Source organism: Musa acuminata, chromosome BXJ2-5 (genome assembly GCF_036884655.1).
Source record: "Musa acuminata AAA Group cultivar baxijiao chromosome BXJ2-5, Cavendish_Baxijiao_AAA, whole genome shotgun sequence".
NCBI lineage: Eukaryota > Viridiplantae > Streptophyta > Magnoliopsida > Zingiberales > Musaceae > Musa > Musa acuminata.
In genome coordinates, this window is record NC_088342.1 from 37,851,771 (window position 1) to 37,923,043 (window position 71,273).

At 38.7% G+C, this 71,273-nt stretch overlaps 7 protein-coding genes across 8 annotated transcripts; 3 read left to right on the top strand and 4 right to left on the bottom strand.

Annotated features, from left to right (window-relative positions):
* Positions 1–17,578: 17,578 nt before the first annotated feature.
* Positions 17,579–18,461, bottom strand: LOC135612686 (uncharacterized). The gene has a single exon (XM_065109266.1). The coding sequence runs from the start codon at positions 18,410–18,412 to the stop codon at positions 17,840–17,842; it is 573 nt and encodes a 190-aa protein (XP_064965338.1). The 5' UTR covers positions 18,413–18,461; the 3' UTR covers positions 17,579–17,839.
* A 3,280-nt stretch (positions 18,462–21,741) lies between these two features.
* Positions 21,742–27,933, bottom strand: LOC103985297 (dicarboxylate transporter 2.1, chloroplastic). Of its 2 annotated transcripts, XR_671713.3 has the most exons (5): positions 27,105–27,932; positions 24,678–24,991; positions 22,692–23,140; positions 22,022–22,303; positions 21,742–21,939 (listed from the first exon to the last, which is right to left on the bottom strand). XR_671713.3 is itself a non-coding variant. In XM_009402951.3 (4 exons), exons 1-4 carry the CDS (start codon positions 27,912–27,914, stop codon positions 22,188–22,190), a joined length of 1,689 nt encoding a protein of 562 aa, XP_009401226.2. In that variant the 5' UTR covers positions 27,915–27,933; the 3' UTR covers positions 21,742–22,187. The 2 variants fall into 2 exon arrangements, 1 of the variants encoding a protein (XP_009401226.2); XM_009402951.3 differs by having other exon boundaries at positions 21,742–22,303; positions 27,105–27,933.
* A 2,803-nt stretch (positions 27,934–30,736) lies between these two features.
* Positions 30,737–32,285, bottom strand: LOC135611782 (transcription factor bHLH94-like). Its single transcript, XM_065107412.1, has 3 exons — positions 31,860–32,285; positions 31,239–31,604; positions 30,737–31,133 (listed from the first exon to the last, which is right to left on the bottom strand). Exons 1-3 carry the CDS (start codon positions 32,208–32,210, stop codon positions 31,002–31,004), a joined length of 849 nt encoding a protein of 282 aa, XP_064963484.1. The 5' UTR covers positions 32,211–32,285; the 3' UTR covers positions 30,737–31,001.
* A 2,022-nt stretch (positions 32,286–34,307) lies between these two features.
* On the top strand, positions 34,308–35,824 carry LOC135612687 (E3 ubiquitin-protein ligase ATL6-like). Its single transcript, XM_065109267.1, has one exon. It carries the CDS (start codon positions 34,329–34,331, stop codon positions 35,682–35,684), a length of 1,356 nt encoding a protein of 451 aa, XP_064965339.1. The 5' UTR covers positions 34,308–34,328; the 3' UTR covers positions 35,685–35,824.
* A 7,140-nt stretch (positions 35,825–42,964) lies between these two features.
* LOC135611783 (cyclin-D4-1-like) lies at positions 42,965–45,228 on the bottom strand. Its single transcript, XM_065107413.1, has 6 exons — positions 44,741–45,228; positions 44,127–44,213; positions 43,900–43,998; positions 43,614–43,815; positions 43,391–43,512; positions 42,965–43,309 (listed from the first exon to the last, which is right to left on the bottom strand). Exons 1-6 carry the CDS (start codon positions 45,053–45,055, stop codon positions 43,094–43,096), a joined length of 1,041 nt encoding a protein of 346 aa, XP_064963485.1. The 5' UTR covers positions 45,056–45,228; the 3' UTR covers positions 42,965–43,093.
* A 9,920-nt stretch (positions 45,229–55,148) lies between these two features.
* Positions 55,149–59,591, top strand: LOC103985301 (uncharacterized). Its single transcript, XM_009402955.3, has 4 exons — positions 55,149–55,622; positions 58,931–59,035; positions 59,126–59,197; positions 59,280–59,591. The coding sequence occupies exons 1-4, from the start codon at positions 55,236–55,238 to the stop codon at positions 59,349–59,351; spliced, it is 636 nt and encodes a 211-aa protein (XP_009401230.1). The 5' UTR covers positions 55,149–55,235; the 3' UTR covers positions 59,352–59,591.
* A 6,652-nt stretch (positions 59,592–66,243) lies between these two features.
* LOC135612688 (mitochondrial uncoupling protein 5-like) lies at positions 66,244–67,812 on the top strand. Its single transcript, XM_065109268.1, has one exon. The coding sequence runs from the start codon at positions 66,630–66,632 to the stop codon at positions 67,602–67,604; it is 975 nt and encodes a 324-aa protein (XP_064965340.1). The 5' UTR covers positions 66,244–66,629; the 3' UTR covers positions 67,605–67,812.
* The last annotated feature ends 3,461 nt before the right edge of the window (positions 67,813–71,273 follow it).

The following is a 71,273-nucleotide window of genomic DNA, read 5'->3' on the forward strand; positions in this document are numbered from 1 at the left end:
ATCATAATGATAATAAATAAAAAGATTATGCAGCATATTACATGTGTCATCACATGATTGGTTTGTAGGGCACTTGTAACGAGCATTACACACCTCATATTTCGTTGGTGAACTGAGTGACAAAGTTGGAGAGTGTCTCTTCCACCCTTTTCCTAAGTTTGAGCAACATTATCACCGATGGCCTTGGGCATACATTCTCAAGGAAGTAGAGTTTAAACTCCTTTGCGAGCTGAGCGAGAAGTCGATCGAGAGTGGCTTCAAATGAGTGTACCACTCCTAGGCCAGGCCTCTCAACATCATTGGGAACATGTGGCATATTAAAGCGTTTGAGGTGCTGTAGAGAGACATCTGGGTACTGTCATGGACGTAGCTGGTTTTGCCTAAGTCGTGCGACACCCTTGCGTGTCCGTCCGCAAAGGTTAGCCTCCCCGAAGCCTCCCATATCCCTTAGGACCCACAAAAGTGAGAACGGGTTAGAGAAAATGCCTCATTCGGGATCCACAAGCAAACATTTTCGAAAACACTTCATAGACAATGCAAATTACAAACATACTTTACAAGCTCTAAACAATTGCATAACAAAGGGTAAAATGATCCACTACAGACCGAAAATCTCTCACAAGTGTCCACATGATACAACCTTTATTTACAAGTCTAAAGCAGCCACCAAATCCAACTAAAATGGGACTATTAAACCTTCGACCATCCCTTTACATGCTGTGTAAAGCATGAACATACCAAAAGACATGGACATACATAAGCATTACATCAGACATCCTGTTTCGAAGTTTGTCAATGACATTCTCCCCCACTTATTTGTTCGACGTCCTCGTCGAAGCCTTTGTGAACACTGCAACTCCTCACCTTTGCTGAGTCTTCAATCTTTTGCTCTAGCTGCAATGCACCTCCGGGCTCCCAGCTGCTCTCCATTGCTATTTTTGAGTAGTCGAACCTTTGATCCGCCATGGTGCTTCAACTCACCAATGACTCTGACTTTGGTGTGGGGTTGGCTGAGTTGTGTTGATCCTTGTTGATTCCTACGGATCCTCCAAATGAAGGAAAAGACCATCCTTACTGCGCTATTCTCTCAAATGCCTCATGCTGCTTGAACTGGGTGGATGCTTGTTGGAGCTTTTAACGAGCATCGTCTCGCAAACTTCTGAAGTTTTGGGTCCTTCCTCTATAAAATTTGTCCATTGACTCTTCTTTCACTTAGTTGTCACTTCCAAGTAGGTTCGCATCACTTCCGCTTTCGATTGACATTTCGTTGGGAAATGAAGCGAACAATCTACTCTTAGTAGCATTGATCACCGTTGGTAAGGATTTGACAACTATTATCTTCCATTATCTTCGAAGAGTCTTTGAACCTGTGCAGAGCTCCTCTGCTGGATAGATAAGAGAATTGGGGTACTCGGTTTCGCCCATTCTCTTAAGGGTTGAGAAGGCAAAGGTTATTTGACTTCGCCCGCCTCCTCGAGGTTGTACTCCATCCATCGAGCTGGTTACTGGCCTTCGCCTACTCTTTGCTCATACTTCTGAAGCATTTGAAGTGTTTGCATTCCTTTCGTTGAGTTAGTTACTGTGATTCACCTTCTCAATGCCATCGAACTTCTGGAATGCAGGAAGTTTTCACCCCAACTTGGAGTAATTCTCTAATAGATCTGGTTGCCTCTGGGATTATACCATCTTCTCCATCAACCCTACCACGTACTGCCTGCTTTGTTCCTTGGTCGTGTACTCTTGTATGACCCGAAGTCCTTCACTTTTGTCTATCTTGATGAGAAGCTCGTTGACACTGGTCTTACGAAGTTCCTTGGCCTCTGCCCTTCAGCCATGTCTTGGTACTTGGAGTTTGCCTCTGCATACTCCACCTCCTCGACCCCTTTCATGACTAAGTGCTCTCCCTCCATGAAAGAAAGGGATCAATGATTTTCACGGAAGTCCCGCCTCTGCGGTACCATGGCGCTACCATGCCCATGGCCCTACTATCCATCGCCTCGCATCTGCATCCCTTTTCTTCACGATCAGTAGATATGTCTCTAATGTACCCCTCTGAGTCCACCTCCATTCTAACTGATGCTTGATTTTGGGTAGCAAAGTCCCTCTGGACTCGTCGTCGCTTCCTCGCCCCTTTCGACCCCTTGCTTCAACACCTCTGTGTTCTCCAAGCAGCCCCCTTTGGTCGATGGAAAGATAGACTGCAACTCCCATACATGGCCGCTGCTATCACATTGTAGGATTTGCCCCGATTCTATTCTCCTTAGCTTCCTTGATAGTAACGTTCGCTTACTCGACCTTGTCCTCTGACTTGACGGGCTCCCTTAAGCAAATATAGGCTCTGGAGCAGTCCAACTCTCTAGCTGCTTTGATCATACCTTTGCATGATCAAGTTGTTGAATCTCGTATTTTGATTATGAAACTACTTGATATATGTTTATGATTTAATCTGCGTTTTGAGTGACGCAGGATGCTTCGATCAAGATGAGACAATTAAAGCAGGAAAATCATGTTGTGCCGGAGGAACATGTTAGAAGATTGGACGTCGGGCCGGTGGATCGGTCGACGTATCGACAGAAGGCTTCGAGCCGTGGACTCGGGCATCGGGCCAAGAAGAGCAGGTATTGTGCCAAGGATATCAGAGTTGCGGAGTCAACTGGCCGATTGGGCAATAGGCTACAGGAGAGGATGATGCGCCGAAGAATCAGACGAAGCGTCGAGAGACCAATGACATGCCGGACAACTTGGTTAATTGCTTAGGATTAATTGTCTCGATCGAATTTTTATTTTAAGTGTGCAGGATTAACTACGATGGAAGAAAGATATGCAACAGGAGTTGCGCCGGAGTCAAGACAATGATCACGTTGGGAGTTCGAGAGTTCGACGGAAGTTCGGACAGTCGTCGGAGGTTCTGCAGGAACAAATCCGAGAAGTCCATGAGCTTGCCAAAGAAGCTCGTCGGAACTTGCTAAGTGGATCGTCGCAAGTCCAGGAGTTTTCCGGAAGTCCGCAGGAGCATCACCGAGGGTTCATCGGATGATCGACGGAAGTTCGCCGGAAGAAGCGATTGACGTATCGGAGCAAGTTGCAGTAAATATCTTAGGAAAAATCGTAGTTAGCACAATGATTAAGTTGGAAATAGGAGGTGATCCCATTAACTTAATCTTGGGGCAATTGGGCCCCTGAAAAACCCAAATTGGGCCGAATGGATCAACCCATTCGGACCCTAATTTCTGCCAGGCGGTTGAACCGCCCAAGCCAAGAGGTGGCACCACCTGGGCTAAGTCTCCGAGCGAGACTAGGCGGTGCAACCGCCCCAGCCAGGAGGTGGCACCGCTTGGGCTCAGTCTCCGAGCGAGACTGGGCGATGCAACCTCCCCTGACAGAGGTGGCACCACCTGAGCTCGGTCTCCGAGCCCTGGCTGAGCTGTGCAACCGCCTCAGTCAGGAGGTGGCACCGCCTGAGCTCGGTCTTTGAGCTCTGGCAGGAGGTGCAACCGCCCCTGACAGGAGGTGGCACCGCCCAGAGGCTCAATCTTCGAGCTCTGCTAGGCGGTGCAACCGCTCCAGTCAGGAGGTGCAACCGCCAGATCCCAGAATTCCGGGAATTGACAATTTTGAGCTCCAAATTCGAACTGGGTTGGGGCCTATAAATACCCCACCCTTTCAGCACTGAAAGGGCACCCAAAAACCACCGAAATTCTGATTTTACTTTGTGATTTTTAGAGCTCAAAAGTGTTGTATGAGTTGAAAGTTCTTCTTCCTCTTTTCTTCCAAGTTCTAATCTGTTAAGAGAGGAAAGGAAATTCTGTAAGGGTTGTCTCCTAAGCCCGTCAAAAGGAGTGAAACTGTAAAAGGGTGGTTGGCCTTCGCCTATTGAAGGAAGGCCTCTAGGTGACATCGGTGACCTCGTCGGTGGAGGAAGCCAAAAGTGGAGTAGGTCAAGATTGACCGAACCACTCTAAATCTCGGTTTGCATTTACTTTGAGCATATTATCTTTACTGCAAACCTCCTCAAAAGCTTACTACTTTCTACGCATATACGATTGGGTTTCAAGCTTTGCACTTTCCGAATCGGCGTTTAGACGTAAATCAGTTTTATCGTACGATCATCATATTTCAGTTTGCGCTTACGTTTTGATTTCTATCATAACTGCAAACTGCCTTTATATCCTTGCTTTAACTGCATCTCACTTAATCAAAAGTTAAAGTGATTTATGAATCGGCTTTCTTACCGAAATCACTTTTATTAAATGAACGTAGTTTTTATTTTAATCGTAGAAGGTTTTCCGCTGGACTAATTCACCCCCCCTCCCCTTTTAGTACTCTTGATCCTAACACAAGTCCCTTCCCTGGGACTCACTGGTACTTGCATTCGAACTTTTCCCTTGGTGGAACATAGCCCCCATATGCTGATGACCAAGACTTTCATCCGATGCAAAATTCGATGCACGCACGAAAGACCCGCCTCTACGGTATCATGGCCTTCACTCCTTGAATCCATAGCCCTTCTTACCGTCGTGTTGTTCACCAAAGTGGAGCTTCCAGTAGCTCTCGATCATACCTCTGTATGATCTAGTCACTCACGGGACTCATTTATGTGTATCGCATTGCCATGAACTGTTCCACCACGATCCGCTACACCATGTCGCCTCCTAGTGACATCTCCATTGCATTCTGATCCTTGTGAGATGAACTTGAATTGTGATCCCTCCATATGTGGCCTCTGCCAATACATCGCAGGGTCTCTTCCACCTTCGATTTTGTTTGCTTCTTTGGCAATAGACCTTCATCCACCCACTCTTGGGTCACACCTAGATGAAGCACCGCTCTAGGACAGTCTGTCGCCTAGTAGCTCCCAAAGTCCCCCCAACTTCGCTGCAATTAGTGCACCATTATCTAGATCTTGGGCCTCTGCCCCTACCAGCACAATTTTCACTGCGCACCGCTTCCTTAATGCCAACTTGAATGGCAACACTGTGGCATATTCTTCAAGAGTACCTGCCTCCGCATCCTCTTGCCCCGTGCTAAGGCCTTCTAAACCTAACTTCGCCTCTGCAAGTTGAGTCGCCTTAGTTCCTTCATCAAATGCTTATCCGAGATAAGGTGCATGTGCCCAGAAGCTCCCTTCGTCTTTGGCACCATGCAAGATGAATCCGCTCCATTAGAATGAAGGACCCATGGAACAACATGATCCTGCTCTTGCCTCTGCAAGAGTTCATGTCCTTGACCTCTGTCCAAGGAAAGCATTGTGCCTCCGCTCCATGTTCCATCTTCTATGCTGGCTCCCTTCATGCGACTTGGGTACTTTGCCAAGTTACACCCAAGTTGCTCCGCTCCTCATTTTTGCATTGAGTTGATGGTGGCCCTCGCGCCCACCATTCCATGGGTCAGCCCTCCCTTGAGTCTGATCTCCATATCGACTCTAAGTGTGCCTTCATTTGTATTGCTTTAGGTCGCTCCCCCACTTGATCTCGCAATGCATCTACTAATGCATTCTCTCAAGCGAGATCATGCAACGACTCCTCGCCGCTTACTCGGTCCATTGTGCTTCGTGGAGTTGTTGTTTGTTGAGGTACTCCTCCTCAACATGTGAGGTCCATCTCACATGATTCTCCCTCTAGAGAGCCAGGACTTATCCCTCCTGGATAACTGTCCCGTTGGAGCAATATCTCTCTTCGTTTCGGAGACTACCATCCCCTTGGACTACTCCAATTTGCTGAACAAACTGTACATTGTTCTGCCTCCTGCAAACTTACTTACTAGATTGCGACTCCACGTCAATACAGCCCCCGCTACACCACTCAAGGCCTAGCAACATGCTGAACTCGTTACACACTTCAGCCTCCTATGGACGTATCCTTCACATGCCGAAGAGAAAGTTTCAATGCTCCATAGCGCCGAGTTTCGGTCACCTTGGGATGGCCGCGAACATTCCATCATCCGCATACAAGCCCATGTATGAGTACCGAATTCTTTGAGTTAGCAATTCCCTTCATCTTTGTGAGCTTTGCATAACTCTTACGGTCGTTGAGCAACTCATTCCACCTTATATGGTCTCATCCTTTACCAAGTGCCTCGCTTGCCTTAAGCACCATCAAGTATAGTTGTCAAAGTTGAGCCGTAGCTCAAACTCAACCATCCCAAACTTTGTGCGCTCCGCATTCTTCCAAGCTTGCCTATTCTCGTGGTGCCTCTTGCACGAAGGGTTGGCCATTCCTTTGAATGCCAATCTCAGATGCCCGCTCCTCCGAGCGACTCCTTTTCCCTACATCTCTATGCCCGTTTTCCCCCAAACGGTCGTGTGTGTGCTGACTGCCCTCAACGTAGCCCCGCTAGGTCCCCCACATTTGTATGCTAAGTGTTTCTATGAGTGCTTGTCCTGCTCTGATACCATCTATCATAGACTTAGCTAGTTTTGCCTAAGTCGTACGGCACCGTTGCGTGTCCGTCTGCAAAGGTCAGCCTCCCCGAAGCCTCCTATGTCCCTTAGGACCCACAAAAGAGAGAACGGATTAGAGAAAACGCCTCATTCGGGATCTATAAGTAAACATTTCTGAAAACACTTCATAGATAATGTAAATTACAAACAGACTTTACAAGCTCTGAACAGTTACACAACAAAGGGTAAAATGGTCCATTATAGATAAAAAATCACTCACAAGTGTCCACATGACACAACCTTTATTTACAAGTCTAAAGCGGCCACCAAACCCAACTAAAATGGGATTATTAAACCTTCCGCCATCCCTCTACATGCTGTACAAAGCATGAACATACTAAAAGACAGACATACATAAATATTATATCAAACATCCTGTTTCGAAGTTTGTTTGTGACAGTACAAAAGGTGGTAGTATGTTTAACTGGATCGATACTACCATCAAAGGCTTCTAGTGATGGGAGGCAAAAGTTGATCGGGATTGGTTCCTCATGGATGTTATGGGTGAATGGAGACCAACCTAAAATGGGATCGATCAGATTCTCCCTTGCCGACTGCTAGAACTCCCATTGTATCTCATCCAAGTGTTAGTCCATTTACTAAAGTTGGACCCTTGTAAATTTAGCCATCGAATCTATTGATTGGGTCTTGGATTCAGGTGGAGCAGAGCGGTGGTGCAACGGTGCATTGAACTCCACCTTTGAGAAGTAGAGCTTTCTTTTGACTAGCTACTCCATGGACCTTGGGTGATCCTAAGATGTTGGTACCATGTCGATCGAGGATATTCTAGTGGTTATCGGTGCTAGTGGCAATTGAGGTTTTGACCATGGTTGAGGTGGTGGCACCGCTTATTGGGCTAGCTAAGGTACGAGCAGGGTGACGACATGCAATATGCCCATGTGCATTAACACATGATGAGTGAGGTTTATGAACACCTCAACGAGAATGAGTAAGTGGCTCAAGTTTATCCTTGGGGGTGAGGGGCTTGGGTCATTGAATGCTAGTGTATCGAGATGAATGTATCTACATATGGAAAGGATGGCAGTTACCCCTCCTAAGTAAAAGTATTGTGGGTTAGAGGCAGGGCCTTCTAGCACCAAATTATTAGGGAAATGGTTGGTAGACAGACATTCTTATGACATCGAACCCTCCTTCTAGCACCAAATTATTAGGAAAAAATATCATTAACATCTTGGTCAGCCTGACGTGATCCAAACACATACATAGGAATGTCCAAGGTGCCTTCGAAGTGGAAATGTTGTGCATCCGAGGTGGCTCCGAGATGGATCCGAGATGGCTTTGAGGTGGATCCGAGATAGTTTTGAGGTGGTTCCAAGGTGGATCCGAAATGACTTCAAGCTGGCTCCAAGGTGGATCCGAGATGGCTCTGAGGTGGATCCGAGATGGCTTTGAGGTGGATCTAAAATGGGTCTAAGGTGGCTTCAAGGTAGATCCGAGATGTCAAGCTCCTTAGGCACCACCTACACTAAAACCAAGGCCAAGAGAGGTTTCTTGATCCAGTCTCTCCCCAATGCTCAAATTAGTAATATGAGGTCCCGAAATATGGGTTCGAGTAATTCAAAAAGAGTGAGTCTTTATCCTATTTTCTTATTTATGATATATTTTTATGCCATGAAAGAGAGGAAGGAATTTTGTAATGTCCTTTCTTGTCATAAAGAGAAGGGAGTTTAGGATTGTCTTCCTTATCAGAAAGGGAGATATGAAAATTTATAATTATCTATCTTTCTTATCATAATGAATAAAAATAAAATTTATATTTTTCTACTTTAAATCTTTATACACGTAGACAAATGGAGGATGACTTGGATAACATACGACAATCACGTGTTAGTTGGCTGTAGATTCCCTATCAATAAGTTAGGGATTTATCTTCGTTCAGAGGTTGACATGTAATTGTTATATCACTTTAAAAAGATATTTTTATTATAAGAGATTATTTTATTAACTGTAATTAGTTGAGCAAGAATTGACTATAAAAAATAAATATTAGCATGGCTATCTTACTTTCTTCCAACTCACTTTGGGAGGTTTGACTTGATCGTCAAAAGGGATCATATCGGAACCCTTCTCAACATTATATAAGAAAGATATCTTGGAATTGATGTCATGTTTATATCTTCTAGTATCTTGAAAAACCCAAGATTTCCTCAGGTAGATCAAGTTTGAAGCATGTTGTGCTAGTTTACCTACTCAAAGGCAGCCATCGACATCATATAGTATAAGAATTTTTATATATTGTAAATGAACTTACCCAGTAATAATTTTTTGTATAAATGTATTTGATAAATTATTATTTATCTTTATAAGTGTGAGCATGTGGGCTCACAAGAAATTATCCATTCTACAATCGATCAATAAATAATTTTTTTCTTTTATGATGAATCTTAAGAGACCTATGAGGATATATATAACTCTTAGCTCTTACAAGAGTTTGATTCTCTTACCCTCAATCCATATGAGACTTGTTATAGTGGACACACCTTAGTTGACACATCAGTGTCCTAGGTGGCTACATTTATGATACCTTGTTGGGACATAATTTTCTTGCCATATTTATAAACTATTAAATGACACATGTCTGGTAAAAAAAGCATGTAAGTAACCCAACCCCCATCAACGATAGTTTCAATTGATCTAACAGACAAGCGCAACTGCCTAAAGTTGGTAAAGATAGTTACAATTGATTTATGCTAACAAACTATGCAACGTCCCTCCCAAGCATCCACCATAAAAGAGAATCATATAGGTATACTCAATACATAACAAATAGCCAAATTCAACTTTTTCGACTAGTCCGACTCACTCGACTTTGAGTACTAACTTGAGCGTCAGAGGAGCATTATCGAGACCACCCCCGACTTACTTCTACAGGGTTTGGAATGTCCAGATTGGTAAATTTCTTAAAATTCAACTCAAAACAAAATCAAGTTGGATTCGAGTTGGCTTCTAGCTCAAGCAACCTAAAATCAACGCTAATAATTTTGCACTAGAAGGAGGGTCGATCATTATTGCTCAAGAGAATCCCATATGATCATCCTAGGTGAATCATGAGGATTTGAACCCCCTTGAACTTTCTTGCACTGACCTTGATCACCCTAAATGCTCCTAGTATGAACCCTCTGATTTTGATACTCCCAAATCAAGGGCTGATAGGAGTCCCAACTAGGCAAAATCTACTTTCTATTCAAGACCCCAACCTCTTTGCTAACATTTTTAAGAGCCAACTTTCACCCAATGAAAAGATGAGCCACTATTCGTTAATCCGTTGATAGTGATGGACTCGAATAGGGCATGGACAATCTTTTACACAACCCAATTTTCATCCTATACAACCTTAGGGTGGCATTGAAAAACTTCTGATTGGATCAACCCAAGTTGATGGGTCAATAATATCTTAAAAAAATAAAAAATTTCTCATCGTCCAACACTTATAAGAAGTAAGAGTCTCCTTTAGCTAGCAACTAGGTTGGGCAAAGAGAAAATATGTTGACCTCCTGAAGCATAGGCTGTAGTTGGTGAACAAGAGAATCAGCGATGGGGAGATTTAGTTTCTTATGCACTCCCTAACGAATATTGTAAGAAAGCACTAAGAATTTGGTGCTATCTAGATGGGTGAGAATTTTCAATAGTTGAAAGCCTCCACGAAAAAGGATGGAGAGAAAAACAAAGTCCCATCTCCAGTGCATCTGTACTAATGTAGAACATATGATGTGATGCATAGGTTCGGTCACCCCACCGAATAGCCACTAGCTTGAACTCGATTGGTATATGATAGACCTCCTAAAGCATCTCTAGGTTGGAGGCTAACAACATAAAGTTTGAGTCGAAGGACTCCAACTTTAGTGGTGGGGGCAGGGCATAACTTCCATTAGGGTGGTCGACTCGACTCCTTCCGAGATCCAAGCTTTTGTAGTTAACACCAAGAGTGGTGATGAGGATGACAACCTATCCAAGTCCAGGTTATTGGAGGAGAAGGTTGAAAACAACATTGCAAATCTTTGAGAAGTGAGGTTGTTGGGGGTACCTTGAGTGCTTGTTAATAAGGGTCCTATGTGGCTACATCTATGATACCTTATTGGGACACGATTTTCTCGCCATATTTATAAACTATTGAATGACACATGTCTAGTAAAGAAAGCATGTAAGTAGCCTAACCCCCATCAATGATAGTTTTAATTGATCTAACAGACAAGCGCAACCACCTAGAGTTGGTAAAGACGGTTACAATCGATTTATGCTAACAAACTATGTAACATCCCTCCCAAGCATCCACCATAAAAGAGGATCGCATAGGTATACTCAGCACATAACAAATAGCCAAATTCAACTTGTTCGACTAGTCCGACTCACCCGACTTTGAGTACTACTTGAATGTCAGAAGAGCATTATCGAGACCACCCCCGACTTACTTCTACAGGGTTTGGAACGTCCACATTGGTAAATTTCTTAAAGATCAACTCAAATTAAAACCAAGTTGGATTTGAGTTAGCTTCTAGCTCAAGCAACCTAAAATCAACTCTAATAGTTTTGCACTAGAAGAAGGGTAGATCATTATTGCTCAAGAGAATCCCGTAGGATCGTCCTAGGTGAATCCTAAGGATCTGAACCCCCTTGAACTTTCTTTCATTGACCTTGATCACCCTAAATGCTCCTAGTCTGTGTAACATCCCATTAGTCCCACATCGGAAGTGGGCAATAAGTATGATTAGCTTATATGAGCCTGATGAGTGTACTACGTTAACTCCCGCTTAAGCATTTTGGTCCACGATTGAAGGACCAAAATGGAGTTATTGGCCAGTTGGTTCATCAAACTCGAGTTGTGACATTTGGTATCAGAGCCGACCTAGCATTTGGGCAGGGTGAGAGGGCTCAAGTAGGAAAGAGCTACCCGTGGATGGAGTCAGAGAACTCAGCATAGAGCTCGAGTAGGAAAGAGCTACCCGTGGATGGAGTCAGAGAACTCGACATAGAGCCACCACTGAGTTAACTCCCGCTTAAGCATTTTGGACCACGATTGATGGGAGTCCCAACTAGGCAAAATTTACTTTCTGTTCTAGACCCCAACCTCTTTCGCTAACATTTTTAAGAGCCAACTGTCACCCAATAAAAAGATGAGCCACTACTCGTTAATCCATTGATAGTGATGGACTCGAACAGGGCATGGACAATCTTTTAAACAACCCAATTTTCATCCTATACAACCTTAGGGTGGTATTGAAAAACTTTGATTGGATCAACCCAAGTTGATCGGTCAATAATTTCTCAAAAGAATAAAAATTTTCTCATCGTCCAACACTTATAGGAAGTAGGAGCCCTCTTTAGCTAGTAACTAGGTTGGGCAGAGAGAAAATATGTTGACCTCCTAAAGCATAGGCTATAGTTGGCGAACAGGAGAGTCAACGATGGGGAGATTTAGTTTCTTATGCACTCCCTAATGAATGTTGTAAGAAAGAACCAAGAATTTGGCGCTATCTAGAGGGGCGAGAACTTCCAATAGTTGAAAGCCTCCACAAAAAAGGATGGAGGGAAAAACAAAGTCCCATCTCCAGTGCATCTGTGCTAATGCAGAACATATGATGTGACGCATAGGTTTGGTCACCCCACCGAATAGCCACTAACTTGAACTCGATCGATATATGATAGACCTCCTAGAGCATCTCTAGGTTGGAGGCTGACATCATAAAGTTTGAGCCGAAGGACTTCACCTTTAGTGGTGGGGGTGGGGCATAACTTCCATTAGGGTGGTCGACTCGACTCCTTCCGAGATCGAAGCTTTCGCAGTTAACACCACATTGCAAATCTTTGAGAAGTGAGGTTGTTGGGATACCTTGAGTGCTTGTTAACAAGGGTTTTGATCGTAAGCTAAGATGATGAACACTTGAGGCTACTAATGGATATTTATAGAATCCTATCACGACCCAAGTTTGATGGGCTAATTGGCCAATAGCTCTGTTTGATGCAAACCACTTATCAAAATAAACATAGTATACTCATCAGACCCTTATAAGCCAAACTTAGTCTTTGCTCACTTCCGATATGGAATTAATTGAGGTGTCACAATCACCCCCACTCAATTAGCTTGATGTCCTCGTCAAGGCCCAACATAACCCAGATCAAACCCTAGCATAGTGTCGTGATAAGTTCTCTGACTCCATCCACGGGTAACCCTTTCCTACTCAAATCCTCTCACCCTCCCCAAATACTAGGTCGGCTCTGATACCAAATGTCACGACCCGAGTGTGATGGGCTGACTGGCCAATAACTCCATTTGGTCCAAACCATAACCAAAATGCTTAAGCTTGAGTTAATGTAATATACTCATCAGACCCTTATAAGCCAAACTTAGTATTTGCCCACTTCCGATGTGAGATTAATTAGGGTGTCACAAATCCAATGAAGGTATTTCATATGCTTGTCCATCTATTCAATTCCTGAATAGTATTGGATGAGGTGGGACGTGTGACACCATCCACATAACCTGGGTCATGTGGTACCATCCCCATGTTGCAACAATTAGACGGATCATCGTAGAAATCATGATCGAATCCACCATGATCCCTATAATGGCCATGCATCAATAAATGATTCTAGCATGGCCCCCCTTTTATTGTAGGTAGGTATGCGTCATGCAACTATCAAGCCATTGTCGGATCCACCTAGATTCTCTTGCTTGTTAAAAAGGGAATTTGCCTAGCACGTGCCTTGGCCAAGCTCCTACACCATTATATTATGCTGGTGCAGACCCTTATCACGCCATAGCACCTAGTATCCTGGCTCTTTGTTTACCACTACACTTGGCCTTCTAGCTTGGCTTGTCATTACGTCTGGTCTTTTAGCCCATAGCGTGCCACCCAACATAGCTTTCGATCCTCTGCATGCTGTCATCCCCAACTTTCATGAACCATTACATTGTCATCCATCGAAACTCTGACTTTTTGATCTTCATATAAGACTTCAACCATCATTGGAATTATATTATTACCATAAAGAGCCTACTTGCTATGTCATTGTATTGTCTTGACTAGTCGGAGCATGTCATGTTGGGAGGATCGAGTCAGACCAATTAAGTCAAAAAAAACCAAGTAGGACCAACCAAGTCTAATAGGTCGAGTCAATCATATTGATTCATGCCAACTTGATAAGAAACTCAAGGCTAAATATTTTAATATTTCATAATTTTTTTGCATCGACAAAGGACCTTAAAAAAGTGGTACTTGCTAACCTGACTTCATAATGCTCCTTGACCCGAGATGTGAGCGACGTGTTATAGTGGATAAAACTTGGCTAACATATCAGTGTCCTATGTGGCTGAATTTGTAACACCACATGTGTGAACCATTGATTGACACATATCCAACGGAGAAAACATGTAAGTAGCCCAATAAATATTATGGACCAGTTCCAGCTAGTCTAACAGGCAAGTGCAACTATTTAGAGTCAGTAAAGATGGTTACAATTCATAATAACAAACTGTGTAACGTCGCTCTCAACCTGTCCGACCTATTCAACTAGTTCAACCTGTCTCACTCACCCGACTTTAAGTACTGACTTAAACATAAGAGAGATATTGTTAAGAATATCTTCGATTTAGTTTCACAGGATTTGTGATGTTCAGCTTAGCAAATTTCCTAAAGTTCGATTTGAAACCAAGTAATATATATGTTTAAGTTTCTAGCTTAAGCAACTCAAAATCAACTCTATAAGGATTAATATATATATGAGAATTTTTTTTTCCCTGAAGATATGAGATATGTGATATAAAGTAAATTTTTTACACTTTAGGTGAAATTCTTTCCAACCAATTTTTTTTTTTTTTTTTTTTGCTCTTTCCAATATTACAACAGTAGGAAAATAGATTAGATTGTCAAGTCACATATCAAAACTGATCATATCATAGCTCTTGTGGTATCCCAAGTCGTGCAAGTACAGAACAGTCAGCCATGAGTCGTGAGTTAAGTCGGGAGGCAGAAGCTCGATTGAAAGAAAAAAGAAAACAAAAAACTGAGACGAAGATGCAGGTGGTGGTGTTGCCATCTGATGGGGATCTTACGGCAGTACCGCTCGAAAGAACGGAACAAGTTGCCGGCTTTGCCACGCCTACTGCTGCTGCTGCTGCTGCTGCTGCTGCTTAAGTTCATCTGCCGGTCGATGATCTAGACATAAAGAACAGATGACAGCTTCTGCGACCATTCTACTCCAGTCGATTAGTCTCTTTATGAATAGTCCCATGAGCTGGAAGCCAAGCAATAGTGTCTCTATAGCCTAATAAATGATCTTGTCTGCACTCTGTACCTTCCTCGCATGCAATAACATAACTAAGATGAGAGTGCAATCAACTAGGTGTTGTAGTACTTGTATAAGGAATGAAACATGAGTTTACTTTGGAAGGTCGATGAATGGGGATGACATTTGAGTCGAGTGGACACACCACAAACATCTGGAGACAGAGAATGTCTCTGGCAAAGGGAATAAAGGCAGACATGGCCACCAGAGGAAGCTGAGATGGAGTGGCGGTCTTCTACTTTCTATATCTGCAAGTCAAAAGGCGACCATGCGTGGCTATTGCTGCAGTTGATATCTGAGTGACCAAAAGATAGATGCATGTCATATCACGGAGATGGAAGCTAACTCAGATTGTTATAGCTGCACGAAAGTTGAAATGAGTAGAACTCGAACAAGGTACGGGTCTGACCATGTCAAATTGCCCAACTATGATATGGCATAACTTTTGTAAGTTTAGATTATAAGTCTACCTTCTCAACCATGTCAAATAATTACCTGCTTAGTCTTCTTTCTCTTAAATGAATTCAAAGAATTACCAAAACAATACTCATCTGTAGAATTTGTCATGAAGATGGACTGCTTTCTTATTCATCTACTTGGTCTTTTTTCTCTGAAAATGAACTCAGAGAATTACCTAAATAATAATACTCATCTGTAGAATGAAAGAGGGATCTTAATTAGATTTGGGATATTGCTTGCCTTTTGTGACTACAGTTCTCCACTAGTTCCATCAAGTATGCACTAGTAAAGAAGATGAGCAATCCTATAAGTTCTATACAACATAGCATTGTATCCATTAGAATGACATTATATTGACATATAAATTATATATATTGATGCACATGAATCTCTATCTCAAAGAGGAGAAAGGATCTAAACACTAACGACAGAATTGATGTAAGTCTCTACCATCCCTCCACCTTTGTAATTATTTTAGTTGACAAGTGTTTTTATATTCCCGAAACTAATAAAGAATACAAGTAGGAAATAAATATCATATGCAAGTTTAAATCTTGATAGGAAAAAGAAGAGAAAACACTTGTAATCATATATTTCTTTATGGTAGATTGAGAGAAGGTGGGAGAAAAGCTGAAAGACTGTATTGCTGGTTTGAAATCTAGCTTTTCTCTCCAACAGTATTGGTATTGTATCTCAAGCTAAGAGCATTTTTCCGGAGAGAGAGACTGATGGCCAAGTGACCATGAGAGAGATGGGTAAATTCATTTCACCGTCACTTGATGGGCTTTAATGTATTTGGAGGCATTATATGTGTGTGTGCGCGAGAGAGCCGAGATGGTCAACATCTCTTGTGCAAGCTTTGTGTTTGGTTGGCCAGTTTGGATGAACAAGTTTGTCGACAAGTGAGACATGGGTTCTTCTGAGAAGGTCACTTGGTGAGGGCTAGAATTCAGATGAAATGAAAGGTGGCTTCTTGGAAGCTCTCCATTGCCAACTTGTCTGATTACATGAACTTGTTCCCTGTGGGACCAGCCAGTACAATGTATAGTTGTGAAGTCCTTGTCTATTGTATCATAATGTCTCATACCATTTTGTAGGGATTTTACTTTGTATTACATCTATTTCTTCTTGTTTCACCAGCCTAAAACCTATGTATACTTATACAACCTACTAAGAGATATATATATATATATATATATATATATATATATATATATATATATATATATATATATATATATATATATATATATATATATATATATATATCTCAGTTTTGTTTTATGGCCAATCTCCTCCAAATCACTAAACACTTTTGTTATTGCTAGTTTTAGTTGTGAATGATCAATCTGTAAGTGAATAAAATTCTTCCATTGCAAAGCTAACTTTTCAATTTTCTAGAAAAGAAAATAATATATATATTTTTGATCTATTCATCTGTGTTTCATTCTGATTGAAGTTACCCACAAGAAGGTAGCTTTAGGATATGATTTAAGTATATGATGTTAGTTGAGTTAATTATCATTAGCTTTGATTCAAGCATCTTAAATCACATCTAACATAAGCAAACATGTTAAGAAGTGGAAGGGTGGTTATGAAAGTGTATAAGTTAGATGGGCTCACTATCATTAATCGATTTGATGGAATCTTTTCGGAGTGTTTATGTCGGAGCAAAAGAGAGGATCAATTTGTCACGTATTATAACAACCTTATATGATAGATACCACATAAGATCTATCTTATCTATGAGTTAATTTACCTTTGGAATAAGTATGATTTTAGTATTATCAATCATTAAATACCTAAATCAATTTATATGCTTGTATAGTACAAAATTCACATAGGAAAATATTCTTGGGGTAACTATGTTTCTTTAAGAGAGATAAAGTACCACAAGAATATTTTAATATTTTAAAGTATCACAAAAAATGAAGTTTTTTTTTTACTGTTTTCTTTAAAAAAAGACTAAAGTAAAAAAAAACACTTTTTTTTATTCCTTCTCTCAATCATTTTATCATTTAACTTCTACAAAAGAAATTTGATTTCCTAACTATTTCTACAATCAAAGAAAAGGGAGAGGCAAAAGCTATCTTTCTGGGGGACAAAATCTGAATCTTTATTACCACAAGCTCTATTCAACTTTTAATGGCTGGTCATAAAGCCATCCATTTATTCATTTTTCCTCACTAGTTAGGGATAATGTTTGGATAAAACTACATATTAGGCTTAATTAGTGAGGTAAATAATGAGTCAAAAATATCAAATCACAAGAGAGAGAAAGAGAGAACAAATTAGGAAATCAATTACTGCTTTACTTGCATTTTAAATCAAATCATAGATTTAGCACAAGCGATGAAATGAACACATGGAGAACAATAAAGGAAAAACAAAAAAAATACTTAGCTATCTGTATCCAAATCTATCATTCTGATTTGGTACTCAAAGAAGCCAATCTTATTGTCTATTGGCAAGTCAGCAAACAAAATTGGATTGCTGTCTTCCTACCAAGAATTGAATATAAAATAAGCTCTACAGAAACAATTCTTCTTTTAATTCCCTTCATCTGTACATATTACTTGCGGAACACAAAACTTATACCAGTAGAGTCCAACTATAATGGAGGCAGAAAGGTTCTTCTCATGAGAAGAAGACCCACTTTGCAGAAGGCTTCTCCTTGAAGGTCTGCGAGTGCATCAAGGCAGCACCACCACCCTCCTTCTTCTGCCTCGTCTTCGACCCACTCAACAACTTGGACCAAAACTTCTCCTTCTTCTTCTTCTTCTTCTTCAGCTTCTCCTTCTCTTGATCGAGACCTGTCTCCTCTTTCTCTTTGCCTTCCTCCTTGCGACCTCTGGCGACGAGGACCATGGACCGGCTCTTGGCCAGCCCGCCGCAGCCGCCGCCAAGACCTCTTCCTGCTGGTGCTGCTGCTTCGCGTCTGAGAAGAAGGGAGACCCGCGCTCTCTTAACGTAGTGGTGGCGCGGAGGCGAGGAAGCGGTGGAGGAGAGGTCGGAGTCGGAGGAGTAGGGCGAGGAGGAGGCGGAGGAGGAAGAGAGACCAGGTGCAGCGGAGGAGGAAGAGGCGGAGGAGTGGTGGGTGAGGTGGAACAGCCGCTCCCGGAGGCAAAAAGGGCAGACGCCGATGGCCTGCCGGTGCTTCGGGTGACGCTTGCACCGGCCGCCGCCGCCGCTCGTCGCAGGCTTCCCCATCACCCCTCTTCCCTTCTCTGGAGCTCAACGACACCATTGCATTGCATGGGGTCGGGGGGAGATATATAGGTGGGAAGGGGGAGAGCTTCTCGGATACTTCATATTGATGACTTCCCATGCGGTGTGTTTGGTTTGGCTGTGGCTGTGGCTGTGGCTGCGACAGCACACCGCAGGAATTCCAAGTCGGTGAGCAGCGCGTATTGATCGCCAAAAACTCGTCAGGTGGATTGGCAAGACAAGTCTGTATCTACTCAGCACTAATTGAATCGGTGAAGTCCTCTTTTCCCCAAAACTCCCCAAACATAAACTTTTAATCGGTCAGATTTCTCTTTGCTGAAAGCTTCAAAACAGTACTTAGCGCGATGAATCAGTAAACCTTTTCTTACTTGGAATATTCGAAATAATTTTTCTGTGGCAGTGACTCAGTCAAATCTCTTCTGAAGGATTCAAATGGCAGTGAATCAGCAAGTCAGTCTCTTTCCTATAACTCACTCACAAGATATTATTATTCGGCAGTGTATCCACAAAAGACACTACTGTTCAGAGGTAAAAATTCTGAGTTTAAATCATTTATTTTCTTGATAAAAATGAAATGAAATGAAATGAAATAAAATAAAATATTAAAATATGATTAATTATCTTATCAATTCAGATTGATTGTTTGTACACTCGACCAACTTTGTAGTGCCAGTAGTCAATCCACGTGAGTTGTCTTGATTCACACCGTCGTTCACGCAATCCAAAATGAGATTTGTTGTGATTTCGTACACGTCCTTCATTGTCCTTTAAATTTCGTAAATATGATGACCCTTTTTTTTTAATAAATGGCCAAGCTATCATTATCTGTTTGTAGGCTTTCACTAAACCAAGTTTAGTACAGATTAAGATGCAGAATGACTAAAAGGTAATCCATCCCTCTTCAAAAGAAAAGAATAAAATTAAAAAAAAAAAAAAAAGAGGGGGAATTTTGTGAATTTATAGATGAGCGAGGAACAATCAATTTCGAGGAAAAAAGAATATATATATATATATATATATATATAATCGATGTTCAGAGTTGGAGATTCTCAATTGCTTTTGTGGTCGCCGTCCTGTAATTGGAAAAGTCACTTGCTTTTCCCCCACACATTCTTCGTTACTCCACGTGAATCGCGACAGCACGATTGCTGAAACCTACCGATACGTCAAACCTAGTTACCCGTTGAACTAACTATCCGATCGTTATTGAGGGCCTACAACGGGGCCCACTTGTTTCCAAGGTGTTTCTTGGGTACATTCAAATGGCCGAAAAGGGGTGCGTATCTTAAATGGGCAGACGTGGACGGAGACGGACGGGGCTTCACCTTCACCTCGACCTCGCGATCTTTTGCCGAGGAATCGGCAGGTTGCGTGGGCGCCAAGGCCGGCGAAAGGCCCTCGCACGAGCGCGGAAGCTGCGCTCGCCTCAAAAGTCGTGCACGTGCGCCCACGCCCACTCATACGCTCTCTCATCTTCGTTGGAAATGGATCCCCACAGCGACCTTTTCGCTCGTGTGCTGCCCCCCTCACGTGTTACGTGTCCCTGCTGGTCTCGTGACCCATCATTCTCAAGCATAACCCCTTGATACGATAGATGTACCAAATCTCAGCATGTTCTCCAAAGCCAAATAATTCTGTTCTTTTATCAATCAACTAACTACGTTTGGCTGTTAAAGCAATTTCAACATCCTGTTGAGCAAATGCGGCTGATGGGAGGGAGATGCAATTTGGTCCCCCAAGATGGCCAACATTGTCCTCGTGTTTGGGATTAATTCAGAAGCAAAACATCATCAGATCACGAGGTAATTAGTTGAATCAGCGGATCGAATAGTAAATTCAATAGTATGTATATATATAATTTACAAATTAATTAATAATAATTAGTGTAATATAATAGAAAAGTTGATTAAGGAGTTAATACCCGGAAGAAGGCATATCCTAAAAATTCAAATGTGAATGACCCGAGGTCGTCCAGAACATCTTGTTTGGAATACCGAGGATCGAGTCTGCAGCAACGACAAATATAACTATATTTTTATTTTTAAAATATAAAATTTCAAATATTATAACTAAAAATAAGATTTTTTTTTTTTTTTTAACTCATACGATCTTATTTGCGAACCAAATCAAATCCATCCGATTCGAGTTTTACAAGCACGGTTTGAAAGCAAGCCTTCCTGATCCTTACAGGTATCATCATACTTCAGTCCTGACTCAGTCGGCTGACACTGTGTATCGCTGCTTCGAAAATTTTACTTTACGGACAAGACGTTGAGAAAAGTAAACACATTATGCAATGAGAGATAAACAAGATTCAGCATAACGGATCGTAACGAGCGATTAATCCTGTTTTGTTTTAATGAACTATAGACCGAATCCAACTATAACATGGCATTAAAAAGCACCAGCGTCTAAGTAGCTGATTTTTTTTTGAGAGGATTTTCCCATTCAATCAGCCAAATAAAATATGAACGTAACGTCTAAAACACATAAAAAAAAGAACAAAACACAACAAGAACAAAATTAAATTAAAAAAATTTGGTTTAACTTTTGATTTTTATTGAATTTAAAAATTGCTGTTCTTGGCACTATTTACGGTATAGTGTTCTATTCAACTCAATCCGTATACTTCGCAAGTGAAATAAATGACATTTCATTCAAAAAAAAATTTTTTCATACCAAACCAATTACATAAAAAATAATCTGAAACAAATTGCATCAGTTTCATTTTATTGGATTAACTAGCACGATTGCACACCCACAAGTTCATCATCCCAGAAAAGGTTATCCTAATCCAAGTGAACTGAAAAGTTAGTATTTCAATTGAAAATTGAACTGATACACATGGGGTTGCAACGTGAATGAACACTTTACTGAGTTGGAATCACTCTGATATGTTCAACAGTTATTCTACTCGATGATTTAAACTAATTTCGATATTGCCTTTTCGTTGAGTTTTTATGCCATGACAATGTATCAATAATAGTTAAAAACTTGCACACCAAATGCGGGTTGCACCTATTGGATGATCAAACTCCACAGAGATCCCTATCCATTACCCATAATCTAGCCCTGTGATGTAGACTTTATCTTGATTCCCATGAATTTGATAACAAAACCATTAGTTAACTGACCACAATTTGGTTCTTCAAAGCCCATGATTTAGTTTATGAATAGAGAACAAGTACTAGTACATTATATCTTTTGGTAACATGTAGACATTACAAAAGTTTCTATTATAAAGTCCAACTACTACCTGAACAAGCTATAGTGTTGTGTAAAAGAGGGCTTGAAATGTTAGAATCATGGCATGACATCTAAGGTAATAAATTTTCACCATAAAAGGTTCTGTAAGGCCAATCGAGGCAAGAGAAAGGCAAAGTTTATGATATATCCAAGTATATAGAACAGTATGAAATTAAATGAGAAGGGCCAATTTCATATTACCAACATTTGAAGCAAAAAAGAAATGCTCTCCTCATCTGATCTTTCAGAAATCAATTGAGTTTCTGCAAATGCATGTTCCATCATAAACACTGACATTAACAAGAAAAATCATTCATATAGAGATTGGAAAGAACATTAGGTTACCTGATAGTGAATTGAATGACTGGATCCTTCTAACAATCAAAGCTTTGGACCACAAAGACCGAAAGGAAAGAGCAGATAGAGTTTCTCCAGAATTATTTATGTAGTGGAGGATGAGCATCATTGGTGAAGCAGGAATCCTTTTCTTTGTGATGGACCACTACCATATTCAGTAAAGTCCCAACAATTTCCACCAGAAAGTACCAACGACTCCCCAGATCAAGGCATTGACCGCAGCCACTATGAAACCCAGCCTGAATACATCAGGAAGCTCGACGTATCCCGCTGCAGAAAAAAGAAAAGAGCACTCATTTAAACAACACATGGAGATTATCTTTCATACGTACATGACCACATAACGAGACAGCATAGAACAGCAATATAAGGAGACTCAAATTAAGTCCAAGGGAAAGAACTATAATAGTCCATCTGAGCCACCAAGTCAGAGCTTACAATTCTTCAATCTTCATCGAGACAAGATCTAGCAATTGAATCTTTCACATGTTAATTCACTTTTGTGGTATTTCAATACAGAATGTTACTCTGATGTCTTTTTTCTAAATAGTTCTTTCTTAAGCAATTTTATTTCAGCTATAGATTTTAACATTTATTTGGACATACAAAAAACAATATGATTAAAAAACTAGATACGACAGACCGAAGAAGAAAATACCTCCATAGTATACAGCAGCCTGACCACTACTATAATGTGTCAATGAACCAAAAAGATTTGTATTGTATGCCAAAGCAAGAGCTGCTAATGCACCGGGAACACCAGCTGCCAAATGCATGGCAAGGAATGCCGAGTACAGGGCTCCTACATGAGCAGTCTGACTTGCAAATAAGTAATGGATGAGGAAATAGGATGCTTGAAGAACACTGAGAGCTGCAGGCCAGCTAAAGGAAAAAGACTGAAGAAACTTGGCCACACAATTTGACATCCATGTCACAATCCCCAAATTTGTCAATTGACTTGCCATTCCAACTAGAACAGCAAACCAAGCCAAGGTATCCCATGCAGACTTTTCACTTAGGCAATCATCCCAATTCAAAACACCCAAAAGTAGAAGGATGGATAGTCCAAGCATTGCTGCAACAACACTGGGTATTCCAAGGGCATCTCTGCACAAAACAATTTGCTCATACAAAATGAATTTCATGATAGAATAATGCAACAAAGTGATAAAAAATCAATGACTAATTGCTGAAAATAAATACAAAAGCTACAGTATTTTACTAGACTCACCAACATAAAGATCCGCTAAGGCATCTTTAAAGTAACGTGAACTAAAGGCAATGATCTTGAATGAAAAATTATCAGAGTTTTCTGTTCTTCTATTTCCTTTAACAACCCTCAACATTTTCTACTATTCATTTATCTTACATCAATACATTTTATAATCTCACGATATAAATATGTATACAGGTAATCCATGTGAGGTTATATGTGTCATTTATGCATATATCTACACGTTTTTATTTTTAAAAAAACTGATCACAGCATAATAAGAACTATTCAAGACTTGAAATATAGAAAAACATTATAACTTTAGATGTTTTGCTCGTGGAAGATCTCATAGGATATATTTTGAGAAAAACAAGTTTGCTATTTTACCATTTAGTCAGGATGTGTTACAAAAATGTTCCATAAACAGCTAGCCAGCCCTCTTGGTAACACAGAAAGCCTGTATTGTGTTAGACATGATGTTATATTAAATTTGAGTTATTTAGGTTTACACATAAAGGTCAATCAGGTCATTCTTGGATTAGCTTATTAAGTCAATTTGAAAACACTATGCTGTAGTTAGTGGTAGGAAGTCAGTTAGCACTGTAAAAAGTTATTCTTTTCAGTTGAATGGTGATTTAGGCAATCAAAATAACTGAACCATGCTCTTCTGATAGATTGCCAACAGAAATTCAAGCCTTGTGGAATGTGGTAGTTAGCCAAGGAGAAAAGGGCTTTCTAGTAGAGAAATAATAACATCCTACTATAGTGCTTCTATCTGCCCTTCTCCCTCTTCTCTTTGAAATATCAGTTATGTCTCCTTGATCTTCCTTTCCAGTGTCTGTCATTCTAGCAGCATTATTAGCTTATTTTTCCTTTGTATATACTGTTTCATCATTGCAGAATCTGAGCGTTCATAGAAACTGTTTGCCTGCATGTTCCAGTAGCACCAGCATAATGAAATCATTAAGATGCAAGGAAGACTTGGATCTCTAATTTAACAAGCTCTGATATGAAGTTTTTGTTTAGTAGCCTACATGTTTCACAAGTCAACTACATACCTAGGGAACCTAAATGCTTGGCTCATGAACTAAGCCAATTTTGGGAGAATGAATGGGTTTCTCTCTTTTTGGAGGCCAAACATCAATAGTCCTCTTTACATAGAATGTAGTTGATTTTTAGTAGTGAATGAAAAGGATTTTTTTCCTCAAAAAGAAAAGGAAAAAAAACTCATCCTAGCTATAAGGGATGATTTATGTTACCATTTTAAAGTGTCACATGAAGAAATCCTAGTTGTAATCGGATAACAACTATGCACAAAAATTCAAACTTTATGTATTATGCCTAAAAATGCCAAAAACACCTCGTACCAGCGGAGAGTACTTGCAGTGAGATATGAAAATTTCATAATTAGCACAGATATAAATTACTTACCCAAAGACCCACAATGAAACTGCAAGAACCATGGTACCAACCATCACCCATTCATTTGTTGTGATAGGTCCCATTTGTTCCAGTTTTTTTGTAGCCAAAGCTGGTGCATCTGGTGTGTCCTTCACTTCAGGAGGAAACAGTTTATATAGGATATATGGAGTAGCCAGAAGTGAAACAATAGCTGGTAAACTTGCAGCCTTAAACCATGATACCCATGGACTTGAGATCTTAACACCAAGTTCCTCAGCCAGTTTTAGGCATAATAGATTTTGTGCCGCAGCAGTTAGAAAGAGCGCACTAGAGTTACAAGCTGCCTGTCATGCACCAAAAAAAAACTCTGATGGATCATAGGAGTCAAACAAGTGAGTTGATTATTTGCAGCTTGTTTATGGTATTGGGAAGTAGAACAAGATAAGAGTGAGAAAATATATTGAAGCTAAGATAAGCACAATTAACAGGTTACATGACAATATGCAACTAAAAAGAAAGTGACTCATACAAAAAAAAGAAAACATCCTGAAGTTGACAAAAGAGAACCCTAATCAAGCATAGTAAGTTAAGTATGAATTTCGTAAGTTGTGTAAATATATGCAGAAATTTTAGCCTATCAACTGTATAGTAGAAAATCCAATCAACTGAAAGTAACAGATGCCTGAAAAGTTTTATTGGACAATATCTTCGATATTAAAGATTATCTAAGGAATCTCATTATTTTCTGGTACAGATAATTTAGACAGACTTGCATGATATAAACTAGCTGGCAATAAATGCCTGTGGACTTACTATGACAGCTATCTGATGACCATCAAAAGTTAAATAAGCATTTCATGTTAAGAATACCATTGAGGTCAAGGGATATATGAAAATCAACAACCTCAAGAGCAATAAAGCATATGATGATAAATAATGAACTCAATAAAGAAAAGATAGAAAGCAACTGCTATTTTACCAGTTCTTGAATTTTAAAAAATATGATGTAGAACATTGTCACCACATTGTTACCTTTAAGTTTCTTCTCATGCTATAAAGGTCACTATTCGTGACCCTTGAAACTATTTGACATGTCCATCTATTGATTTCTGACAAGGAACATAAGAACACTTAATATCATCACCATGAATTTCCAGTTAACTAACATGAATATGTCATGGTTGGGGCATCCAATGAACATCCCTGTCATATAAAGATCACACGTAAAACCCAAAAGAAAAACCAAAAACTTGTTTCAAACCCAAAAGAAGATCCCACAGAGGATATGGTTTCCAAACCCCTTACCAACTTCATCATCTCAGGTAGAGTGGGAGGAAACCAGCATTAGAGACCATTTGTTGTACAGAAACTCTCCCATGTGGCATGCACCCACAACGGCCATCATTGTCCACAATTGTGCTCGCAATATGCGAGCCAAGCCACCTTTTCCTTCCCAGTTTCTGCCCAGAGCAACAGCCCAACCAATCAAACTGAGTTAGCATGAGACTGAACCATCCAATATGATAAGCAGATGCAAGCTTAAGATTCTTGTTTCATGACTTCACAATCAGTTGACAGTTATCAAATATTTCCTAAGCCGGACAGCAGCATATCTGTCCAATTTGGACTTTGTCCAAGGGCCAGGCCAACAAACCACATGTAATCCTCTTCTACTAAAGAACATTGTCTGCTTTTCTTATCATTCCAATAATTAGGTTATCTCTTTAGTTCAATTGATCTCTTGGAAGCCTAGTTTTCTTTCTGAAACCAGAGAAGCATGGATTAGGGAGTTTAATTCTTAATAATTTGGTATCTAACAAAGTTTAAGACGATCAACACCAACCTGAAAGAATATCATATTGTTCATCTATCAATACATGTGCCACGGGCAATGAGCTTACACTTAGATATCTATTCAACATGATGGTGAAGATAAAAAAGTGAGATGGCATCAGTAGACACTTTCTTGGGGAAATTGGAGACACTTGTGTTGCCATCCTGCAATTGAAGTCATATGCCACTGACAAAAGCATCATTCCTTCATGCCAATCAAGTGAGCTCTAGGAACACCATGTCAAGGCAGCAGTGATATCTAAGTCGGAGCTTACAACAGATAGAAGGCAGTAGACATGATGTCATCATAAAATAAATTTTGGTGTGCATGACATTGGTCCTTACGGTGTGACTAGGATTTTCAGAAAAAAAAATATTTAATAGCCATTTTATGCATAAGAATGATAAACTCCGTAGGTTGATAAATTCCTCTTATGAAAGGAAGCAAGAACAAGAAAAATAAAAAAAAGGTTGCTTCAGTATCTAACAGGGTGTCATTTACAGTTAATTGACAACAGGTATAGTTTTCTTGAAAAACAACTGTTTCATGCATATATTCCAACAAAGAGCAAAGAGGAGAAGTGCGAACGAGGTAACACCCAGCAAACAAGAAGAGGCCCTGACCTGGAACTGAGACATGACTAGATAAGAACCCAGCTTCCCGGCCGAACGATCCCCGGGCTTACTCCCGGACGAGAGGGACAAGGACTTGATGATAGGCAAGAACACTCCACCGGCTCTTGCTGTGGTGCTCGGCATTGCAGGGGCGATAAAAGCCTCGCTGACCGTAAGCCCATACGACAGCCCCAATGTGCTCTTACCAAGCCATTTCACGAAGTACGTGGCGATCCGATCCCCAAGCCCGGTCTTGACGAACCCCCTAGCGAAGAAGAACGAGATCACGATCAACCAGATAACCTCATTCGTGAATGCCCCGAAGGCCGCCGAAAAGGTCAGAGTCTTGGTGATAACCGAGGCAGTGAGGCCAATGAAGGCCCAGGCGCCCACCGGCAGAGGGCTCAGCACCAGGCCAGCGATGGTGGAGAGGAAGATGGCGAGGAGCTGCCACGCCTGCGGCGTTACCTCGACGGGTCGCGGGACGACGAACCGAACGGCGAGGCCGACGGCGAGGGAGATCGCGAGGGGCACCGGCTTCGCCCCCTGGGCCGGCTGCGGCGACGGCGCCGGAGTGGATTCCGGGTTTGAAGCGGCGATCGAAGGCGAGGAGGAGGCGCGGACGAGTTGAAGGGAGGGTTTGACGCGGCACGGGGCCAGGGGGAGGGGGAGATGGGAGAGTGCGCGGCGGGGGTAAGAGATAGGGGAGGAGTGAAATGGAAGGAGGCGGGAGGCAGAGAGTTGGCGGTGGCGGAGGAGGGCGGTGGGGCGGGCAGGTAAGGGGAAGGTGACGGGGCGAGGGAGGGCGGAGCTCTCCATGCGCAAGAGAGGGAGCGAGGTGTCCGATACGGAAAAGGGACGAGAAAGGTAAGCAAGGAAATGGCCGTATAAACCACACACGGTGGTATCCGGTCACCGCATCCTTGCGTCCCATGGCGACGTGTTGTTACATTCGGATCACACGTTGGTGGTTCATCCTATGATTAAACTCTTCACCGTTGATCTGTTGCACGTGGATAGTATTAGTGGACTTTTAAGCTTCTATTTTCGGATAGATGTAACACCTGATCCACACCCTGTCACGTAAGAAGTACATGGGGGATGAATGATCACCTGCTACACCAAACAGATACAGTGTAACCGATGAATGGTTGACAACTCAACACAATGGTGACTGCAGACGGTAAGCGCCATAGAGAAGTCCCCCAATGGCAATGTTCAGAATCACAAACCCTACAGGAGAATGGTTGCAAAAAAGGAAAGCGAAGAAGATACAAAGTTTCAACATTTCTTTCCAAGCTTCGATGCTTAGACAATGGAATTCTAGAACCAGGACTTGCAGCTGCACCAACATCAACGCTTGTGTCCCTACATGATCATATAGATCGAAGAAGCCCCAAATTTCTAGATTCTCATCTGAAGAAGATGAAGCTGAGCCGACAAGCAAATAGTTTTCCTCTTAGATGATGAAAGCTACATACTTGGCATCGACTATCGCCGATTGCTAGCTCGATTAGTAATAGACTTTTGGTTTGATACATTCTTCTAATTGCCTGCTTCGGTTTAGGTGCCAAATAATTCTCTGTTCCATCTTCTGTCATGCTTTACTTTATATCTTGTTGTATGGTTATATTCAGAATTGATGGGACAAGTTGATATATTTGGTTAAACATATTTCTAATTCTCCTTCTCTTGGCTTCATTAGTTGATGGTTGTCTTTCTCTGTTACCTCTGTGTGAATCACTCTGACTACTTGCAGGGAATGTTAGAGAAGGTCAAGTTCTACATTCCTTTAGATCTTTCGATTGAAGCATCAGATATATTTGTGTTTCATGTTCCAGCATTTTCTTTATCTACAAAGGTTCTTTGTTTTACTTTTTCTTTTCTCCCACTAGTTATATTGGAGTAAAAGCTGAAGTAGAAAAAAATTCTCTTGGTTCAGCACTAGAGTCGCATATCTCCTAATTTAAAGGATAATTAGTTTCAGATAATGCTCTGCATTGACAGATATTAGTCGCTAAACTTGAGACCATCCACATGAAAACTTCTCATTGATATTTTGCTAAACATGGTGACAATTTAACACTTACTTTCTATTTTTATCAGTACCATAAATATTGTTTGTTGAAAATTTATCAAACTCTGTTCTGTATGTAGGTTTTCCATCAACTGTTCAAGAAAATATTAGTGAGAGGTTTATTGTTTCAAGTACACAAACCTACATGTTTTGGTCCAACATGGGGGCAATTATCTCTCAGCAATTAGGTCAGCAAAATGTTCTTCTCAACTCCAACCTTGAAAATGCAACAACAAATGACTAGAAGAAGATGTAGTCTTTTCAGTATTGATAGTTGGAAGTCTAATTTCATAAATTAGCTCTTTTTACTTACTTTTTCTGTTCCTTTGTAATCTATGATCATCTTCTTAACAACTGTTATGCCACTCTCTTTGTTGCTTTTGCAAAAGAGGAATCAGTCTCTTAGCATAAATTCTTATGCAATACATATCAGGAAAATTAATCAAGTTTGTGATACCAAAAAACTCAATTTTGGTAAATTATGAAAGTTCTTGCTGATCTAATTCCACTTGAAAATTTTAGCATCCCTGCCAAATGTTAACAAGAAATAATTAGCTTATGAACATCCCTACATCTTAACATTGGGTTGGTCTGATCCTACGGATCTATCTGAAGTAGAAGTTTGGCCCTTTTCTGTGGAGTCTGATCCACCTTCTGAAGGATTCCTTTTTGAGCTGCCACCCTAAAGCCAGGACAATTGACAGAAGATTAGGATTCTCGGGAAGCAAGATGTCAAAGTCTCAATCAATATAAAACTGAGGGAACCTGGACATCAATATTAGGTATAAGGTAATCATGGATTATTGTAGTCCCCATCAGAAGTTTCAAGGTTTCTTTTCTGTTCTTATCCACCTGCACTATTTTTCGGGTTCTAGGGTATTACCTAAACATGTTGCCCCACAACCTAATATTTCTTTGCAAGTCTGATGATAAATTTTAGGTTTACTTCCACCATGGATAAATTCTAGACAAAAGTTCATTTAAATCTCTGCATCAGTTAAGAATAATTGGTTTCTGTGTTTTTGTTTTGTTGTTACAATCTTATTCTCGAGTTCTAACTTTGTCATGATTTAAACTTGGTCAATTCTCAGTCTTAGACCCTTCATCTAGATGAGTAGAGTACTCAAATTATCTTATCCATAATCCATGCCATGAAACTTGCCAATATAGAACATGCTCAGTTTATTTGGCACTCTGCTCTCTAGTGATTCCTTCTTTGCTCCATAAGAAAGAATAATATGGAGAAATAGTAGAACCTGTTGATTACTGCATCAATCAATTAGCTGGTTTGCAACACAATCATCTAAACATATGTGACACTCTTGAGTCTGGACCAGTACATGAATCTGCAAAGTACAGCCTCATAGTTCCTGCTTTCACCAAACCACATGGCAGGAGAAATCACAAGGCCTTTCAACTTTTAGTCCTCAAGATCTAAAGTTGTACTACACCCAGAGCTCAGAAAGTTATGGCTTTCTTTCCTTTCCAGTTCTTCAGTTCTTTCTAGCCTGTATACATCAAGGCTCATGAGATCCCAAAATTACAACATAATAACTCCCCACAAAGTTCAAGGTAGCTTTCATATAAAAGTGATAAGATTGCTTCCTCCTTGGGCTATACACACTTTCATTTCCTGTTCATTTTGCTCTTACTTTTAGTGAACTCTTACATCAGCTACAGGGCCATTTGGAAAAGGGTCCTTACCATGGATTTTGAGTACAGATAAAGCTCACATTTTGCAGCCTCCACCAAGCTCTTGATGAGACATAGTCAAGCCTCTTGTTTGAGCACTCAAACAGAGGTATGAACAAACACAAGGGATTAGAATCCTACATGATGTTGTGGTTAGAACACAAACACACAGCACTGTCAGAGGCAGCCTCCTCTTGGATCTTCCCAACCATTTGGTGGACTTCTGCTGCAATCTCATCGACACATGTGAAGTGGCATTCATCTTCCACCTGCACCACCCAGCACACCCAAGAGCAGCACAGAGCTCATTAGTTGGTGAGTCATGGTACCGAGAGAGACAGAATCTAGTGAAAACGACTACGGGCTCACCCTACCTTCAGACTGAAAGAGTAGAGGACCATTGCATCAATGGTGGTGACGTTGAGGTGAAGCGTCGTCAGATGGAGGAGGTGTAGTCCCACCACCATCTTCAGCAACTGCTTGGGCCGCCGCTGTGCGAGGACCTTGAGGTTGGCATGGCTCTCCACCATGGTCACCTCTATGTCTGCTACAGGCGACTGCTGCTCCGCCGAAGCTTCATCGGCGTTCCTCGTCGAGTACTGAGGGAAGGTGAAGAAATTGGCGAAGGGAGCGGAATTGGATCGCTGCTTGATTCTCTTGCGAGCTTCGAGAGACTGGACTAGTTGTTCGAGCTCTTTCACAAAATTTATGGCGCCTCCGATCACCGATGCTTGATCACCCTGTTCATGTCGAAATCAGCATGATCCTGTTCATATACAGCGATCTAAAGGCGTGTGGAATGAGAACGTTCATCACTGCAGGGTGACAGTGAGATCCCTCTGTCGTCAGAGACCAGATGACACCAGTCTCACTTGCCAACATGCTACTGTGCCGTAATCTACACATTCCAGCCACACATGCAGAGAAAGTGCAGACTTGAAGGAGAAGAAGATATTAAGAGCAGTTAACTACATGAGAGGTGAGCAAGAACAGACCCTGTGGAGGTAGGAAGCCGGGATGAGTGACCGGAGCACAGCAAGGTACTGATTCATCTGCTTTCGACGGTTGCGCTCCACTGCAATGTGAGTCATCCTCTGGTTCTCCACCTCCTCCTGGTTCTTGCAACTCCTCGTGCGCCGCCTCTTCCTCCGACCTGCCGCAGTCCCCGTGCCGACGACCGAGGCTGAATCAGTTCCCATCTCCGGCAACGACAGATTCCTGCCACCTTGAGCACCGCTCACATCACATTGTGACAGCACTCCTCGAATCTCCCCTCCCTTGATGTGCATCTCCCTCATGTTGCAACCGAAGAGGTCTTGCTGGAAGACCACAGCTTGCAGTGCCATCTTTGTGCTGCTACGGGAGTATCTATCCACACCCACTTGAGGGAAACACGAATCGGAACAAGCACCGCAAGAGAGAGAGACAGTCTTCTTCCATGAGGAGAGAGGAACTTTAAAGACCACAGTAAGAAAACAGGAACAGGACAAGGTTGCCCACGTGAATCCAAGAAGACGAAGGGAGATGAACACGAAACATGATTGCGCCGCGTGGGTGTGCATCTGTTATTCATGTACACAGAGGAGAAGACTTCATGGTAAAAGATTAAAGCGCTGCAAGAACGGTGAGAGTACTTGCATGTGTTTGAGTTGAGTCTGGCTAAGAGCAGGGATCATGGTGGTCACCTTCCCAATCCGCCATGAAGGCAGGCCACTTTCCCACAGATCTCTACCCATACTCGGGTCATTCATCTCTGCAGGGTTCCCTGACATGATCTTCTAGTTGTACTGTTCATGTCTCCATCAGTCAGTGTCGATGCATCTTTGAAAAGGGGAATGCCTGTGCCATATAAAATGCTTTGGTATCGAGCATCGCCGATCCAACAGTTCCTTGAAACAGTATTTCGACATCAGAATTCTAGTGATTTCGATCCGTAATGGAAATAAGACTCTTATCTTAAAGAAGATAAGATTTTCTCAACTTAATAGAAGATAAGATTTTCCCACTACATAAGAAAATCTCTCTATTCTGTTTATTCTGTTGAGGGAAATCCTTCCTTATAAATAAACGAAGAAACATGTTAATATATTCAAACTAAAGTTATTTTATTTATTTAATAAAATTTATTTAATTATTATTTTTATCTTTTATTCTTTCTATTATGATATTAGAACAGTGAGTCTTTGGCCAGCGACCAACGAAGGGAACACCTGTGCCCTACAATCTCACAGCAACATATTCATAAGTGAAATAAAGATTAGAAGGGGTTAGAGAATCGCATAAGTTTGACTCTTAATATTTTGAGCTGAATTATGTATTGTAGTCCTGAATGACTTGTCTGCATCAGACCATTATAACGTGTTCCGATCTTATGGTCAAATCTCACCCTTTTTTTTGGGAATAAATCTAGTGTTATCTGCATCATTCTGCAAAATAATGACAAACAAAAAGTCTCCCGTCTTCATTTCAAGCATAAAACCCTGTTCGTGGACATGCTTGGCAAGGCAATCCTTAACCTCCCTAAACCCAATTAACCAGTGAAAACCTCTGACGATTAATCCAAAAACAACTTCTTCTTTTTGGACAGCCGGCATCTGAATCAAAGTGAGTAGAAGATACTGCTGGTCTTTTTTCTCTCCCAAAGTCACGAAGTTTCCCCCCACGATGTGGACATGGAGTTTGAGGACCGGATAAAGTGCCTTTGTTCTCTTCCCAAGGTTTTGTCATCATCAAACACAGGGAAGCCGATAACTACATGCCTGGAATAGAACTACACCTTTACATATCGATAGCCATGGCTTTCTCTCTTTACCTACTAATTTCCTTTGATGTTGATGGCACCACTCGTATATATGCATGATCTCAAAATTCGGTGTCGTGAGTCTCATGTTCTTGTAATCTTAACATGATGCGTGCCCTGCTCCAATTTGATCTAGTTTTTCCTTGCTTCTAGATGATTTGTAGGAAGGTTTCCATCGAACTGGACTCCATCTTATCTCCTTCCAATCCCTCTCATCCTCCTTCTTTTGCCTTCAGGCTTTCAACACGTACAGCCGTCTAGAATTTGGCGTGGCTTCTGCTATGGTCTATTGACCTCAAAAAAGTCAACCGTGGTGGTCCCCGGAATCCTCGGTCTTTTTGTTCGGTTTCAAAAAGTCAACGAGCTTGACCAGAACACCAACCAAATTAATTAACCTAACTCCAATTCGGACCAACGTTCCAGATGGCGCGGATCCTCTCCGGGCCTGCAGTTCATTAGAAAACCTACATTCCCCACATCACCACAGTGCATGTGATGGACCCCACAATTTCACACTCATCCAACCACTAACTTCTTCTATTGGAAAAACAAGCACCTTGATTAAATCCAAAACCAGTCAAACACGCCACCTCGCGCTCCCTCCAACGACCGATTTACCTGTGGGTCCCCCGGCAGGGCCATCTGTTGCCGCTAGTTACAAGAGATGTATGGCTGTGACTACAAACTCCACCGAGAAGTCTCTCGAGTCGCGTTCCAACGGCAGCATACCCTGACCGCCGGTGCTTCTTCGGCCTCTTCTCTTGCTCTGCTTCGTGGCCTTCTTATGATCGCCTTATGCTCTCCTCACACGGTAACACCCCATCGTCTTGCTCAACTTACTGGATCGTCAATGGACACCAAGCGCTCCGGCCGTCCGATCGACGGGCTCCCCATCCTGGCCCTTCTTTACTTGCTCCCTTTGCTTCTCCTCACCCCTCGGTGCGCCCGCGCCCAGCCATCACCGACCTTCGGTGGCAGCAACGATAACAATTACGGGAATTTGAACCCGACATTAGCCATCGTGATCGTCGTCATCATCAGCACCTTCTTCGTCCTCGTCTTCTTCTCCCTTTACGTCCGCAACTGCACCGGCCAAGACGACTTTGGAGGGTCCATCTGGCGCCGTGCTGCCGAGGCCCGGTCGGTGCGGCCTCAACAGCGGGGTCTGAGCCCCGAGGTGCTCGAGACTTTCCCCACGCTGATGTACGCGGACGTGAAGGGACTCAAGGTCGGCAAAGGATCGTTGGAGTGCGCGGTATGTCTAAGCGAATTCGATGACGACGAAGAACTGCGCCTCCTCCCCCGCTGCAGCCACGTCTTTCATACGGACTGCATCGGCGCCTGGCTCGCCTCCCACGTCACCTGTCCTGTCTGCCGCGCTAACCTCGCCGAACCTACGGCCGTCGACGGCCTCGAACCGACGCCTGCCACCGCCGAGGCCTCGAGCACCCAACCCGATACAGCCCCGCCGCCGGACCATGTCGCAATCCTCGTGGACCGAATGGCCGCGGCGGCGGCGGAGGAGGAGGAGGAGCAGAGGGAAAAGGCGATATTAGCGCGCATCGGTAGCCGAACGCGAGAAGCTAGGTCGCGATCCGGGCGTCGGCCGCCGAAGTTCCCGCGGTCTCACTCGACCGGGCATTCGGTGGTCCGGCCAGAGGAGGACCTCGATCGGTACACCCTCCGGCTACCAGAGCACATACAGAAGGAGATCTTCGCCGCCAGGAAGCTCGATCGGTCTGCGAGCTGTGTCGCGTTCCCGACCTCCGGTGGGGAGTGCTCCCGGCATGGTTCTGGCGGGTGCGGCGCAGAGGGGAGCAGCCGCGGTGGGTGGAGCGCCCAGCTCGAGAAGCTGGACCGGTGGTCGTCGGTCTTGTTGCGGACGCTCTCTGTAAAGGTCCCGACGTGGGCGGGGAGAAGGAGAGGGGAGGGAGAGGGCTCGGTGAGAAAGGAAGAGGGAGAGGGCTCGACGACGGGCAAGTTAGCCGCCGGCATTCCCTCCGTCGTCCCCAATGTTTGACCGTGTAAAGCTGCTCTTTTCTCCCCTCTTGACTTCATTTTCTTCGGTTTCTTTTTGTTATTTATATAATATATAGAAATATATATGTATATTGTTGTAGAAGGATTTGAACGAGAGTTTAATATTTGATTGTTCGACAATTAGAGAGACTGGACTATGAAATGAATTGCCGATGTTAAATTTGGACTTGGAAAACTGTATAATATTATATATATATAACATTTAACATTTGCACATATATTAAAGGTATTATAAATATAAATTTGGAACCTCAAAATCAAATTAATTAATAATAACTTTAACTAGTTATAGTTGAGCTGAATTGTAACAAAATTGAGAATGATTATTGTTACAAATACTGTGTTCTCAAAAATCCTTCTCAACCACATTTGGTGTCTTCTTGATTGTGGATTTATCCACTTTTCAAAACAGAATTATTGAATACATTTCTTGATTTTTTCTTAACCTCATATGTTATTTAAGTCATCCATTTGTTTCAATTTTTGACTTGAGTTAAATTGAATAGATTAAAAAAATATATTTTTTAATATGAATCCAAATTAAAGATCTCATGCTTGAATTTGTAATGAAAAGGATTATTTCATTTATTAAGGTAATACGTATTTATATAAGTAGTGAGGAAAAGATTTTCCTCAATCATATACGCAAATCATATATATAAATCTACGATTCATCTTCATAGATTAATTAAGGATTAAAATATATAAATAATATAGAATTTTCATTCCATTACCTATATTATAAGCTTTTATCAATACTCATGTTTTGTGTAGGATATGTGTACTTAAAATATAGGTTCAGAGTTAACCTGCAAAGTTCATGATATTTAATTTATACAAAAGTTGTTGAGATTTGATTCATAATTATCTATTTAGATAGTTATCATGATATAGTGGTTATAGGATGATTTCAATAACATTTAGTAGTTATAGGGTGGTTTCAATAACTACCTCGATCTAATAGTTATAGGGTGGTTGCCACTAGGTCCTATAAATAGGATCGTAATTCATGAAGTAAGAAATCTAGATAGTGTGTGTATTTGGTATCTTGTAAGTGTTCTTATCAATTCTCCTGTTTTTAAATACTACATCAGTTTTCTTGAGTCGAAAGAATTCTTTTTACTCGTATTGTAGTATTCTGTTTTTTCCTTGTTCCTTCATCCACAACATTTGTGGTATCAAAGCGAGTATCAAGATGAAGACTCTATTCAAGTTTCAAGATCTTTGGGACTTAATAGAGAATGGATATACGGATCCAGATGACGAAATCAGAAGGACTCAAAGGCATTGTTCTTCATTCAATAAGCTGTACATGAGACGATCTTCTCAAGAATTATAGCAGCGACAACCTCAAAGCAAGCTTGGTTGATACTTCAAAATGAATTTCAAGGCTCATCAAGGGTGATTACGGTAAAACTTCAAACCCTCCATTGTGAGTTTAAAATTTTATTCATGAAAAGCAATGAATTGGTGCAAGATTTTCTTTCTCAAGTGACTGAAATTGTTAGTCAAATGAAATCTTATGGTGAACATCTTCCTGATCATATAATTGTTGTAAAAGTTTTGAGAAGTTTAACTCCAAAATTTGATCATATTGTTACCGTAATTGAGGAATCAAAAGATTTATCTACTTATTTATTTGATGAACTAATGAGTTCCTTGCAAGCACATAAAGTAAGGTTGAACATGTCACTTAGAAAAAGTGAAGAAAATGCATTTAAGGTTAAGGGGGAGTCTTCTACTTCAAAAGAAGATAAAAAATCAACAGGAAGAGCACGTGGCAGAGGTAGAGGAAATGGAAGAGGACACTTTCATAGGCATGAAGAACAAGGGCAATCAAATTATGATAAAAAAAATTACAATAGTGGAATTCAATGTCACTATTATAAAAAGTTTGGTCATATGAAGACAGATTGCTGGAAAAGAGAAAAGCAAACAAGCTATGTGGAGAAAAATGAAGAAAATAGTAAATTGTTTATGACTCATTCATAAGTTCATAATATCTCAAATGATATTTGGTTTCTGGATAGTGGATGTTCTAATCATATGTCAGGCATAAAATCAATATTTAGAGATATTGATGAAACTCACAAGTTGAATGTTAGACTTGGAGATAATAAGCAAATCGTGAAAGGAAAAGGAATAATTGAGGTGAAGACAAATCAAGGGAAGGTAAAATACCTTGATAATGTTTTCTTTGTTCCTATTTGATCATAACTTGTTGAGTGTTGGACAATTAGTAGATGATGGATATTCAGTAATATTTGATAATGGTTTATGCACTATTAGAGATAAAAAATCTGGTTTGATTATAGTAAATGTTTGCATGATACAAAACAAGATGTTTCCACCGTTGAATCTCGGATTTTGATGATAAAATCAATTGATGAGTTATTTGATCTAATCCATATTATTGAGTTAAGTATGCAGGATTAACTACGATAACCAGAAAACACAAAGCAAGAATACCGGAGTCAAGTTCGATGAACTTTTAAGAGTCCGAAGAATCGTCGGAGATGCCGATGGAACCAACCGAGAAGAAATTGGGAACCTGTTGGAAGTTCGCCGAAGAGATCGTCGGAGGTTCGCAGAGATCACCGAGAAGTCTCGGCTACTCATTAAAGTCATCACATGTTCAGGAGCGTGCTTGGACCCCGTCGGAAGAAGTTCGTCGGAAAGCTCGCCGGAACAAGACTTGACGTTCGCGGTTGATAAAATTGCTTAGGATGTGTTTTGTTATGTAGTTCACTTGTAATTAGGATTAGGATTAAGAAGATAATCCTATATCCTGGTTAGGGGCCAATTGGGCCCGAGTTCGGACTAGTTTAGGCCAAGATTGAAGCCCAACTAGTGGCTGAAAACACTGTAGTCAGGCTGAAAACACTGTAGGCGGTGGCACCGCCTGGCTTGGCGGTGACACCTCTTGGGCTGGGCGGTTGCACCGCCCAGCACCCGAGCGCTGGGCGGTGGCACCGCCAGCATCGGGAAACCAAAGAGAATTCAAATTTGGAGCCCAAATTTGAATCCTCTTGAGGCCTATAAATACCCCTCAAAACTCAGTTGGAAATACAACTTTTTGTGTAGCAAAAGTTTGAGAGAAAGGTCTTAGAAAAGTGTTAGCTTGTCTTCTTTTCAATTTGCTAGTGTTCACCTCATCTCTTCTCGAAAATCTGTAAGAGAGTGAACCGCTTGTAAAGAGTTGTAAGAGGGGTATTTACCCTTCCATTTCAAGAGACTTGCTAGTGGAAGGTGGGAGCCTCATCGAAGAGGGGCCTCGCAAGTGGAGTAGGTCATTTGACCGAACCACTCTAAAATCAGCGTGATTCTTGGTTTGCATTTCATTATTGCTATTTACATTATTGCAAACCGTCTTATATGCTTTAAGTTCCTTATTACTTTTGCTGCATATATTTAAGAATACGTTTTCAAGATTAAAGCTTTTCAAGTTCCGTTCTTATCGTACGAAAGTTTTTATTAAAACCAAAGTTTTAATCCGCTGCACTAATTCACCCCCCCCTCTTAGTACCGCTCCGATCCTAACATCCACTTGATGTGTCAAATATTGAAAGGCATGCGCTTATTACAACTCAAAAGAATAAGTCTAATTTATGACATTTAAGATATGAACACCTTAACATTAAAGATTTAAGGTTGTTAAGTAAAAAAGGAATGGTTTTCGGATTGCCTAAGATTAATATACTTGATGTATGTGAAGGATGTATTTATGGCAAACAAAGTAAAAAATCATTTCCTATTGGAAAAGCATGGAGAGCATCTAATTGTCTTGAATTAATTCATGCTGACTTATGTGGACCTATGAATACAAAATCATTTGGTGGAAGTCAATATTTTTTATTGTTTACAGATGATTATAGTCGCATGAGTTGGGTATATTTTTTGAAATTGAAATCTGAAACATTTGATAATTTTCGAAAGTTTAAGGCACTTATAGAAAGGCAAAGTGGTAGATATATAAAGACACTTCGGACAGATAAAGGTGGTGAATTTTTATCTAATGAGTTTAATTCCTTTTGTGAAGAAAATGGTATTTACAAAGAATTGACAGCACCATATATACCCGTAGCTGTAATATCCCATTAGTCCCATATCGGAAGTGGGCAATGTGTATGATTAGCTTATATGGGTCTGATGAGCATACTACGTAAACTCTCGCTTAAGCATTTTGGTCCGTGGTTGAAGGACCAAAATGGAGTTATTGGCCAGTTGGCTCATCAGACTCGGGTCGTGATATTTGGTATTAGAGCTGACCTAGCATTTAGGCAGGGTGAGAGGGCTCGAGTAGGAAAAGGCTACCCGTGGATGGAATCGAGAACTCATCAGGGCGTGAAGCGCCTTGACGAGGATGTCAAGCTAATTAAGTTGGGGATATTGTAACATCCCATTAATTCCACATCGGAAGTGGGCAATGTGTATGATTATTTGTTGAATATTTCACCAACAAAGACGGTTATGAATCGAACTCATTTTGAGGCTTGGTATGGTATAAAACAAGGTTATTCTTTACAATCGAAAGCATATCGATTATATAACCCTATTAGTGGCAAAGTTATTATTAACAGAAATGTTATATTTGATGAAAGGGCAAGTTGGAATTGGGAGACGAATAAAGGTGGAACACAAATGCAGATTCCAACATAACTAGACACTCCGCAGAATCAAGTGACAAATCCTGCTCCAACAAGTTCACCGTCAACCTCACCCAATAGCAGTTCAAATTCTGATTCCTCAAATGAAACCCCTCCAAGAAATTTTAGATCATTGACAGAAATTTATAACTCACATTTGCTTTATTTATTTCAGATCCAACAACTTTTAAGGAAGCAGTTAAAAAAGAGGTATGGAGAAAAGCAATGAAGGAGGAAATCAAGTCAATTGAGAAGAATGAAACTTGAGAGCTAATGGATCTACCGAAAGAAAAGAAATCTATTGGATTAAAATGGATATTCAAAACAAAGTTTAAATATAAATTATTTAGTTTCACTGATAGTGATTGTGCAGGAGCTTTAGATGATCGAAAGAGTACTTCAGGCAAGTGGATCCATAACAATGAAGTATTGTGGAACGGATGAACAAATTGCGAATATCCTCACCAAATCGCTTCAAGTTTGAAAGTATGTTTATTTTATGTCGTAAATTGGTGTATGCAACTATGAATCAAGGGGGAGTGTTGAGATTTGATTCATAGTTATCTATCTAGATAGTTATCATGATCTAGTGGTTACAGGATGATTTCAATAATCACCTCAATCATGATCTAGTAATTATAGGGTGATTTCAATAACTACCTCAATCTAGTAGTTATAGGGTAGTTGTCACTAGGTCCTATAAAACCAAAGTTCATGAAGTAAGAAATATAGAGAGTGTGTGCATTTGGTATCTTGTAAGTGTTTTTATCAATCCTCCTGTTTTTAAATACTACATCAGTTTTCTTGAGTCGAAAAGATTCCTTTTACTCGTATCATAGTATTATATTTTTTTCTTGCTCCTCCGTCTCCAACAAAAGTCTCATTGAATTCAGTTCTTCGTATCCCTTTTGGAGAAACTCAAAAGAGTCATTGAAGGACAACAACTGCATATATACGCTGGACTTCAAGGATCATGCATATTTTCTTCATCACTCTGGTTCCTGTACCAGATCAAGCTATGGGCAAGATCAATGATTTGTCTTGCTCCAACTCAGGCAAAATTGTTTGATGTATGTCATTCCTGTGCTACATCCTTTGATCTTTTACAGCTATCTTCTTATTGTCCGTTCATGGTGGAGGTGACAGACATTGAGAAAGAGCTAGTCTTGTCCTTGCAAAGGTGGTCCTGTTCTGCTCCTGTGTTTCAATCCAGATCAAGATGTTTTGTGATGGGGGTGCCAAAGTTTTTGTAGTGTTCAATGCTTGCTCTCAGACTTGTTTTGAGCTGGGAGATGAGGTGAATTCTGATCAACCACTTTGTGTCTGTAGATCAGTAGATTACTTTACCTGAAATCACAGCTGAATAACTCAGCTGCATTCACCATTGTTTTGCAGTCTCTTATCAATCTGTTGCATTCATAATGCATTACAATGACATAAAATATATAGATTAACTTTGGATATTGTTCTCTACACAAGCAGACTCCAAATTGTTGGGATTTTGCTGGTACTTTGCTTGAGAGTAGTCCTGAGTACTTTGCTTGATGTCTTAAGAGCTTCGATGGCAGCTATGTCCTATGACTCAGTTTTGGGTGACTAATATATCATGGTAGTGACAGCAAAAGGTTTTCTGCATCAACTATTCTCAATGCTCTTGTGTTTGTTACTTACCAATTGTTCCTCTTTAATTCCAACCAGTGATTCAGTCATGGTAAATGTACTATGTACTCATGGAGGAAAAGCCAATCCTGTAGAATATATATATACATACATACATACATACATATATATATATATATATATATATATATATATATATATATATATATATATATATATATATATATATATATATATATATATATATATATATATATATGTGTGTGTTGGAGGATGATTGTAATATTCCAATCTGATTAACCACACATCTGTCATAATCTGAGTCTTTGAATAGTATATGAGCTATATAATACATCCTGCAGTTAAAGTAGCAACAACATGATAGCAGCTGAGAGCTGACTGAGCATTCCAAGGAATCTCTGCACAAATGAATATGATAGCAACAACATGAAACCATATCTGCACATGAATATGTAAAGGTGGATCTCAGTGCACACACAAAGCCATGGCATGTGTTTCTACAGAATTAGTTTAGAATTAACATCAACTTGCAGACAAGTTCAATCTTACAACACTGAATAGATCTTGGGATGCACTCACAGTAGCAGCTCATTACAGATGACAAAAGATGCTTTAGCAGACTGAGACACAAAGAAGAACAAGGCAGCAGGGAATCATTCCTCCATCATTTGAAGCTGCTCCTAAAAGCTTAAACAAGAGACTGAAACTTCCAAGAGGGCTTCCCCCACAAGCACCCACTAAACAGTGGATTCCTTCTTTTAATCACATGGAAGCAAAGTCCAGAATCTAAGGGGACAAGTGGTCAAACAAAAGCATGGCAGACACAAGCTGATCAGTCTGATCTCCTACATAGCACTTCTCTTGATCTTTTTCCCAAGAAAGAAGAATAACAATTACCTTAATATAGTTGTTTCATGGTCTTCTCCTCATCATACTTCTTTACAGTTTACCACCTGATCTCTGATGGCTGCTCCATTCAAATTGTAGGCATATGAGAAATTATTCTTTTTTCTTTTTTTAATCTAAGATTATGGCCATATCAAACTACCAGTTTGATGGTAACAAATCCTCCCAAGCAGATGAGAGATACCAAGCTTTTCATTCATGGCCTGCTTATTTTCCTCCTTTTACTTGCAGAACTATGATGACATGTTACATGTGATTCAGCAGTTCTCTCATCGCTTTTATAGCTCAGGCATGCGGCATCCAGGACACCAATGGGGCTATCATTTTTGAGTGATATGCTATCATTTTTGAGTTCCCTGTTTCTCCTCAATTCCATATCTATAATCACTTGATAACATCTCAACACTTGCTCCTGCAGCAAAAACCACAGAGTTCATCAAGTTTAGGTGAAACATGAAACTATTTGACAAGAACAGTGCAGTTAATTAGCTACCTTTGATACTTGGATGCAACCGGACACAGCTTTCTCAACATCCATGGTTTGTGTCTGTTCCAAAACCAACACTGTAATGGCTGCAGCAGTCTCGGAAGGCCTGAATTCTAGCAAATCACTCCCTGCACCTCAATAACCTCACTCTTAGCTATACAACTCTAATCTAGCTTTCCTGTTGTAACAAATATACATAGAATTTTAGAGCTTTCGGCAAGAAATCTACCTCTAATTGTGCTCAAAATGAGCTCCATCGATCGACAGATCGCCGCTTTAGTTGGCACACTGCCACCACTGAATTTGTTCAGGAAGAAGTCGATAAAAGAGAATGGAGTCACAGCTTGCATCCTCCATTTAAGTGTGCTCAGAACCAGAAGCTCCATTCTCCGTATAGTCCTAGCTTCAAATACATATTTTGCCTCGCCCACCTAATCAAAGAAAATACAGGAAAATTCACAAAAGGTTCGAAGAAGAACATATCGGAGAGTGCTGTTCTTGAAATGCTTCCTCACCTGCAAGTCCAGGCAGAGAGGGACATCGGTTTCCTCCATCTTCGCAGCCAATGATAAGCATGCCACAGATAATAGTTGTGTCATCCAAGCCTTGCCTTCCTGTAATTAAAACCAGAACAAATTGAAGTAAATAGATTAGATGAATCCATATTACAGCAGAAAAATGGCCTTGCAATTTCTGAAGGCATTCTAAGATAAAAGAGTCAAGGTAATGTGAAAGTTCTTACAGGAAGCTCATAGGTAGAGAGGAACCGATCCAAGTAGTTTACAGATAAATAGGCACTCAATGGTCCCAAATTATAATGCGCATGGACCTGTTCGATACATTACCAATGTCATTAGCCATAATGAAGATGACAAAGCTCAGATGCAGAAAAAAGCTTTACACTATTACTATTAACAAAACAAGTGAATGCAAAACCAAAAGAATTCAATTCCCAGAGCCAAACTATTGAATGCATGTACAAAACCAGAATCAAAAAAGGAAACATAAGGTGACTCACAAAACCACATTTTTCATAGTTGTTAGAGCAAAATCTGACATATTGGTCAAATATCAAGAGCTCCTAAACACATTAAGAGTAAAAGAAATCACTTATATAAGCATACAAGTAGAGAATAAAACACAGAATAAACTTTTATATCATACAACAAAAGAACATAAAAATCTCATTTTCAACCACAACTAAGCAAAAGGCAAAGAACCAGTATTATGTTGAGATGTAACGTCAAATAGCATCTGCAGTGGCCTAAGAACCCATCTACACTAAAGGAAATAAAATAGAAGAGATTATAACAAGAAGAAAACTTGAGTAAAAATCTGTAGAAAACAAGAAGCCACCTTCAATATCCAATCAATGGCATCTCTCCTAATGGACAAGTCTAATGACCCGGAACGCAGCCTCTCGGCATAGTCCTCCCTCGGCATATGCGCGGACTCCCTCTCGACCAGGAAAGCCAAGCACTCGTCCGATTGGGGGGGAAAGCCCGTGGGGAAATCCCCATAAAAATCGCACCTTTTTTGTTGAGAAACACAACCACGGGTATGCTCCTCGTCCTCGTCGTTATCACCGTCACCGTCATCAAAACCCAGGATGCAACTGTTGTCCTCAACGCAGAGGAGGGCAGAGGAAGCATAGTCATAGCTCGGAACCATTGCTGCTTGATATATCAAAAGGCAAGGATAATGGTGGGACTAAAGCTCAACCTTTACGGTTGACACAAGGTCCTTGTTTTCCCTCCTGCTTCCTCATTCAAAGGTGCCTCCTTTTTCACGGAGAAAACGATTTCAAAGTTGGTAGTGCTCTCTGGAGAGGGAGAGGCAGTGGAAGAGGACAGTAGGATGGAACCACTGTTGCATAGAGGAAAGGTTGGGGTTTTGTAAGGCCATTGTGTGAGGATAGCGAAATGACACCGAGAAAAATGTCTTGCAAAAAGAGACAAAAAATTAAAAAGGATGGAGCGAAGTTGTTAAACAAAGATGGAATTTTGTTTTGTTTTGGTCCACCGGGGTGTCCTTTTGGTTTTCATGTTGGTGATGGGGAGAATGTGGTTGATTTGATTGTGTATGATCCGTTTGTACAAAGACATGATAAATCTAGTTGAGGTTTTCTGGATCCAACACACTTGGGATGAGGACAAAAGCATGGGGCAGGATTTTTAGGAGCCATGGAGATGGCTGGATGGATTTGTAGTAAACCATCGGATTGCTTTGTCCAAAATGACCATATCTAATGGACATGCCATTCCAAGCCACAAAAATTTGATGTTCTTGGAAGCTACATGTATTTTGGGGATGGTCTGAAGTGTATTCGGATTGGCGTAGGCATTACCATCCACTGCCTTCAAGGCATATCGCAGCAGGCAACAAGCTCACATAGATGGATGGATCAGAAAGGAAAGAGAGCTTCCTAATGTTGGGGGGCCTTTCAAGGTAAGCTGAGTGTGTTCATGGAAAGAGACATGGCAAGAATTAACCAGTAGGAGCTGCAGTCAGGTCTCTGCTCTTCTCCTTCTCCCAGGGACTCGTGCAAACGCTACTTGCGTTGGTAGATGAAAGAGCTTTACTACCAATTTTACTTGTTGGAGAAATCTGCAAGTAAAACCTCTTCTTCTGAAACATATATACATGTCTTCTTTGGTGTTGTTGGTCTGGCAATATGACATCTCCTGCTCCTTGGAGGACCACACACCATCATAATCTTCACTACTTCTGTAACAAAAGCTTTCAAGATTAGAGGACTGCACCAGCACTACCTTGATTCTCGTCTTTGGTTGAGATCAGTACATGTGATAGAAGCAATTTGGTTCAAATAAATTCTAGTTAAAAGAGTCTGGATCTACCACCACAAGGATCATGCAAAGTGAGAGATTTAGGATTTGCAAGTAAAATATTGTATCATAGTTATCATGATCAAGTCTCATGGAAAAACTAATATAATTAGTTATTGATAGTATAAACCAATAGTTAGAACTGATAGATAATCATTACTATCGTAATATCGGATATTGAATTTTCTTATTAATGTACGACATTAGTCTTATAAATCAATTGAATTTTCTTCTCATGTCCAATGTAAAATCCTTGAGATACTATCAAATATCTAAACCATCTAAGTAAAACATTTAAGCTCGATTTATGATAGTAGACACGTTTAGCTTTGTATGTCAAACATAACATTAACAAAGTTCCAGAGTAGCATTGTGAATTCTGAAACAGAGATGACAAGTCAATATTTTCCATGTTTGCTGAAAATGAATTCTATATGCCCACCAGAATTGAGACAACAATGTAATGCAATGGTAATGTAGCTGATCATGTCTGCTAAAAAAGCCAACTTAATCTCATTGACAAACTTGTGAGTGTGCTATTGGAAATTGCATTGGATTTTTCTGACAGTGTCACAAGGAAACCAACTTAAGGTAAGAAGAAGGTTTACAGACATAGACTTCCATGCATTTGATGCATTAGCAGAGAGAGGTGGAGGTGTGAGACTATAAATTAAGGTGGAAGCTTCTGAAGCAATGGCTCCTTCCCTTGATGATGATGCAAAAGCTTTTATGCTTACTATTCTTTTGGATTTGTGTTTTATTTTAGTTGATTTTTCGAATTATTCTTTTGGGTAAAGGAGGGTTCCCTTGATGAGATAACACCCTAACTCCATCAAGACTTCCATGAATGCCTACCAAGACATCAGACAATCTTCTGCAATTGATGCCAACATGAAGTGGACAGCCTCAAGAGCTGCTTGTTCATCAATCATCAGCCTTTGATTTGTGGTCCATCGATCTATATCGACTGTCGATTTGGCATCCATCTTCTTCTTTTTTTACCGCCTGCAACTCCCATGTCAGATCTCAATCAATGTTCTTCATTCTCGTTGTCCTTGATGGTAGGATGAGATCATTTAATAAGGTTTGTCCAAGAAACATAATGTCCAATGATTAAAACAGTGGCCTACCTGATGCTATTCCACATCTCTTTCGAAGCATTTAGCTGTGCAAAACACTATGGATTCTAAAGACTTTCTTATTCTCCGTCATTTATATACGAGAGACCGAACTCATCTGGCGGACTACAGGTCAATTTGATCGTGTCATTTCCAGCATCAACCTCATCTTCAAAATGCCAATGCCACCATGTCCAGTGGTTCTTCAAGAACTACCGGCTGTGGGTTTTTGTCGCCGTCTCGCGTGGTAACGGAGAAGGCGAAAGAGATCTTCCTGCTCGAGTTCTTCCAGCAAGGAGCTGTGATTTGGCGGAGGGAGCAAACTGAGCCATGGGTCGTTTTCGGTACGTTCTTCGTTCCCATCTGTGCCTCAATAATTTTCTCACGAGCAAGATAGATTCAAAACCAGTTTCCCTATATTGTTGGATGCATTTCATCCTCTCAAGTCTTTCTTTGGATCACGAGACATGCGTACTCATAATCTTTGGTCCCCTCTGTCAGTATATACCCTATAAAGTTGCTAGAAATTAAAGGCCATCGCAGAAAGAGATTAAGCAAAACAACGAGAAAAGAAATATAATTATACATACATATTTTACACATAATAGAAGTTGCAAAGTGAAAATGAAAGTTAGTCTCAAGATATATATAGTAGAAGGCCAACATATCTCAACAAAGAAACAAGAGAAGATACAAATATGGTGATTACACCACATATCTGCTTCTTTCACTAACTTAACATTGGCAATCGGTTTATAAGATCTAAGGCTCTATATTGCGCCTCATGCTTCTCTCTTTCTAACCAGTACTAAACTAAACTACTAGTATCAGTGAGAGAAAAGCATGAAAGAAACTTGCGACACAGCTAGGGTTTTTGCAGGCATATAATGCTGGTGGCCTCGTGATGGGGATGTATGTGTCTCTCTCTTTCCTTTTGAAATTATCTTCGTCTTACATTTGCATTCTTTTCAAGCCTCTTTTTAGGACTCCAATTCCAATTTGATCAGCGAGCGAACGCTTTAACCATTGCAGTGGCACATGGCCACAGTCTCTCTCTCTCTCTCTCTCTCTCTCTCTCTCCCCCTGCGGCTGTCTTCGCTTCTGGTCTAATTGTTGGTGAGGAGTGCCAGACACTTTGTTCATGGAGAACTCTTCTTTGTCTCATTCTAAGATCTGATCGCACCGCAAACTGTTGCTGAAACATAGCTGCTTCCCTTTGTCACTTATAATGAAGCCACCAGTTTATTGGCTGGACATCTGCTCCCTCCTCTCTCTCTCTCTCTCTCTCTCTCTCTCTAACCCAACCCGACTCGTGAATAAATTACCCTAATAAATACATGATGGTACGGCTAACATACATGGCCAGCTACGTCCCTCACTACTACTAAATGTTCCAAATTTATAGCTCAGATTATTCTTCCTTATTTTGCGCAAATATTTTTGTTATTAAATAGATCAAGGAAATCTCAATGGATGAATTTGATAGCCACTGATAGGTCTTCTCAATCTTCAATGTCAGCATTAATGCTATATATTGTTGGACAAGCCATGTCACATTAGAAAGGGTTAATTATATATTAATCTTTATAACTAATTATTTTTAATATTTTGATCTTTATATTTTTTAAGTTTGGAATCTTTATACTTACGAAAGTAAAATATTAAGATCCCTATACAAAGTTATAAAGATAATTTCATAAGATTAAAAATGAAGGGTTTTATTGGAACAACGAGATTAAATATTTCACTTTCGATGTGAATGTAACTTTTGTAAAGTAAATGAGACTCAATCAATTAATTAGAGTTAACTAGATCCAAGGTTAAAGATTTTCATGTAGATAGGCCACTATGCCAATATCAAACTTCTTGTACACACGGACTCAAAGGAGGTCGGCTGATATATCATCCATCAACTATTATATATATATATATATATATATATATATATATATATATATATATATATATATATATATATATATATATATATATATATAAGTTGTAGCATCTCCAAAAATACATATCATATTCTTAAGCAGTCTTACATCCTATAAAATTTGAATCTAAATATCTAATTAGTTTCATTGGACGTATTATGTTGTTAAAGGTTGATGAAGTGTAAGGGGAAAAAAATTAAAAAGTTCAGCAATGATTTCTAAACGAAACAACCTCGTTCGCATTAGCATGAACAAAAAAATCTGTCGGTCCTAACACGAGTGACTCACTAATTATCTATATAGTTTCCTTTCTAAAATACATATAATATCTTATAATCATTTTAGTGGAAACATAGGCTTTGATCCTTCTACGTTTATTCTTATAAATTCTCATGCCAATAGCATTAAAAAAATCCCTATCAAACCCTTTACTTTAAAAGTTTCAATAGATATTTTTTTTTCGTTTTTGTTTTTGTTATGTATAGAATAGAGAAAAGAAACAACAATTTTATGAAACTTGAAACATCATCGGCAGAAAGCTTGTTTTAGTCATCTATGGTGTCATTTTCACATTCAATTGATGAAGCTTATTAATTTCACGATGATTCTGAAAGAGTACTCCTCTCATGGGAATCGATACATTGTATATGGTGGAAATCTTTGATTACAAGTTTAGTCTTGTACTAATACCAAAGAGAGCCCTCCACTACTTAGAAAAAACTCACATGCAGTCCATAACATCATTCGATGTTAGACTTCGGTCCCTCTTTTGGGTGATAAATCTTAAATTATTGATCTTTCATAATTATTTTTAATATTAATTATAAATTATTATTTATAATTCATTATCTTTAGTATCGATCTTTATATTTAAAAAAGCTACATTCGAATCGGGCTATCTGTATTTACAAAAGTGAAATATTTAATCTTATTTTTCTTCACGTCATTGACTTTGTTAACAAAAATACCGCACTATCATAGACTTAATTGATTTTGCCTAAGTCGTACGGTACTCTTGCATGTCTGTCTACAAAGGTCAACCTCCCTGAAACCTCCTATGGTCCCTTAGAACCTACAAAAGAGAAAATAGGTTAGAGAAAGCGTCTCACTCGACATCCACAAGCAATCATTTCAATAAACACTTCATAGCCAATACAAATTATAAACATATTTTATAAGTTCCCATATGACATAACCTATATTTACAAGCCTAGAACGATCACTAAAACCAAATAAAATGGGGCTACTAAACCTACTAGCAACACTTTATATGTTATACAAAGTATAAACAAAATCGAAAGATACGGACATACATAAGCATTCAATCGAACACTCCATTTACAATTTTATCTATGATATTCTCTCCTACTTATTCCTTCGATGTCCTCATCGAAGCCCTTACTAATATTGTAACTCCTTGTTTTTGTTGAGTCCTTAATCTTTCGCTTCAGTTGCCATGCACCTCTTGGCTCACAACCGTTCACGGCTACTATTGTTGAGTAGTCAAACTTTTAATCTACCATACTACTTCAACTCACCAATGACTCTAACTTTAGTGTGGAGTTGGCTGAGTTGTGTTGATCACTGTTGCTTCATGCGGATCCTTTAGATGAAGGAAAAGACTATCCTTAGTATGCGCTAGTCTCTCAAATGCCTCATGCCGCTTGAACTGGGTGAATGCCTATTGGAGCTTTAACGAGCATTGCCTTATAAACTTTTGAAGTTTTTAGGTCATTCCTCTATAAAATTTGTCAATCGACTCTTCTTTCACTTAGTTGTCACTTCTATATAGGTTCGCATCACTTCTGCTTTCGATTGACATTCTCTTGGGAAATGAAGTGGATAATCTACTATCAGTAGCACTGATTACCATTGGTGAGGATTTGATAACTATTCTCTTTTATTTCGTTTCTTCAAAGAGTCTTTGAACATTTGCATAACCCCTCTACTAGATAGATAAGAGAATTGAGGTACTTAGTTTTACTCATTCTCTTAAGAGTTGAAAAGACAAAGGTTACTTGACTTCGCTTGCCTCCTCAAGGGTTATACTCCATGTATCGAGCTGGTTACTGACCTTCGCCTACTCTTTGCTCACACTTCTGAAGTACTCGAAGTGTTTGCACTCTTTGCGTTGAGTTTGTTATTGTGATTCACTTTCTCGATACCATCGAACTTCTGGAATACAAGAATTTTTCACCCCAACTTGGAGTAAGTCTCTAATAGTTTTAGTTGTATGTGGGATCGTACCGTTTTCTCCATCAACCCTATCGCCTACTCCACTGAGTAGCAAAGGTACAGTACCGTGTACTGCCTGCTTCGTTCCTTAGTCGTACACTCTTGTACAACCCGAGTCCTTCACTTTTAGTTATCTTGATGAGAAGCTCGTTGACACTGGTCTTACGAAGTTCCCTGGCCTTTGTCCTTTAGTCTTATATCAGTACTTAGAATTTGTCTCTGCATACTCTAACGTGATAGCACGTATTAAGTGATAAACTAAAGTGAGTCAAAGTCAACGCATGTTCAATGATAAACCTTCTAGTATTTTCATCAGCATAATCGACAGTATAAAAAGAAATAAGATTAAATATTTTATTTTCATAAATATAGAAACCTAATATAATTTTTAAAAATATAAAAACTGAGATATTAAAGATACATAATTACTTATTTTAAGGTAGCCACTAAATGACCGTAAATTCCTTAAAATATGCATGCAGGTGTCTAACTCAAAGGGCGTTTCAGCAACATTTTAGGATCTACAACAATTTGCAAGGCTTCACTTTATAAATACATGAGAATACTAGAAAAGCCCTCATTTTCGTATTTCTATTTTCCGATGGAGAATCCTCTTTTTGCCATACAATAGAACACTTTATATTTTAATTGAATATTTCCTCGGATCGAACAGTTTATTACAATCATTGCACTAGTTCAAAACAATATTATATTTTACTAGTAAATAAAAATTAGATCATATTAAATATATATTTTTATATTAATAAAAACAAGATAATAATTTATAAAAATAATATACATACAAAAATACAAATAAAAACAACCAACTCATGATTTTCATAAAAATAATATATCAGATTAATGATATATTTTTATTATTTTAATATATAAACAATTTAATGTTGATATAAATGGTGTAATGAATATGTCAATCTATTTCAAAGTCAAGCCCTCATTTTTATTATTTTGATATAATTTTGATTGAATATGTCAAAATTAATAAAATAATTTAAGCTAATAAAAATATTTATATAAATATAATATTTAAGCTAAAATATTATAATTGTATTATGTTTAAATAGTGTTACACCATTTTAAATTTTTTTTAAGGTATATGTAATTGGGATCCAAAAGTACAATATGATAAAAAAAATTGGTGTAAGTACCATATAAATATCAAAAAATATTTATAATCATCCCTAAACTAATAAAAATATTTTAAAGTGATTTTGATAGGATAAGGTCAGCTTACAGTATTTTTAAATAGAGTTATATTAGATTTACTATATAAAAAAATCAGTGTAAACGGAGTCTAAAATTGATTAATTGACACAAGAAGCTTTCAGAAAACTATATCAAGATAAAATATGTCAATTTCAGTTGAATAGAATCAAAACATTATTATAACTATCAGTAAAAACATTTAAAAGGTTTTCATCCCTGAAGCAATTTAGTAGTGTTTCAAGTGTGTTTTATTTATTTATTTTTTTTTGGAGAACATGGATTCATAAGACCTCATTTATAATGTAAAAAATAAGTATAATTGCATTCAAAATTATTTTATTTACCCAAGAACCTTCCAAAACACTATATAAAGATATTGAAGAGTATTCTTAAATAGGAAAAACAAAAAAATGGGTGTAAGAATAATGTTTTAGCTCAACGGAGCGAAAAGAATTAGTGTCCTGTCCATGTAAACCCTTAAAATTGCAAAAACCATTGATAATCATCCCTAAACAAATTTAAAAGAGTTTTAAGTGATATTGTTGGGATATGATTTCATATGATCTTATTTATACTCGATAAATTCTGAGAACCGGAAGACTTGCCATAAAATCTATTTTTATGTAAATTATCTGATTTGCTTTACGTATATGATCATATAATTTATTTATTTTTTATAAATATATAAGTATAATTTATTTTTTAGAAAAATATTTTGGATGATTTTTTTTTCTAGAAAATGCTCACAATTTAGGTATTTCCAATCGGTATCTCTCATTTTATTTTTTCTCAAATAATATCTCTAATTTAAAATATCTTAAATTTTTTTAAAAAAAATCGTTTGTTATAGTATTTTTAGTCTATTATATTTTTTGAATATCATAACAAAAATACTGTAAAGCCTATTTGAAATATCATAAATGAGCCAAATTGAATAAAAAAATAACTTTTTTTAATGTTATGACTATCATAAATACAAATGATCTAAATGAACTCTTAACCTTAACCAAATCAACTAAAGCCTAAAAATATAACATTATAATAGTCTAAAGAGGCATAATATGATATCACTTAGTAGTGTTTTTTTAACTTTTATAGTATTTTTAGTAACTCAATAAAATACTATTGAAAAACACTATAAATAAACCAAGTGTTTTATTAAATAAACCAAATGAAAACACTATAATAATTTAAAATTGATAAAAAAATTTGATGCAATTTTTTTAAAGGGTAATCTTAGATATTCATCAAAGGGTGATTTCCCTACAAAATACCCATATTTAGGCTATTTCTCAAAAGGTACATCTCTTTTATTTTTTCAAACTAATACCCTTAATTTAAAAAATAATACTCCTCAAAAGTTTTTTGATCAAATTTTTTCACTCATTTTTTTACTAGTTCAAAATTTTTCATTTGGCTCATTTACAGTGTTTTATTACTATACTAAAAATATTATAAATATTAACAAATATTATAAATGATATCATATTATGCTTGTCATTGTTTATAGGCCATTACAATATCATATTTTTAGACTTATAATTAGTTCAATTGAGATTAAAAATCTATTTAAATCAGTTATAGACTTTATAGTGTTTTTGTTGCGATAGTTAATAAGTCAAAAAATACTATAATAGATTAAAATATCATAACCGATCAAAATATTATAAAAGATAAATTTTTTGAGAGATAATTTAATTTTTTAAAATTAAAAGTATTGTTTGAAAAAAATAAAATGAGGTATCAAGTGAAAAAAAATAAAAATATAAGAATTTTTTAGATAAATCGATCATTTTCAAATCGAGAATACTATTTGACCAAAAATAAGATATTTTTTAAAAATATTAATATTTTTTTGATAAAATCATTCAATAAAAATTTTTATGCCATGCTCACCATCCGATCGTCCCATCTGATGTGATAGATAAATCGGATTCGAAACTTGGTTAGATCGCTCGTCGATCGGGATATGATAATTTTATCATAACATATCAAAATATTATAAAAGATAAATTTTTTTGAGAGATAATTTAAATATTTTTAAATTAAAATTATTTTTGAAAAAAAAAAGAGGTATGGAGTGAAAAAAAAAATAAAAAGTAATTTTTAGATAAATCGATCATTTTCAAATCGAGAGTACTATTTGACAAAAAAAAAAGGATATTTTTAAAAATAAAATAAAATATCAATATTTTTTGGAAAAATCGCTCAATTAAATTTTTTTATGCCAAACGTACCATCTGATTCGACCGGTAAATCACGGATTCGAAACTTGGTTAGATCGCTTGTCGGTCGGGATCTGATAACTTTGTTGTTTTATTCTAAAAGAATTATATTTTTTATATTTAATGCAGAATTATATTAACAACGATGATGGACGTGCCAAGTGTCCGGTCGCTAACCCACGAAGAAGCACCGCGCTCCCCTACAACACTAGCATCAATCATTTCCCTTTCATGACTCGCCCACCGACCAAGAACCAAAATTTCCCATGATGGAGCTCTCTGCGCCGCCTCCTCGCGGCCACCCTTTACTCGCTGGCCTCCGCCGTCCCCCGTCCATCCCTGCCTCCCCTCTTCTCCTCCCCCACCTCTCCTCTTGCCCCATCACTAACCGATCACTATTCGCTTCGCACTCCGCCAAATCCCTTTCCTTGGTTTCTGATGCAGGATGGGGTCGTCCCCGTGATCGACCGCCGCGGGCCAGGGCCTCGGACGAGGATGCCTCCATGGTTGTTGTACACGATGATGCTGGGTCGAAACGGGTCGATGGGCCTTCCTTTCTCATGAGGTCGTCGTACGGGGAGGGAGACAACCCCGATGGCGGAGAGCAGATTGCTGAGGCAGCGAATAATCTTTTGTCTAAGCTTAATCTTAAGGTGCTTATGATCCTGCCCTTTTTCATTTGTTGTTCCATGTTCGGTAACAGGAATTTGATCCACCATGGCTTTGGCGGAAGTTAGCTTTAGGCATACGTTAATTATAGTTCTTGTTTAATTCTGGTAGAAAGGAAGTACGGCAGCTGTTACTAAAGCATGAGGACTTTTCTTTGTTGAATTTTGGTAGAGTTACAAAATTCTAAACCCTCTAGTAATCTTTTGTAGCCATGGCTTTAAAGAACCTAAAATTTGGTCATTTAGTTGGAACCTATGTAGCGGTACAGTTCTTAGGGCTTTGGCCCTTTTTTTCACTGACACGTAGAATTGTTGCAGCTTCTTCTTCTTGTGTTTCTCTTCAAGTTGTATAATCTGCGTACGGTTCAGCACTTGCACTTTTTTGAACCATGTTGCCCTCTTATTATCTGTTACTATTGGTTAAATATCTTTTTCTCCCACTGAATTTATTAGACATAAAAGAGTTGACCTATAAGATAACAGGAATGTTTATTATCCTCTGAACAAGACTCTCAGATGTGAACATTACACTTGCACAGTCGCTTTCCAAATTTGGCTGTCAATGACCTCAAGCTGCAAATCGTCTCTCTATCCATCATCATTTACTAAAATTTGTTTCGGCATCTCTCTTATTATCTTCAGATGCTCAACATTTCCCAGATTTCTTGCAAGATAACTTACAGTTAATACCAAATGCTCTGTTTCCTCCTGATTTGACTAAAACATTTTTTTTCCCAGTAATGGCCTTTCAAATATGCTCAACTTTTGGCTTCCATAAAACATTACCTTCCATTGGTTATAACTATTCTTTTTAAATGTGTTTGTAATAAAATGAGGCACGAAATGGTCCATGTAACTGTCCCCCAAAGAGTTGGACATTATAGCCTGTTGATTGTTTATACTAAAATGACATGTTGAGGAGCATCAATGTGAAATATGAATTTTAGAAGGTATTTATGTATCTTTATACAGTATGGATGCCATACTTGATATATTTGTTTTCTAGGTAAGTAAAGATGAAGAGGATTTGTGTAATTTGCCATGTATATATAATTGGTCTAGAGATAAGCCAAACTTGAAGTGCTAGGAGGTAACAACCCTTCACTGCATGGTATAAGGGGGCTAGGATAGTCCGTTGGGTCAGGTTAAGGGTGAGTCCTAACACCACCGAGACAATGAAACCCCAATCCAACATAATGTGTACTTCAAATTCTCATTGGATTGGTTCTAGACAGGCTAGATTGGTCAAGTAGAATTACTCATGATTTTATTAGAATTTGACGCTTCACATGATTTGTTCTCTTCATCATTATGATCAAGGGCCAAAAAATCATATTAAATTTTAAATGCACGTGCGCACACACACGCGCACACACACACACACGCACACGCACACACACGCATACTCACCCACAGTTCAAGTAAATTACTTGAACCTTGTGACCAAGTTCAAGTAATGAAAACAGCTGGTTTGCTTGGAAAGGAAGAGACTCGTGTGTTAAAACCATGCTTTAAAAAAATAGCTGTCATTTAAGATTATTATACTGGTATTTTATTTGTTTGTTATTGCATGTCGTGAATACTTGATCTACATTTGATCTCCTTAGTTAGTGATTTAAGTTTGAAAAGGCTTATTTCTGCCATTTTTGTGTAGTTTATTTTGTTTCCTTCACCCATTTTGTAGAGAAAATTTATATCTTTATCATGTTGTTTACTCTTGTTTGTTTTACCTTATTGGTCATACTTGTCTATTCTGCTTCTTTTGGTTGTGATAAAACACGAGTGAGTTTCCTGTTTGAACTGAAATTTTGTATTACACATTGATGTAGTAATTAAACAGCTCTGCTTGCTTAGTGATATTAACACACTCTGGTGGTTCATCATTGACTCAATTGTTGCTGTCGAAATCTATGAACTCATGAAAGTATTTCAAGAGATAAATTACTAGATGTTTCCCCGTTAGCAAGTTTGAATCTCCAAGTTAACCTAACTTTTCAGGCCCTTAATGTCTCAATAATAGTAGAAAGCAAAATTGATAGTTAACTGTTTGGTCTGTATTAGTCTCTGCTGAGGATCCAAAAATGTCTCAGATGCAATATAAATTGAACTTTTAAGCTTTACTTAATAGAATAACCATCATATGTTGGAGGCGTTGGCACAACTACTCTTAAGTTGTGTTGCATTGAGTGAGCAAGAAATATGTTATGATCTGCTTGCATCATTTTCAAGCTAACTCCAAAATGAATGTTTTGGTTCATATGGATGCACAAATGGTTATTCATTTTGTCATGGGTTCTGCTGAGATTCTGAGATTTTTAACTCTCTAGTTCTAGATATTAGGACTCGACTAAATGTTGTAGAATTTGAACACCTTCACGGAGAGCTTAATGTTAAAGCTCGTCTCTCGCTCATTTGTCAAGAGCTCAATGTTTTGGTCTTGGAGTCCAGTCGATTCTTCTGCTGGTGTCACTGTAACTGCTTCATAGTAAATAGATGGTTTCTTTTTGCTCAAAAAATAAAAAGATAGATGTTATGATCCAACTGGAGCTTTCTCCACTATGCAAAAAAGAAGCTGGTTATGGATGCTAGAGTTAGTTCAAATATATGAAAGGTAACACATTTTGTTAATAGAAAATCTTTGGCAGTGGATTTTAAATAGTTTCGTAATAGAAAAGCTTTAACATTGCAGCTAGATATATCAATTTTTTACATGTTCCGTGTGAATTCTTTAGGTCGTTTAAATAATTCGTTGAACCACTTCATATAAAATAGCAAATCTTAGTCATCATTGTATATTTGATGATGGGCATTGCTAGTTTGATCTCATAATTTTGCAGTCAACTTCTTTGATTAATTTATCAAACCTGTCTATTATAGAACAGTGAAGTCTCTCATATCTGCTACTTTTACTATTTTTGTCATCATAAAAACATTCTTGTAGCCTAATGCTTTTGCCTTTTTGTATAAAAGTTTCTTTTTACATATAAGTCTTAACAATATTTGTAATTACATAGCACTTCTCAATCTATCTGACAAATGAAAAACTGTTCTAAATTATTTTATATATGTTCATTAAACAATTTTTTTATGTGAATAATATATACATGCAACTTATGGTTAAAAGTTAATATTTTATAAGAAAAAGATATTCACAAAAAGGCCGATTAGAATGAATTTGTGCAATTACTTCTGTTCATTTTTGTATGATTGCTCGAGATAGTGTTCCTTTGTCTATCCTAATACTTTCTATTAGATTGTTTATTGCTTACCTTAAACTATTATTGCCGAGGCAGATAGACTCTGAAGAGGCATATGGCATCCTCTTTTATGTAGCTGGTGCTCTGGCCGCATTGTGGATTTCTGCAGCCTTTGTTTCCTCCATTGATTCCCTACCTGTGGTATGCATTCCCATTTAATTAGCTGAAACAACTTCTTGGGATGATATTAAGTCCACCAGTTACATTAATCCACAAAATTCCATGTAGCAGTTTCCAAAAGTGATGGAAGTTGTCGGCCTTGGCTTCACAATCTGGTTCAGCACTCGGTATCTGATATTTAAGGTGATTAGCTTTCTTAATCATCTTTTTTCTTTCCTACGGTTCATGCTATGGTGTGATCACCCAGTTTGAGTTTGTCTTGCAGGAAAACAGGGACGAATTATTTACCAAGCTTGATGAACTCAAAGAGAAAATATTAGGACCTAGCAATAAATGAGAAATTTGGATGCCAAAGCTTGCATTGTTCCAGTTGTCACCAGATCCACGATAAGCATGGTGTGTAGGTAGGTTTATTTGATTCAGTTGGATGTGATTAGTATTTCCAAATTTCTCTTCGTGACTGGTTTTGTTGAGCTTCCGAATCTAGAATTCCGTGACAGCATCTCTTATTGCATACAACTACTACAACTCTAGAATGCTTTGTTTGGAATGAGAGTTGGATCCTAGTTTTTGCTAATTGGTTTGTGCTCTTACTGTGTTTTGATGAGTTGAAATCCCTCTTGTGGTATTTTATTGTCGTTGGCCTGGGTTAAAAAATTCGTATCATATTTGATCCATGCAAAAGCTAACAGTATTGAATTTTTTTTTTTTTTCATTTACGTTTCGTTCTTATGTGAATAAATTATAAGAATATGTTTGATATTGATAGTTATATGTTGTTGTTATAATAATAATGTAATAAAATTATATAGATTGAATAAAACCAGATCTTGGTCATCATCAACAAGCACATTATGACTCGACCATCGGCTTATCTTTTAGCTTTACTATGAGGGAAGAAGCTTAATATTATGTCACTGCATTTTAGCCGTACTCTTCTCTATCATAAGTCTGAGCCACAGCTTATGAAATCAGTTGCATGCTGAAAGAATTTTTTTTCTGATTAAAATAAAAAGAAAGAAAGGTCTTTCTTCAATTAATTCGAATCCAAGTTCAAAGATCTCACTCTTGAGAACTCTTTTTTTCCTTCATCTGTTAGCTTTGCAGTGTGCCTAATGGCCTCTTCGAATCAAAGAGTTTTGATTCCCACTTGCCTCGGGATAAAGATACATGCTTTTTTTTTTATCTTAATCTATAATAATTTATTTCAATTTTAACATTAAATTTTTACAAACAATTTTATTTCTTACTATTGATATCAGAATCAAAATTTTGAAATCTAAATTATTGTAGATCATCAATGAAACTAGTATATTTATTTTTAATCTATTTATGCATTAAATTTATTTTGATTAAATCGGATTATTGTTTCTAGTTTCGATCATGTAGTGCTTGCACCATATAATCTATGTCACGTAGACTGATTACGCCTAAGCTTTCCCTTCTGTTTGTTTGCCTGCTTGCAAGTGATGAAGATTTCCTCGCACTCGTGTGTGAAATCTATGCAAGGTAGAGTCGTTGTGTTTGGAGATTGGATGAAGATTTCCTCGCACTCGTGTGTGAAATCTATACAAGGTAGAGTCGTGTTTGGAGATTGCAAGGGTATTAGTGTCCGACTTTAATCGGTTGGCAGCTTGTTGTCAACAACGATGCAGCAAAGATAAGCCGTTTGCTATGGTTGTTGATCCTATCATGGGCAGCACTGACGTAAAGGTGCGACACGAAAGGTTCATCGATGGCGGTGGCAGGAATAATTACCGCTGAGTCACGACGTTGCTTGGCCGCAGCCGGACGGTTGCTGTTAGCGCCGCAACTGAGTGATGCATCATTGGGTGGCAAAAGGTCTATTGTAGCCGGCGTCGACGGGACAAGGCCTTTGCTTCACAGCGTCGGTAAGGCAGGTGGGGGCGCTGCTAGGCAATCGCCGACCATGGAGAGGATGCCATGGTATGAAAGTCGTGCAGCGGCGACGGTTGGCGGGCTACATTGGCCGAAACGAAGCTGCCGTCCTGATGAGGAGGGTTGTGCGCCACAGACACCGGTCATTGGTGAGGAGCGATTGGTGGGAAACCATGGGCGGTAAGGGAGGCCGCACGACCAGGGATTATAGCAATTGGCATTGGCGGTTCAACATGCGATAGAAGTTTGTCGTTAGGAGAAGGTCGCGCACCGCGGCAGCGGCGGCAGCGCCTCGCGCAGGCACTACAGCGGCCATTCTGCTGTAGCGCTGCTTGTTAGTGAGGGCACGATCATGCGGCAGTGAGGGGGTCATCGTAGGGATAGGGTTGCGCGATTTAGGCAGTGACTTAGATTTCGACCAAATTTGATCAGTCTTAATTTTGACCCAATAGAGTAAAGCCCCAATTTTAACCAAAACTCTAATTTAATTTTGACTCTATTTTGGGGCTGCTCCTTTAATTTATTCTTCCAATACTATTCTTTTGATAACTATTTAATTTTAACTTCAGTCAATATGCAATTTTGACCTACTGCACCTTGTTATTTACCTAATTAAAGTACTGACTATTTTGATTTTGTTAAACTTTAATTTTGATTGAGCCCCTAGTCGATTTTCTTTTTCTATTGACTGAATTTGATTTTGAAGTGAGTAATAATAAAAAAATTAAAGCATAAATTACCTAGCATTATAAATATTATATAAACTCATAAGAGAAAAATCTTCATAGTAAAATACTATTTTTATAATAAAAATGGTAGAGGACTATAATATTTTAACTTAAAAGGACAAGTATAAGTCTGACTTTTTTATATATTGAATTAAATATTATAAAAAAAAATTAATATTTGGTGGATTGATTCTAATGCTTTAACTTATGTCATTAATAATAGAGATTTATTTTAATATAAAAAATAAAAGAGCATAAAATATTTATCATTATAGGTTATCATCTTGAAGCGAAAACGATAATAGTTGGCACTTATCACTTACACTTAAAGATGATTTATTCTATAGATCTTAAGGATGTATACTATGTTCCTATAATTTCATAAATTTAATTTTTATATCTAAAATTATTATGATATTATTTCAAACTCATCATAATTCAATACAAATTAGTTTTTGAATTATGTATGATGGTCTATATAGAATTAATATGAATCTTGAGTTTACAATAATTTTATGATTAAATATTAGAATAAATATAATTTCATAAACTCCTAGAAATTATATATGCTTATATCTATATGTCACTCCATATTTTCTATTTTAGTAAAGAGAAAAAAAAATTGATCATCTTTATAGATAACATATTGAGATATAACTATTATGATCTGAATCGATTAATACTCTTAGTCAAGAGATAATTAAATAGAAAAGTTAAAATTATTAAATCTGATAGATGTAATGAGCTAAGACAAAATCCTGACCCTTTTTATTAGATTTCTAGAAAAATGAATTATTTGTGCTTAATATATTACAGCCACAACAAAACAAGGTTGTTAAAAAATAAAATCATACACTTATATGAATATGGTTAGGAGTATAATGAGCCATTCTTTTGTGTTTGAATTAATAAAAACAGAAGCTTTGAGGTTGATTATATATTTCTTGAATAGGGTTCCTAGTAAGTCAATTTTATCTTTTAAGTTATAGACTAATAAAAAACTTAACTTGAGATATTTATATATTTAGGATTATCCTATAGTTATAAGAATATTCAATTCATATGAAAAAAAATAGATTTAAGGATTATTTCTGAGTATTTTATTATTTATCTAAAAAAATTAAAGGGATATAAATTTTATTACCCCAATCATACTATACTCCTTTATCATTTTATATATGAGAGACTATTATTTCTTAACTCATAAGAATAATTAATAAGGATGAGTAACATAATAACATTAATGAACTCCCATCCCGTTTGATGTTATTGTTAATGATCTTATAAAACAATAATAATTGATCATTTTAAAATAATCTCAAAGAAAAAGAAAACATGTTATTTCTTATTATTATGTAGTATATCTATAATAATCATTATGATATAGGAATCAAAAGCATCCCTCATTATTTTTACAAATTATGAAAATTAATAATTTTTAAAAATAATACGATACAATAAAAGAATAATTGAAATTAAGTAACTAAAATGGTATTTGAGAACTTGTCGAATTACCTAATAATTATAAAAAAGTTTGACTCAAAAGATAAATGAAATGATATAAAGTCAAACCTATAGCCAAAGCTTTCACTCATAAAGAAAGCATTGATTATTATGATATATTTTTTTAATTTTATCTAATAAACTTGTTAAAATTATTATGATATTAATAGTTCATTATGATTTTGAATTATAATAGACGAATGTGAAAATAATTTTTCTGAATGAGGATTTAGATTTATATGAATTAACCTAAACAACTTACAAATAAAAGAAAAGAAATAAAAGATTTAGTATATAAATTTAAGAAATCCATTTATGATCTTAAACAAATTTTCAAATAATTATATGTAAAATATTATAATATCATTTTTTTTAGACTTAAGAAAGAATATTATTGATCAATGTTTATATCTAGAGGTTAGTGGGAGCAATTTTATTGTATTGATCTTATATGTGGACTATATTTTGTATGCTAGTAGTAATTTTAGTTTGTTATACAAAATTAAAATATTTCTCATCAAGAATTTTAAAATGATTAATATGAATAAGATAATTTATATTATTGACATTGAAATACCTAAGGATAGATATCAAGGATTGTTAGAACTATTTTATAAAAAATATATTGATTAAGTCTTAGAAAGATTTAGCATAAACTTTGTTCAGCAAATGATAGAAATAAAAATTTCAATCAAGTATTTTTTAAATAATTTTAAAAATAAATAAAAGATAAATATTTTTTATGTATAAGTAATTAAAAGTCTATTATATGCTTAAGCTTATAGTAGACCATAAATCAATTTTACAGTGTATATATTAGAGTGACTTAGGAATAAAATATTAAAAGACTACTAGTATGATATCTAGAAGGAATAAAAGACTATATGCTCATATACAAAAAAATAAATCAGCTTAAAATAATTATATTTTCAAATATTGATTTTATAAATTACTTTTATGATTTATGTTTACATTAGTTGGAGAGGTAATTTATAAGAATTGCATAATATAAATTATATTATTAATAATATAAGTTAATTTGGTCATATGTTTTAAGGTCACTAAAAAAACTTTATGATTGTAAAATTTTATCTTGAGACTTGATATGATCAAACTCAATTATCAAATCATCAAAAATAATTTATGACATATTATAATAGTTTTCTTCTTGGAGAAGACTAAGTACTCTGGTAATTCTATTAATTATGGTATAAGCACTCGATAGTTAAAGAAAAAATCTTAAAATAATTAATATCAATTAAGAATATAAGTTATATTGATTATTGATCTATTTATTAAGATATTATAATTTAAAATATTTAAAAAAATATATTCTTATGATTGAGCTTGTGAGTAACCCATAAAATATATGGTAATACAAGTGGATATTATAATTGACATCTTATTTATATTATTTAGTTTTACTATTCTATTCATATTTATATATGTATATATTATGGTTAAATATGATAATAGGATTATTTGATAAGATAAATTATAATAATCATTTTGGACTATGTTAGGAATAACTAATAGTATTGTGGTATATAGAAGGAAGTATGACGTTGATGACATATCATCGTTATGACTCGTATTACCAATCGGATTTAATATGATATTATCATATTTATTAGACTTATTAATCTATTTTCAAATACAGTATAAATAATTTTTAAAATTTTAGAATCCAATTAGATAAAATTAATTTTAAATAAATATTATTTTATTTATTTTTAATTTTGAACCCTTTATAATCTTACCTTTTTTATCTTACTAATTAGTGAATAATGTGGTAGAATACTATATTATGTGATACTATTTAATTATGAAAGATATATTATAGATTTAATTATATTCTAGTTAAGGTTATCAACTAATATAAATGAAATCAATCATAATAGGATTCAGATAACGAAAAATGACTGTCTGTATTATTTTTACTAGATCCTCTGCTCGTACATAGATAATAGACAGAAACAGCTAAAGATCACATATTAAAAAAAAAATTTCTGTCAATAGATTCCTACTCAATCAAGGAGAGTCTAATTTTTGCAGATCACTTTCTATCTTAATCTATTATACTTGTTCTTCATCTTAATATTAATTTTTTATATAATAATTTTATTTCTTAAATCAATGTCATCCTTAACCAATTCTAAATGAGGTCTTGCAAGAATTTCTCAGTTAATCTGCTTATCAAGAGTTGAGGTTTTATTCCTTTAAAAAACGATATACTCACCCAAAACAGCTATTATTCTGTTGAGAGTAGTCTTAGACATGAGTTACAAGATTTTGGTCCTTGATTTGAGCCGGATAAAATCTGCACTTAGATCGTTTGCATTGATGTTAAAGAGGTGGTTGATTGCATCAACGGTAGCATTAGTATACAACGGAAATTGAAGTCACTTGGATATAAAATAAGAGCATAAGAATAAGCCAATGCAATAAAAAAGAAAAATCTCCCTCCACTCATCGGCGGACTGCTGTGCTCATTTATTAACATAATTTTTTAAAAATAATAAATGAATAAATTGAGATTTTATAATTAAATTAAACAATACCTTCAAAAATATATCAGATCAGATTTTAAAATTTTAAATTCTTAAAATTAATAAATAAATTTGATATATCATCATCATCATTTGGATTAATGCTTTAGATATCATAGCATAAATATAAATACATAAATCAATAAAAATAAAATGATAAAAAATATTCATCCTTCTCTCAACACGTCAGCAAGGATGAAAGTTTGGGCCCCGCTGATCATGCCCTCCAATTTCGCATCCGCCTTCAAACACCGTTTCCAAATCTTCTACGTACGTGCCGTAATGGACGGTGGTTGATGAGATTATACCCCTCGCCGCAACGAGGGCCAGCCAAATCGAACATCGTGGAGAAATGCGCGTCGAGGAGCGGCCACGTGTCTGGTGGGCCAACCACCTACAGCGCATGGAGGACGATGACGGCGCGTCTCCGACCGTCCGATCCTCGATCCCACGGCCTGAATCCGACACCCGGAGAATCGCCACGGCCGCAAATATTCCAAAACCCCAAACTAGGGCTTCCCAAAATCCGCGTCACGAAAATTAATCGGACTCACTCGACATCTCCTTTGTTGCGTCCATCTCGCCGTCTCCTTCCTGCGCCTCTCACACACTTTGAGTGGTATTTGGGAGCTCGACTCATCATCAATGGCGCTCGCGCTGCATCTGTTACCACTCGTACTTTCACAGACAGCAGCAGTTTCGGCGTATGTCTCAGCGGTCCAGCGTCCCATATTCGTCCTCCAGAGCCATCGCTCTCCATTCCCATCTCCTGGTTTCCAGTGAGATTAACCCCAACCCCAACTGGTTATAGCTGTTGTTGCTGTTGTAGCAGCAGCAGTGAACCTATCCGTGAAAGGAGCCCCCTTTTCCTTCCTTTTGATTGCCCCTTTGGCCTAAAGAAGCCGCCTTGGGGACGACTACTGTTTTCTAGGGGAGATGGGCTTGAAAGGATTCTTGGAGGGAGGTATAGCTTCGATTGCTGCCGGGTCCACTACCCACCCCCTCGACCTCATCAAGGTCCGGATGCAGCTCCAAGGCGAGGCCCTCAGCCCGGCCGTCTCCGCACTCCGCCCCGCTGTCGTCCTCCAAGGCGAAGCGGGCGTGGCCGCCCTCCCCCACCACCACCCGGCCCTGCCCCCGCCGCCGCGCCGACCCGGGCCGTTCGCGGTAGGCGCCCAGATCCTCCGCGCCGAGGGTCCTGTCGGGCTCTTCTCCGGAGTCTCGGCGACCGTCCTCCGCCAGGCCCTCTACTCCACCACCCGAATGGGTTTGTACGACCTGATGAAGAAGCGGTGGTCTGCGCCGGGCGACGGCGGGTCCCTACCGTTCCACCGAAAGGTCGCCGCCGGCCTCATCGCTGGTGGGATCGGCGCCGTGGTCGGCAACCCCGCCGACGTGGCCATGGTCCGGATGCAGGCCGACGGGCGGCTCCCCCAGGCGAAGCGCCGTAACTACAAGAGCGTGCTCGACGCTATCGGGCGGATGATCCGGCAGGAGGGGGTGGGCAGCCTGTGGCGCGGCTCGTCGCTGACGGTGAACCGGGCGATGATCGTGACGGCGTCGCAGCTGGCGACGTACGACCAGGCGAAGGAAGCCATCCTGCGGCGCCGCGGTGCGGGGGCGGACGGGCTGGGGACGCACGTGACGGCGAGCTTGGCGGCGGGGCTGGTTGCGGCTGCGGCGTCGAACCCGGTGGACGTGGTGAAGACGCGGGTGATGAACATGAGGGCGGAGGCGGGGGCGCCACTGCCGTACGTCGGGGCGGTGGACTGCGTCCTGAAGACGGTGCGGGCGGAGGGCCTCATGGCGCTCTACAAGGGATTCGTGCCCACCGTGTGTCGCCAGGGCCCCTTCACCGTCGTTCTCTTCGTCACTCTCGAGCAGGTGCGCAAGCTCCTCGAGTACTTCTGACCGCAGCAGCCCTCCGATCTCGAATCGACGGCGATTGATCCGCGGCTTGTTTCGATGGAGGGATGTGATGATGATGGCGATAAAAGCGTTATTTCACCTGCACTGCTTTTAGTGTATGGCAGCCCTACACACAATATTGTCACTCTTTCTCGGCTACTTTACCAAGCTGATTAATATAAATCAGTTATATAAATTCATAATTAGTATCCATGCTGATTAATAATTATGATGATCTTGATCTTGATATCTCACCATGCATGTCGTCCTTAGGAGTATAATGAAACGTGTTAGCAGTATATAACACTTGTTACTGTTTATCAAAATAGCATTGCAATTATCAAAAGTATAATTTTATTAATCAACAATATGAACACAAATTTCATATATAATGAACACAAGATTTACATATTTATGTTATAGAAGAAATTAAATTCTTCAAGCAATATAATTTTTCCAGAAGATAATTCAAACATACTTTATTTACTTTTAACACTTTCTTAAATAAATCCCAAAGAATTTTCTTTTTATACTATAGAAAACCTCAAGAACCATCGTAGTGTTTTCTTTTGTTCATCCCTCCGAAGCAAAACCTTAAGATACATAGAATATATATGAAATAAGTAAATTTTATTATCTAAGAATTCTTTCTATACTTAAATTCATTATCCTATAAGTAATCTTTTTTCTCTAAATAATTTGGTTCCCCCTATTAGGATTTCAAAAATAATTGCCCACTCTAGCATTAAGATATCCATTTATTAATAGTTTAAATTTTAGATTGTATTAATATCTAATCCCAACTTATGTGATCAATCATGTCCTCAGCGTCAGAATTGAGGAGTGAATAGTATTGTTTAAATTTTAGATTGTATTAATATCTAATCCCAACTTATGTGATCAATCATGTCCTCAGCGTCAGAATTGAGGAGTGAATAGTGTTAATCACTTTCTATGTTGATTTCCTTGTTAATCACTTTCTATGTTGATTTTAAGGAGTGATAGACTTTAATATTGTAAAAGTAGTTAGACATTTTTTTAATGAGTTAAGGTAAAAAACAGTATATAAAAGTCCCTTTAAATTAATATCATATGTTAAAGTAATAAATTATTAATATAATAATATATAATTTAAATTAAAAATTAAAACTATTATCAATGACGGGAGGAGGCATCGTCGTACGCACATAATCTCTCTTGCACTGACGATAAGATTAGGAGCTTCTAGTCTTGTCTTAGATGGATGTGCGTCAACCAATCCAATAGTCAAGCAATGGTCTCTTGATCCATTTTCCTTTTTTTTGGCGTCTTCATCCCCATCACCTCCTATTTCATCCTCTCCTACATCCCCACCCATCACGCTTATAACGTGGTCCAGCTCTCTCTCATCTTTGCCTCCGACCTCTTTCATCTTTATCTCTCTACCTTCGTCCGTCATTATGACCCCCGTTGCTTTATCTTTCTTGATAAAATAGATATTTTCTTTAAACTTAAATTATACATGTCATGGTATTAATATTTTATTATGAGTCAGCTATTATATAAGCAAACTTCAATGTTTGTCAACTCATATTTGACAAGAGAAGTTTATATGCTATGTTTTTAAAAAATATAAGGATTATTTTAAATAAACAAAAGCATAAGGGCTTAAGTGATCAATGACCAAATCTACAACAACTAAAATAGACCTATTTTTATAAAACTTAAATTACATATGTCATTATATTAATAGTTTATTATGAGTCAATATGTCATGTAAACAGACTCTAACATTTATTAATTCAAACTTAAATGGAGGGACTTATATATGTTGAATCTCGTATTTTGATGATGAAACTACTTGATATATGTTTATGATTTAATCTGCGTTTTGAGTGACGCAGGGTGCTTCGATTAGGATGAGACAATTAAAGCAGGAACATCATGTTGTGCCGGAGGAACATGTCAGAAGATTGGACGTCGGGCCGGTGGATCGGTCGACGTATCGACAGAAGGCTTCGGGTCGTGGACTCGGGCATCGGGCCAAGAAGAGCGGGTATTGTGCCAAGGATATCGGAGTTGCGGAGTCAACAGGCCGATTGGGCAATAGGCTACAGGAAAGGACGATGCGCCGAAGAATCGGACGAAGCGTCGAGGGACCAATGACATGCCGGACAACTTGGTTAATTGCTTAGGATTAATTGTCTCGATCGAAGTTTTTGTTTATATGTGCAGGATTAACTACAATGAAAGTAAGACATGCAGCAGGAGTTGCGCCGGAGTCATGACAATGATCACGTTGGGAGTTCGAGAGCTCGACGGAAGTTCGGACAATCGTCGGAGGTTCTGCGGGAACAAATCTGAGAAGTCCAGAAGCTTGCCAAAGGAGCTCGTCGGAACTTGTCAAGTGGATCGTCGCAGTCCAGGAGTTTGCCGGAAGTCCGCAGGAGCATCACCGAGGGTTCATCGGATGATCGACGGAAGTTCGCCGGAAACTCGCCGGAAGAAGCGAGTGACGCACCGAAGCAAGCTGCAGAATATGTCTTAGGAAATAATCGTAGTTAGCACTTTGATTAAGTTAGAAATGGGAGGTGATCCCATTAGCTTAATCCTGGGGCAATTGGGCCCCTGAAGAACTCAAATTGGGTCGAATGGTTCAACCCATTCGGACCCAGGTTGCTGTGGGAGGTGCAACCGCCCAGGTAGGGAGGTAGCACCGCCCAGGCTATGTCTCCCAGCGAGACTGGGAGGTGCAACCGCCCAGGGCTCAATCTCCGAGCGAGACTGGGCGGTGCAACCTCCTCTGTCAGGAGGTAGCACCGCCAGAGCTCAAGTTTCGAGCTCTGCCAGGCGGTGCAACCTCTCCAGTCAGGCGGTGCAACCGCTTGAGCTCGGTCTTCGAGCTCTGGCAGAGAGGTGCAACCGCCCCTGACAGAGGTGGCACCGCCCAGAGGCTCAGTCTTCGAGCTCTGCCAAGCGGTGCAACCGCTCCAATCAGGAGGTGCAACCGCCTGATCCCGGAATTCCGGGATTTGATCGTTTTGAGCTCCAAATTTGAACTGGGTTGGGGCCTATAAATACCCCACCCATTCAGCACTGAAAGCACAGAACACACACTCGAAATCTTGCTATCTTTCTGTGTTTCTTAGAGCTCAAAACTGCTAGTTCTCCTCTTTCTATTCTTCAAGTTTGAGTTGTAAAGAGAGGAGAGAAAACTTCTGTAAGGGTTGTCTCCTAAGCCCGTCAAAAGGAGTGAATCTGTAAGAGGGTAGTTGGCCTTCGCCTATTGAAGGAAGGCCTCTAGTTGACGTCGGTGACCTCGTCGGTGGAGGAAGCCAAAAGTGGAGTAGGTCAAGACTGACCGAACCACTCTAAATCTCTGGTTTGCTTTTATTTTGAGCACTTTATCATTACTGCAAACCTCCTACATAGCTACTGCTCTCTGCGCTTTTACGAACAAGTTTCTAAGTTCTGATCTTTCCGAATCTACATTCAGACGTAAATCGGTGTTTTCGTACGATCTTTACATTGCAGTTTACATTTACGTTTTGATTCTATTTATAACTGCAAATTGTCTTCTGCGCTTTTACGAACGAGTTTCTTTGCAGTTTACGTTTACGTTTTGATTCCATTTATAACTGCAAACTGCCTTCTGCGCTTTTACGAACGAGTGTCTAAGTTCAGATCTTTCCG

What these genes read in the sequence shown, in the direction of transcription:
- LOC103985301 (XM_009402955.3), top strand. Translation starts at nt 55,236, where the DNA reads ATGATGGAGCTCTCTGCGCCGCCTCCTCGCGGCCACCCTTTACTCGCT. An exon ending in TGTCTAAGCTTAATCTTAAG is followed by an intron (nt 55,623 to 58,930) that starts GTGCTTATGATC and finishes TTGCCGAGGCAG; the next exon opens with ATAGACTCTGAAGAGGCATA. An exon ending in CCATTGATTCCCTACCTGTG is followed by an intron (nt 59,036 to 59,125) that starts GTATGCATTCCC and finishes TCCATGTAGCAG; the next exon opens with TTTCCAAAAGTGATGGAAGT.
- LOC135612686 (XM_065109266.1), bottom strand. Translation starts at nt 18,412, where the DNA reads ATGGGGAAGCCTGCGACGAGCGGCGGCGGCGGCCGGTGCAAGCGTCAC.
- LOC103985297 (XM_009402951.3), bottom strand. Translation starts at nt 27,914, where the DNA reads ATGGAGAGCTCCGCCCTCCCTCGCCCCGTCACCTTCCCCTTACCTGCC. An exon ending in TAGTCATGTCTCAGTTCCAG is followed by an intron (nt 24,992 to 27,104) that starts GTCAGGGCCTCT and finishes GGTGCATGACAG; the next exon opens with GCAGCTTGTAACTCTAGTGC. An exon ending in GTTTCATTGTGGGTCTTTGG is followed by an intron (nt 23,141 to 24,677) that starts GTAAGTAATTTA and finishes TGTTTTGTGCAG; the next exon opens with AGATGCCCTTGGAATACCCA.
- LOC135611783 (XM_065107413.1), bottom strand. Translation starts at nt 45,055, where the DNA reads ATGGTTCCGAGCTATGACTATGCTTCCTCTGCCCTCCTCTGCGTTGAG. An exon ending in CCATTGATTGGATATTGAAG is followed by an intron (nt 44,214 to 44,740) that starts GTGGCTTCTTGT and finishes TGTATCGAACAG; the next exon opens with GTCCATGCGCATTATAATTT. An exon ending in CATTTTGAGCACAATTAGAG is followed by an intron (nt 43,513 to 43,613) that starts GTAGATTTCTTG and finishes ATTGAGGTGCAG; the next exon opens with GGAGTGATTTGCTAGAATTC.
- LOC135612688 (XM_065109268.1), top strand. Translation starts at nt 66,630, where the DNA reads ATGGGCTTGAAAGGATTCTTGGAGGGAGGTATAGCTTCGATTGCTGCC.
- LOC135611782 (XM_065107412.1), bottom strand. Translation starts at nt 32,210, where the DNA reads ATGGCACTGCAAGCTGTGGTCTTCCAGCAAGACCTCTTCGGTTGCAAC. An exon ending in CGGCTTCCTACCTCCACAGG is followed by an intron (nt 31,605 to 31,859) that starts GTCTGTTCTTGC and finishes CGACATGAACAG; the next exon opens with GGTGATCAAGCATCGGTGAT. An exon ending in TCTACTCTTTCAGTCTGAAG is followed by an intron (nt 31,134 to 31,238) that starts GTAGGGTGAGCC and finishes TGGGTGGTGCAG; the next exon opens with GTGGAAGATGAATGCCACTT.
- LOC135612687 (XM_065109267.1), top strand. Translation starts at nt 34,329, where the DNA reads ATGTATGGCTGTGACTACAAACTCCACCGAGAAGTCTCTCGAGTCGCG.